The 72,089-nt window shown below is 41.0% G+C and overlaps 3 protein-coding genes across 3 annotated transcripts; 1 reads left to right on the forward strand and 2 right to left on the reverse strand.

The window, feature by feature from the left end:
* Positions 1–4,167: 4,167 nt before the first annotated feature.
* Positions 4,168–43,702, reverse strand: tgfb2 (transforming growth factor, beta 2). Its single transcript, XM_086113852.1, has 7 exons — positions 42,631–43,702; positions 13,883–14,046; positions 10,928–11,060; positions 10,735–10,845; positions 10,432–10,606; positions 9,554–9,707; positions 4,168–9,427 (listed from the first exon to the last, which is right to left on the reverse strand). Exons 1-7 carry the CDS (start codon positions 42,974–42,976, stop codon positions 9,269–9,271), a joined length of 1,242 nt encoding a protein of 413 aa, XP_085969978.1. The 5' UTR covers positions 42,977–43,702; the 3' UTR covers positions 4,168–9,268.
* Positions 43,703–46,420: 2,718 nt separating this feature from the next.
* Positions 46,421–50,555, reverse strand: rrp15 (ribosomal RNA processing 15 homolog). The gene is made up of 5 exons (XM_086114628.1): positions 50,498–50,555; positions 49,819–50,117; positions 48,928–49,025; positions 48,659–48,851; positions 46,421–46,994 (listed from the first exon to the last, which is right to left on the reverse strand). The coding sequence occupies exons 1-5, from the start codon at positions 50,541–50,543 to the stop codon at positions 46,854–46,856; spliced, it is 777 nt and encodes a 258-aa protein (XP_085970754.1). The 5' UTR covers positions 50,544–50,555; the 3' UTR covers positions 46,421–46,853.
* Positions 50,556–51,832: 1,277 nt separating this feature from the next.
* On the forward strand, positions 51,833–54,723 carry LOC147203503 (uncharacterized). The gene is made up of 2 exons (XM_086114591.1): positions 51,833–51,944; positions 52,490–54,723. The coding sequence occupies exons 1-2, from the start codon at positions 51,923–51,925 to the stop codon at positions 53,953–53,955; spliced, it is 1,488 nt and encodes a 495-aa protein (XP_085970717.1). The 5' UTR covers positions 51,833–51,922; the 3' UTR covers positions 53,956–54,723.
* Positions 54,724–72,089: the final 17,366 nt, after the last annotated feature.

Below are 72,089 nucleotides of genomic sequence, written 5' to 3' on the forward strand. Positions count from 1 at the left end.
GGATAAGTGGATTGGAAAATGGATAGATGGATCTTCAATGGCTGTGCAAAGTTGCTGGAAATTGGCAGGAACTAGAACACAGCGTCATATATGTCGATCCAAAGCCTTCGGAAAATGTTCAATGAATGTCATGTATGGTGACTATGGAAGCCATGCACCACCCTTCAAGGGATTCTGAACACATCCTTGCAACATAAGTCCATACATCGTGAGGTGATGGTCGAGGATGAATGACATTACAATGGGCCCGCAGGGTCTTGTTACAGTATCCATTTAAATTCAAAAGTACATCAATAAAATACGTCTGTGCTACCCTGACTCCACATCCATCACACGTTTATTAATCCACAATGCTGACATCAGCAAACTGCTCACCCACGTGAAGCCATCTGCCATCACCCATGTCTGCCATTTGCCCTTGATAGTGAAAATCGGGATCTGATGAAAACAACTCTCTAAAGGTCCCCCTCCTACAAACACACGAAGAATTGCAGGCACTGTGTTTTGAGCTGTCAAATGTATTTATTAAAGATTTCAAATTAAAGATAGAATGCTCTTTAACTGCTGTCATAGATTTTGAAATTAATTTTTACGGTCGTGATGCTGTCTGGACTTGTCTTGGGCTTGGTCTTGACTCAGTCTCAACTTTCAGGTTTCTTGGTCTTGTCTTGTTCTCGGTGAGTTCTGGTCTCAGGCAAGACTTGGTCTCAGCGTGGTCTTGAGCACTCCTTTTTTTTTTTAAGCCTTCAATTTCTATCAGGCAGTCTCATTGCCACAATAGCAGGCGACACTTTGTATCACCTTTGGACGGCATCTGCTTCTTCCAGAAGACGAAAACAACTTTCAAGAGGTGAGAAGCACCATGCCAGGGCCAAAGGTACTTCCAACCGCTGGGTCCAGACATTTACTCTTACATCAAGCCAGTCTATCTTCCAGTTTGACAGAACGAAGATGGCTGAAAAGGTTGTTGTATGTACAGACTGCAATCACAGAAGTTCTGTCATTGTCCACTTGAGAGGCAGAAATTCCAAATTCATTGAAACTGTCCTATATAAACACCTTAAGGGTGAACTGAAGGAGCTGTTAAAGTGTGAACAGGAAAAGCTCAATCAACTTAAGCTAACAATGGCTTCTTTGCAGATTTCTTCCTGGATGTCCCTTACCATGATGGCAGTAGGCCAGCCAAGAACATTATCAATGTAATACTGCTGCAGTAAAGAAATCATTAGGGGCATGCTGCTTCATCTGTCCCGAAAGGGGCTTCAGACAAGCTTTGGGCATGCAAACGTGTAGAAATACCCTGCCTTACCCTTAAACGTTTTACAACTATGATCTGTACGAAAAACCACCAAGCACCGGTTTAGAATGCTTCAGATGGTTATTTGCAAATCTACCACTTTCTGTAGAAACATTGTCTACCTTAAGCAAAGAGGCGAACTCTCTGCAACACAGGGTTGGTAAACTTGCTCTTACTGCAGTCCGTCTCCGCCAGCCCAATCACTTCCAGAAACCATCCATCCATCCATTTTCAACACCGCCCGCATATGCTGAAGAGGGTCGCCGGAATTGCTGGAGCTTATCCCAGCTGACTTTGGGCGAAAGGCGGAATATCCCCTGAACTGGTCGCCGGTCAGCCACAGAGCACATAGAGAGACGAACAACCATATACACACCCACATTCACACAATCACTGATTGGGAACCGATCCCAAGCTGTGTGCACACAAGTCAGGCGAGTGTACACCTTCAGCGACTACTTCCATAAAACCCTAACCTCTATTTCCAACTCCCATGTAATTGTTTTAACTTATTTCCAACAGTTTATATCATCATGATCATTTTAATAGCATGTGTCTTGGCTGTTCAGCATCCAGTCGGGAGTATGTTTTGAGTTTTTTTTTTTTTTTTTTTTGGGGCTGATCAAAGTTCAGATTGTATGTGTTGTCATGTCAATGCAATCTGCCCAAGGCTTTCAATGACCTTCGTGCTGACCCATAACACATTTGTTTAACCAAACAGATTTTAGATTCACAACTCGCAGCCTTTTTCTGTGCTCCGAATAATTGATCAGCGCGAGCTAGTCTGACGTCATGCAGCCAATTATATTGTTCTGCCAAAAATGTGAGATTCTTAGTTACATGCGGGTGACTGAGGAGGACGACTGTCGGACATGATCAAAAATTCCGTTTCAAAGCAGACTTTTCAAGAAAGATTGGACATTGTGAGGATAAGTCACCCAACACCATTGCTACATGGTTTCTTTTAACCTGTAAAAGGATTTATTCGGCACTTCCTGAGCAGACAGGTGCCTATCTCACAAGCAGGAGCAATGAAAAGAGGTGTGTTTTTTAATGTATAAATAATCAGCATCTCTGGTATGTTGTATTTTATTTTTCACATTTTTGTCCTGGTATTAAGTCAACTGTGAACTGCTCCAAAGTATTGTGTTTTGGTATTCACCCAAAATATGTGAAAGCAGACCAACAAGGCCCCACCAGACATGCTCGACAAACATTTTGTTTTTCCAAGTCTCGCTTTAATAGTTGTCAGGGGTCAAAACAAGACCACAGTATATTTTGTGTTATAGACTGAAAACACTCATAAAGACACTTATATGAACAAGAATTTCCTGTTTCAAGTAGAAAAGAGCCCCTCACTGAATGAACCACAATGGTTTCCTGACCTGTAAGCTTTCCGCTGTTTTGCCTGTTTATCAGTGAAAGCGGGATAAAGAAAGAGCGGAAGTGCTGGAGGAAAGCAGGCTATAGGAGCGATAGAGACGGGGAGATTAAAAAGAACAATAGTGAATTAACGGTGGAACATTGTATATGTTTGGTGGTTAAAGCACAACACGGTTAGTCGAAATTTTGTCAATAACTAGAAATATACCTGTGGAAATGTTGATTGATGATTTCCCTGCTTTTGTGAAAGCTGTATCTGGAGTTGATCCGTTATGATCTCTTCAAAGCTCGGCAAGAATTATAACAGCCTCATTGCGTATGCACTATAGAGTTTAATCCCGAAATATTAAATTACATTAACAATGGCAGAAGGTGAATTTTGGACCGGGGCCGTCAGTGGATATTTAGTGATTTAATCCACAATTTAATAACACCATAGCGCTGCTAAAAAAAACCCAACCCAAAACATTATGTAATTATGGCTGCGTTCACACTGCAGAACTTGTTACTCAAGTGTTCCTAAAACACCTTCGCAGATTCACAGACAATCGACTGTTTAGGCTCCCTTCCAAGCACTGTCACCCCAACGCATCAATATGAAAGAGGTGCGACATTAAAGAAGAGCATTTCACGTATTTCAGGATATTACCAAAAGAAAAAAAACACATACCTTTATCTTCCAATACGTAACCTCAACAACTCCAAACATCTACAGTACAATGGAGTACTTCAAAAAAAAAATTCAAAATAAAAACTTTATATAAATAAACATCGTACTCACCTGAGATGCTAATACAGGGGCTCCTATCTGTCAGTTCATGTTAAGTTGTTCACTCATGCATAACTACTCTGAAATTGGTGATTGGTGATTTAAGGTTAGCACAGAAGAGAAACATGGGAAATATGCATGCGACATAAATTGTCTGAGCCTTTAACTGCTGATTTATGTACTATCATTGACTCTTCTTTAAACCATGCCACGATAATCGTCATACTTGTATGGTGAAGCAACTGATTCCAACTTCCAGCATTGACATGCAACTTTGATTTGTGAGGTAAAGAGTCATCAAATTGGTCTAAATTTAACGGCAGTTTCAATCAGGGATTGGCAGGAAGAAAATACATGACTGTTCAAATTGAGGTTGGAAAGATGGAGGCCAACAAAAAGAATGAACTGAACCACAAACTTTCTTTTCACATTTTCTGCTTATTTCGACGCAAAATGTGAAGAGAGAAAAATACAGCAGTTAGTATGTGCAGTGGTATTGGTTCTGTATGTGCTAAAATAATCGTCATAGAAGACTGCTGTTGCTTCATCCATATACTTTATAGATACCTGTATATACTTTTGTTCTTCTACTTCTCCCTTTCATAATTTTGCTGCTGTAAATTAGGAATTTCTCCATTGTGAGACAAATAAAGGTTTTTCTTGTCTTATCTCCGAATGCATTTCGCACACACAATGCACTGTAAATAATTACACACAGTGAACGCCTTGAATCATAAATAATTTATTTTCCACTAGAGCACCACAATATACCCTATTACAGTACAACATAGTGGGTCACAATCACATCATTAAAAACCAAAAACACAATAAAAAACAACAAAAAAGGCGTGTAGAAATCTTTTTTTCCCTGCTAGTCAGGATGTCCACTGGCATTGCCCATTTGGGCTGGTTATCCACACTCCTTGTTTGATGAAGGTGGAGGGAGGGGGGGGGGGGTTTGACTAACTAAAATATAAAGGGAATACCTTCTCTTTTTAATACACTAAAAACAAAACGAAAACAACATCAGTGCAATTTGTTTTGAAAGCTAATGACAGAGAGACGAGGGTGAAACAAAAGTGTCATATTGGCAGAAATACAGTATGGCTCAGTGATGACATTTTCCTAACCTCGAACAAAGTGGATCAATTGGCCATTGACTGACTGATACGTTTTGTAATGTTCTTCCATCTTGAAAACATTTGAAATGCCCCTTCTTCTAGTCAGCAACCTTCCTAAATGGGTCAAATGACACTAATCGTACGCAGCGTTTCTGCATGTGCACTGTCATCACTTGTCAAAAGACCTCACCAGAAGACAAAGAGCTTTCCTAACCACTGTGAGCTATGCACACGACTATGGTGAGAGCATGACATGACACCAATATTCACCCAATGTGTATAAAGTGTCATCGCTTTTAGTTTCTCCATGGATGGAAAGTTTTTGATTCAACCGCAAATGACGGCTCAAGGTTAAACTCTTCGAGATTCCACAAGGCCGCAAGCAAAACGATCAAAATCCAAATGAAGTACAGTGAAAGGGACACGGATGGCAGAAGCCATTTTTGTCATGTTAGGGATAGACTGGACACGGATTCGGATTTGCTTCCTTCCAAAAAAATTAATAATAATCCAAGGAATTTGGGAGTTTTATTTCCTAAGGAAGGAAGGAAAAAAAGAGACTTTTCGATAGTGTCCCATTTCAGTTGTTGGTTGCAAAATAATATATTGTGTTGCACACTTTTTCATGTGGCAGTCACAGACAGATCATATATGATGATTAGTTGGCTTGCAAAGGGATGGACAACCTCAGCTAAACTGTATTAACATATTCACGAGAGGTTTGTTTCCTCGAGAATAAATATTCAGTCCGTGCTATTGAACCGGGCAATATTCTTGACTCCAACAAATATATATCCTGTACAATACAGACTGGATGCAGTGCTTAACAAATGTATTTGATGACAAGATTTTTGTGCTTAATGCAGACACTTCCAAATTCTGTGAGATCTCGACGCTTAACCAACTCGCACAGAAATGAGGACTTACAAATTGAATTTTTTAAAAAATAGAATGAAAACATTTCCAGCAATAGCTCCGAAATCAAAGTAGAAAAACCCCCCAAATCAGCCTGTGAAGAAATATACTACAGTACTGCAAAACATTGTTCCCCTACATTAATATGATAACATTTCCCATTCATAACTAAACTGCAAATTTCAAATGTATTTCAATGAATTACTTTCTGTTAATGTTTATATATTCCCATTAATTCCCAAGGAAAGTTTTGATGCTGGAATTTGCAAGCCTATTTCTTCATTGCGGCTGTTTTGAATAGCTGTATTTGCTCCAAGTTGGCCTACTTCAAATTGAGATGTAAGATTACACGATTAAGCAATGTTGTTTTTTCCAGAGCATGTGAGAATAGCCCAAAATTTTTTTAAAAAGTACATTTCTTGGAACCAACTAGAATCTTAAGAAAAAGTCATTGCTGCTTGCATTATCTCAAACTGAATGGTTGCCATTTCAGTAGCTTCTTCCATCATTCGCATTCAACAAATGCTGCAGCACTGCCAATGTCAAATGTTTGACATGCATCATAATAATTGCTTTAATGCCCATGTTATCAACATGCTCACTACAGTATGTGGTCTGAAATATATAACGAGGAAGCTTCAGCAACTCGATGTCATTAGTCTTTTAGTAAGATGCGCTCCACCTACAATGGTCTCAGGCCTGTCAGAAAATGAACAATCTTCCAGCTGCTTATTGCTTTGTTCTACAGAATAGCCATCTATTTGCTGCAACATGTGCAAGCTGAGATTCACTCCCAAACAATGTTTTTTTTTTTTTAATGATAGACACAAATATTTTATCGAGTGAACTGTTTTGAAAACCGTTTGGAAATCAAGCTGCACATCTGGAACACTTGCACAAGTTGCTCACCCTTTCACTATATAAGCGGACAGCAGTTATTTCCAAAATTATTAATATTTTACAACAAAAAAATCTTTAACGGAGCACCTGACAGATACAAAGGGTCGGCGAGGTTGCATTTCCACTTCTCGAATATATTCGAAGTTTCTTGAGTGTAGCGCATCGAAGCACGAACATCTTAAATAGCAAGACAAAGAACACATAAAAATGACAAAGGATACAAAACAAAGACAGATGCAAATGAGGAGGTGGTATGATTGAATAAGCGCGAGCGCAAAGGTGGATGGGGATTGAGGGTGGATGTGTGTAATTTTCAGAACTCATTTCACATGTAGACACTTATCACATAAACTTCCAGTGTTTGCCTTAATCTGTCTCGTGCGACAAGCGCGTGAGGTGATTCATGTTGACTGGGCCTTCTATAGAAGCCCATTGAAAAAAAGGGCACATCCACTTGCGCATCGTTGCGATGGCAATCAACATTTTGTCATTACATTACTAACGCTATTATTTCATCCTTCATGTTAAAAACAAAGGGTTTTTTTTTTTTGCCGACCAGGGTTTTACTGATTCATTTATTCAATAACCTCTTGGCAGTGTCACTGTTGTATGGAGGCTGCTATCAACATGTGACAAGGTTTTGTGGAGGGCAATGGTTCCCAGCCAGTTAGAGTGTCATGTCACACAAGTGTGCCTTGAGAGCGCTTCAGGGGTGCCGCTGGAAATTATCCAATCGCACTTAGTCTGCCCCAATTTAAAAAAATAAAATAAATTATGAATACCTGTATATATACCTGTATGTATATACAGTATCTTCATCTATCAATGCCAGTGATGTATAGTGACGGGCAGAACAAATAAATGCTCTTCCAATTGATGTCAGATGGTAAAATGAACCTGTGTATCTTCCGTTTGCCATTCATCCAACAAAATAACTTCATGGTAAGGTTTACGAGGTAAACGCCTATGTGTTCAATTAAAAAGATCGACATTTCACATGGGGTAAATCAGTTTGTGGGTAAATTGAGACCAGATCACTATTATTTTAGTGTTCATGAAATTGTTCGAATGTGAAATGGGTTCCTCTGCCCACTGAAGGTTGGGAAACACTGCTCTAAGGTGTCGTCTATTGATATGTGATAGATCATGTCGAGACAAGTCAACAGCAATTGTAATTTTCAGTTTTCTTCTGTCAATCAGGAAAACGTAACCATTTCAATGAACAAAGCTGTAGAATACAGCAATTCTCCTCAACTGAATTAACTAATAAGGGACAGAACTGTTTGGTACTTTTTATTTTGAGTTAAAATGAGGGAAGTCAAGACTCAGGGCCCTATTTTCATGCCCAGCGCAAGTCTAGGTCAAAATTCAGCCTCACTGTGCGTATGGGTGAAGTTTTCTTTCTTTTGGGATTTTTGCAGAGGCGTGTAGTTTGAAAGTGGCAGTTTGCACTGTTTTGGGTATGAAGTCAACATGCTTCCGGGCTACTCTCACGCCCTCTAAATTCGGCGCACAGTCTACATGCCTGAATGGCATACAGTAGATTGACGCATGTAAATACGTTCATACGCAACTGCAAGCTCTCCACTTGCAGCTCATGCAGAGTCGGCCAAGACAATCGCAGATCACCACTGTTGAGTGGGCACTTGGAGACCGGTTTCCAACCCAATCGTTGGTGCCCGTTGGTGACACTCACCCATAGCTGTTCTGCAGCTAGGGGGCCATTCTAAAAATGCAATAATGATCAAAACAATAATAATAATAAAAAAATCATAAGAAGAAGAATGCATTCAATGAATTGATTTTTACAATGATTGAGAAACTTTGATGTACACTTTTGTCATATCTATGAATGAGAAATGCTGTCACCAAATACACATGTGCCTGGCGCACAGAATCTGCCAACTTAAATTCACCCAAATTACATTACACCGCCTGCACCACAACTTTGACCTGCTTCAAGCAGGTGTACATTTTAGCCTACTTTCAGCCACCAAGTCATCAGGTGTGCCAGGGCCACGTAAAAGAAAAGGCTCTGGGTCTGCCGGAATGCACGGCATGGCACGGCATGATCTGTCAAATTCGAAACGAGGCTTGCGTCGCCATGAAAATCAAGATGTGCCAGTTTATACACCCATGCGCATGTGCGCTGCCAATAAAAATAGAGCCCTGAGTGTTAGTTGATCTCACTAAAACTGGATCACGATTAATTGCTCTGTGTTTCTCTGAAAGACAGTGGTAATTTATCATCTTAATGTATGGCAAACACCGCACAAAACATTTCAGGTAGTTGCCGATGTCTTGTATAAATATGACTTCATGGTGTTCATTTGTCATTATGAAATACTCAGAATTTCTTACTCTTCGAGCCTTTTGTTTTGCTTGTTTAGCTACATGGGAACAATACCCCAGTCTAATTCTGTTAGCACCAAAACAACTGCACTGTTACCCTTATAGGAGAAAGAGGCATGATTGGATATGACAGGTTGAATCTTGAAATTGGATAGCTGAGGGGGGCCGATGCTTGGAAAGCCAAGCAGGGCACCGCACACTGAAGGCACACTTCAACTTGGACTAATGTTCAGCATCAAAATATTTGCTCACCAGCCAGATTTGATGTCTGCTAAAGACCATGGAAAAAACAAAAAACAAATACAAGGCACATGGTGTCAAAGTCTTTGTGGAATCAAGGTCTGTGTAGTGTATTTGTAAGAGTGTAAGCAGTGCCATTTTGGAATGAAGTTTATTTGTTCAGTACCGCTAATCTTGAACACATGACACTGGACCGTGTGAGTGAAAATAGAAGCGATAGCATGGTTGCAATTGGTGTGTGTGCGTTCTTGTGGAAAGGAAGTTGGGTGTGGCTTGTGCTGGCTTAGTTTTCTAGCTGCACTTGCAAGACTTGACCTTCATATTGGAGAGGTGTTCTATTATCGGCGTCTTGCCGATATAGTAGAGGATGGTGAGGGGTTCCAGGTCCTGAGACACACAGCAGGGCGACGCTGATGCATCAGGGTTAATGCTGTTATAAAGGCCTAACACCTGGAAACACAAAAATAACAATCAATTGATCGTGATTATAGTTTTTGATGTAACTTTATTGCTAACATTCCTCACTCACAATTCATAGATTATTTCAACTATAAGCCTCTGTAAACCTGATAGTACCTTGGCATGTTGCGTGTCAGCACTCCAGAGATAAGGACAGGCTCCGGCGCAAAAGTTGGCATCGTAGCCCTTTGGCTCATGAATCCAACTCCAGCCAAGGTCTTTCTTGAAGTCAATGTAGAGCGTTCTCAAGCAGCAGTTGTCTTGAACATTTCTATAATTCATAAGGGAGAAGTTTGAAGTTTTTTACACAGTTCTGTTCGTCCATCCATCCATCCTCTACCACTTATCCAGGGTCAGGTCACGGGGGCAAAAGCTTTCGCAGGAAACCCAGACTTCCCTCTCCCGAGCCACTTCTTTCAGCACTTCCCCGTGGGATTCCAACACGTTCCCAGGCCAGCGTGTCCTGGGACCTCACCAGGGAGGCATCCTAATCAGAAGCCCGAGCCACTTCATGTGGCTCCTCTCAATGTGGACGACAAGCGGCTCGACTCAGAGCCCCTCCCGGATGACCAAGCGTGGCACCTTGTCTCTAAGGGAGAGTACAGACTCCCTGCAGAGGAAATTCATTTCGGCCACTTGTATCCGGGATCTCGTTCTTTCAGTCACGAGCTACAGCTCGTGACAACAGGTGAGGGTAGGAACTAGATCGATCGGTAAATCGAGAGCTTCGCCTTTTGGCTCAGCTCCTTCTTCACCACGACAGTCCGCATCACAGCAGATCTCCCGTTCCGTCCTACCCACACTCATGTACAAGATCCCAAGATACTTAAACTCCTCCACTTGGGGTAAGATCTCATGGTAAATGGTAAATGGTAAATCTCAAATGGTAAATGAAACAATATTCAAACAATACATATTGCGCTTGGTTATAAATAATTTGTCGGAATAGCAAGTTCATTCATACTGGTGATGGATGAGCTACAGTAGCTCAGTACCTGGAGCAGTAAGCTGCATCCAGGGCTCTCTTTGTTCGATGTGCTTTGTGGTGGAACGGAGACTCCAATCGGTATGAAGGCAGCAGCATGATGAGAAGGTGTGGTGTCCGAGTATTGTGGCGCAGCCTCTTGAGTACTTTTAGATCACCACTGCTGACGAAGCTGTCATCAATACCTAGAGAAGACATACATAATAATAATCGATCTCAGCGGACTCAACAGATTAGAATGTAAAAGCATTTATCATGAATAGTCCACAAATTTGACCCGAACATTGCTTATGAAACTTTCAGATCAAATAACCTGCAAACCGTGCTTCCAGCTCCTCACTCTTGTTGGGAATAATGTAGTTATTTGATGGAACAAAAGTACAGCATGGACAATGTAGGCTGAGCTTGAATCCACTGTTCCTGTCTGAGGAAAGAAAAATATCACATCAGGCTATTGTCATCCATGTTCTACATCCAGTAGGGAAGGAGTGTTGGACTGCACTCACCTCTGTGATTCATCCATTCGCTCACTGCCTCTGTCACATCAAAGGTCAGCCACTCGCCCTCTGTTTGCGTTCGTACCACGCGGCTGTCAATGTATCGTTGAGTTGGCGACGTCAGGTCTTTGTGTGCTAAAATCTGAGCACGGTAGAGAGGCATGAGGCATGAGACATCAAATCGAAGACAGAAAATACAAACAAGTACAATCTTTGGAAAATTGTATATTCGATCTAATTTCCAAACTTTTTTGGGACTGTTGCTGTGGAGCTGTGAGCTACTACGGCAAAAGCCAGAAATTCAAATGTCTTCTGAAAAGTCTCAAAGATACAACAAAACCGGTTGTGAGTATTTTGGCTGCCAGTTCCTTTGCCGTCTCTTGACTAAATGCAAAATTATTTTGTTGAAAAGATGCAGTGAATTAAATTAAAATGCCAGGCCAGTTAAAATTGATTTTTCTTTTTACATACATAGCTATCAATGGCAGTGAATGAGTTGACTTATTAATGGCCAGCCCTCTGTTATTTGGCTTGAACACCACATCAGTTATGTCTGTGCCACATATTACATCGTAAAGAATGTAAGTAGGCCATTTTGTTCAGAACATGCTTTCGGACTAGAAGGTTGCGGATTTGAATCTCTCTGCGGCCTATCCCCAAAAAGGGGAAGTGCACCTCGTTGCAACTTGAGAGATGCTGTAATAGAATGCATGTGGTATGTGACTTGTTTCTTTGTGCGACATAATGTATCAATATACAATCAAATATCTCTCATTGGTCAACATCCGATACCCAGTCTTTAAACCCAGTCTAGGAACACACACAAGCTAAACCGCATTGCATAATTGCCAAAGAATTAATTCAGCTCTACCTAACTTGCTCTCTCTTCTTTGATTGATTGCCCAGGAGCGAGAACGGAACCAGATGGCAGATAAGCCTCGATTATTACTCTGCTGTCCTGTCCTTCAGAACTGAATGTTTATTTTGGCTCATCGCAAACTAATGGGTAAAACACAACTCCTGTAGCTTCAACTCAGATTTCTTATTTGCCGGGACTGCTAGGTTAGTTGTAATACATTTTTATCCCATTTCTTTTTCTTTTTATCAATCAAAAAAGTATTAGAGATTTATGTTACTAAGAAAAAGGAAGTTAGAATCGTTGTGTGAAGTTATGTGAATCTGTCTGTGCCAAATCGCCATTATGCAAGGGTCAACTCTTATGCATTCCATGAAGGTTCAATATGCACTGTTGTGATATTTAGTTGAACGAAATACGATGACAACCGTCACACTTATCGCTCAGAATCTGTCTGCCTGCACCTCGATCAAATCCACCAAAATCACGTTACACCACCTGCACCACAACTTAGACCAGGTTCCAGTAGGCGGAATGTCTACCTGATCGACCAAATATCAGGTGTGCCGGTTTTTGTGTCTGTTTATTTACAACCAGGGTGGATCTCAAGGTTGCAATCGAGTTTACATGTACACACAGGTGTCACACATGCACACGAACGATCAGGGTAGAAGGCTGTCTTCTGATCTGCAAAATCCCCTGCCAACTTCCTATCAACCATAAGTGGAGCTCTTCTTGCAGTCCCTTATAAACACAGTGTGTGTGTGTCAATTTCCTTCATGAAGTCCAGTAGTTCACTTTATGCTTCCGCCATGTAGACTGTACACCTCTCCTGTGGTGAGTTTACAGGGAATGAGAGGATCCGCTTACAAATTGGTTGTGTTCACACCCTTAATGGCGCAAATGCCCATTTCTAACCACGTGCGTCGATGAAAATAAAAGAAAACTCCACCCATGTGCACAGACTGCACCTTGTCCTACACTTGTGCTGGGCATGTGTCTTTCTGTCTGCTCTATCTCTCTATCTTAAAAACACCCTCGACACACAGGCAAAGTCTTTAAAAGCATTTCAGGGGCTCATATATTTTCAAACGCGTCTAAATGAAGTGTTGTGTATAGCTGTGTCTCCACGCATCTGAGTAAGTGATTGCGTGCGTGTGTGTGTGTGTGTGTGTGTGTGTGTGTGTGTGTGTATGATAAATGTGCATAAGGTGGATGTTATCAGGTTTCCCTCGTTGTACCGGCCTGTCCCTTCCTCCCTCACAGGCGCTGTGTTTTCGTGAGACTCTCCCAGTTTGGAGCTGTGTTTAGCCCAGCTGTCATTCCCTTGTCTGGATGTAAACATAGCATGGAAACCGGCTGGTGCCGACAGGCTGACCGACAGCCAGTTCTGGGTGACTGCAGAACCAAATCACTTATCTAAATTCTTTAATGAAGTAGGCCCACCCTTTAGCTTTGTATAAAAAGAACGTGGACGTTTAAACAATTTATATGTTGTATATAATAGCAATTTATTCTGTTTTATTCTGGTGCCGAGCCTTTTTCTTTGGGGATGCAGTCACTTCCTTTTTTTTCATGTGAACTGCCTTTTCACATCATATTAATTAATTAGAATAAATACAAAATTGAATGCACGTTAGATGGGTTGCATACAAAGAGCCCATCTACCCTCATGCTGGCATGTTTTGAGTGAACAGCAACATGAGCAACACAAGCCAGGAAAGAAAAAGCAATAAAGAACCTTCAGCCTTTTGCTTCTTTCAACTTCCGTGTGGCTGTTTATTCAAAGAATAAACGGCCAACTGAACCTAACTGAACCCAACTGAACTACTTGTTGAAAAGAAGGCTCAAGAGCGTATGCTCTCGATTTGTGCATGAGATCTCAATGCATTAATTTGATAGCACATTGATCAACAATTGCAAATAAGTAATTCGCTTCTGCTTCCCCCGATGGTTTAGATCTCAAGCAATCACATCAAACTAACAGATGAGCGCTCGTTGTAATAAGCAGTTTGGAACTTCTACTTTGAGAAGCTTTAAGCCATTTTCTTCATCATAACTCCTTCATCAATCAGAAGCAGAATAATGATTGATTGTGACCGTATTACCTGGTAGAGCTCAATGCGCTGCTCAGCTACTCTTGCCGTAGGATTTTGAAGACGAAAGATTCTCAGCTCGGCTCTCACCAGGTTGGAGGCGTTCTTCTCCTTGGAGGACACGTCAAACATTAGCCGTCTGAAGTAAGGGTTGAAGAGAGTGGGAGAAATCACATCTGAAACACAAACGGATTTTTGGTGATGAAAATAATTAAGAGAAGGAATTTGATCACACAACTTTTATTTACAACTTAAGTATTTTCAGTTCCCATGTGCTGTTATCGCTTGTTCTACACGCAATCCAATCAATCACGCATTTATATTTTTACGAATAAAATTTCTCAAATTTCTTTCACTGTCTCATTGGTTACCTGGTTTAAAATAAAAACTTGACATCCACGAGTACAGTAGGCTATATAGCCATGGTCACAGTGGTAGACTTTAAGCTATAGTATATCCACAGCAAATTTGTAGGTACAGTGCTTCACAAATGTAAGCTTCTATTTATTTTATCTGTCATAAAAGACCATCAAGGAAGCTGTGGCACAAATTTCATATTGGGTGGAGGTCTAATACTATAATAATAATTTGTTAAACGCTGTAACAATAGCTTGATAAGAAACAGAATTACTGTATTACAGGACATGTTCAACTCTTTTGCCACATGTCCAACATGCCCAAAATAAAGTTGACAACATTTGTTATCTTTAAAGTTCCCAAAGCAGATCCGTCTTGTTAAATGTGTCGGCTTAGAGAAGCAGAGCTCCAGCAGCGGAAGACATTCACGGAATGACTTGCAGCTATGCACAGAAACCATTCCCCCCAACACTACTTGCATATGTAAAGGTTTGACAGATGTTTCCATGTGAGCTGGGTGACACATGTAGCACTGACTGCCATGCAGCATGTAAAAACCGTTTGGTCATATGACATTCACAAGCTGGGCCATGATCGATCGTTAACTGAACCTATGAACAACTGTGATGTCATTTTCGATCCCCCCTGAGATGAATAAAAGCAGGCGGATTTTGCTGCTTAATTCATATTTCAAAAACACAACATTAATCAGGGCGGCCCGGTAGTCCAGTGGTTAGCACGTCGGCTTCACAGTGCAGAGGTACCGGGTTCGATTCCAGCTCCGGCCTCCCTGTGTGGAGTTTGCATGTTCTCCCCGGGCCTGCGTGGGTTTTCCCCGGGTGCTCCGGTTTCCTCCCACATTCCAAAAACATGCGTGGCAGGCTGTTTGAACACTCTAAATTGTCCCTAGGTGTGAGTGTGAGCGCGGATGGTTGTTCGTCTCTGCGATTGGCTGGCAACCGATTCAGGGTGTCCCCCGCCTACTGCCCGGAGACAGCTGGGATAGGCTCCAGCACCCCCCGCGACCCTCGTGAGGATCATGCGGTACGGAAGATGAATGAATGAAAAACAACATTAATCAGAATACCATTATTTTGACGAGTGGTTCTGCATCAAAGATCCAGTATTATTGTAACAAACATTTTGGAGTTGATTTCCCCTTGAAGCTAAGCAAAACAACGCTCTTTATTTAGACGTGTTCATGCTTGATTATGCGTGTGTCAGGCCAAGTTCTGGATATGCATTTTATGTCATGAAACCCTGACTGTGGATGTTTTGATAAATAATAACTTCTCAGTTACGGAGGTGGTGAACAGCCATGCGAGTGTACACAATCATCGCTACCCCTCAGTGAGGTGTTTTGTCACTCTGGCCGCCTGAAATGTCTCATTTGCATTTACATTCTGGAAAGATAATTTACCAATCATTAAGGGTAATATCTATATGCAACTTATAAACAAACATAACGATTACAACCCAGACACAATGTCAGGAAAATTGCAACACCAGTAAAGTTGTAACACTGTGTGACATGTCGTGTTTTTACATGTAAATGTGAAGCACAGATCAGGAAAGCGCAGTGTGGGAGCGGACCAATGAGTGACAGAGGTGATTCATGTACGATTGTACTGGCCCAGTGTGAGTGTACCCGAACTCTCCTTTTAGTCTTTGTACAATACACTAAACGGAACGGCCAAATTGCACAGTTGGGGCTTGCTGCAAAACCAATATAATATTTATATATTTCATCATCTGAATTTGTCATACATTTGTCTTGGATCCCAACGACCCAATGAGAATCATTACTCATCAACTGGAATTGAGGTTTCCATGTGGAAGACTGGAAGACAAAAACAGGGCAAAAGAAGGATTTACTGTGTCAGATTTACTGTTTCAGCTCTGCAGTGTTTGTCCAGCCAAGTCTTGGGTTTCTTACAGCCACCTGTGAAATATCTCTGCTGCCACAGCGTCCATCTCTCTATCCTTACAGTTTCTACCGCAATGCACAAATCCGGCAGTCACTCAATGATAACATTTTTTAACCGTTGTTCAATATTTCCACTAACCAGGACTACTTCGAAAGCCACACACACACACACACACGCACGCACACATACAGACTCATGCACAAAATTTTGGTCTACAGTTGTATGTTACAGTTGTAGTTTTAGGGCGGAGCTTTGCTGTTTTATCAGTGACAACAGCAATGGTTTGTTTGTCCATCAGACCTCTTCCTGCTGTGGGGTGGTGCCACTATGATTCTGGTAGGTAGTGACCCAAAAAGTGAAAATAACTTCATGTATTGTCACATCTATCCAGCGCACCACTTGGCAAAACGAGTTTTTCACTCTGCACTTAGATTCATTCCCGGTGAGAGCTGCTGGTGCAGTGATGACTGCACTCTATGTCGGAAGGTCGGGTGGGCACCTTTATCTGCACGATGAGATATAAATGTGACTTATCTTCATTTATGAGGTCTTGAAAGGCAACATGCCAACATACCTAAGCACTTCATTAAACGGTTCATGATAACCACTCACATGTTGAAGTGAATATTTACCACTAAATGTTTCTTGGAATACTCTTGTAATACTCTGCAACAGTCACTCAAACCCAACACAATTTCAATAATTGGATTAAGAGCTATTTTGCTTTTGAATATTGGTGATTTATAATAATGTACGTGATGAAATGTAACATAACTATTGTTTCTGTACAATTTCCTCTCGACATGATTTAAAACGTGAGCTTATAAATAAAACTTTAAAATCACGTGAAAATTAAATGATTTATAATTTAAACTGGAGAGAAAGCTAAGTTTTTCAGTCCAACTTAAAATAATGTCCATATCTGAGCAGTATAACTGCAATGAACAAGAACCGTTTGACAACATGACAACAGCGCAATGTATTACACAGAGCAGAACATTGAAAATCGGGATCTTGACCTTCACTCACCCTGTACACAACCCTAACTACCAACGTGAAAATGTGTAAAGCATTTCTTTTCACACCCTCAATACCATAAACCCTCTGTTGCTGATCAGTTGACATCCTTCACTATTATCGAGTGTGCAGCAGTAGCCAAGACTAATGATGCTCTTGTTCGTTTCCTTCCAATCTGTCAACAGAGAAAGTTAAACTTCCAGCTCCGAAGGGACGTGAATGAAAAGCGTTTACACAAACTGCTTCAGACTCTTGTGAATGAATGTGCTGTGCTTTGACACAACACTGGCTGCATTGAGCAGAGGTTCACAAGAAGGTTTCACTCACACTGATCCACAATGTGGTAGCAGAAAAATGTTTACATTCAGTACAAACTCACTCATTATAACGGAGTGAGTGCTCTGTAACACCAATATCAGCCCCCCCCCCCCCATTCCTCAAAAAATGTGTCTTAAATTGAACGCGCTCTTCTTTTTCGAAGTACAAAGACCTTGTCAATATCATGTACAATTCAAGGCTCTTGCATTTGTACTTCTGCTGCATGCACACCTTGCTGCCATCATGCAGGTCCATAAGTATCTTTGTTATTTTTTTTCTCTTATTTTATTGTTCTATTGTTTTTATTTTATTTTGACGAGCTGCTTATTGTGTGCAGGGTCATGAGGAAGCCGAAGCCTATGATAGTTAAGATGGATTCATACATGGTTAAAGTGACACAAGTAACCCAATTTCTTGATAGGTCAGAGCAAGTGTGAATAAATCTTGGTTGCAAAGTCAAATGTCCTCCGATTGTAATCATGCCTCTTCCAAATATGGAGAAAAATCTCGATATGAAACTGCCATAGCGAATGCAAAGTAAATGGACGGGTCAAATATACAGTATATAGTACAGTGCTATGTCACTACGAGCCTGGCGTCACTTGAATATGAGGATCATAGACACGCGGTACTTTATGTATGTGCAAATAATGTAGCGCACACTAAATGCAGAATAGTACATCAAAACGACATTGAATGGTGGCCAGTGAAGTAATGTCACGGTTACCTGCATTTTATAGGGGAGATTGTCCAATTCAACAAAGTGCCCTCAGGCTCGCATTGCCAACCTCACGTGAGCAAACCCAGAAACCCGGTGAGCCGTGACATTCAAAATGCAAGCCCGAGGGCGCTTTGATGTCAATTTCAGTTCACAGAAGGGGCGATGCAGGATAAAATGTCAACCCCTGAGATGGATGAAAAAGGGTAGATTAATCTGCTGAATTCTAGATTTCACAAATGTAATATGACTTAGAATACCATGTTTAGACGAGCCTGGGCACATATTGGATTTATCTAATATACATGAAGTTGGGTCAGCAGGTTTTTTTTTGTTTCTGCCCTCTCAAAAATAAATAAATAAATAAATAAAAATAATTCCATGCAGCAAATCATACATTTCTGTTTGCTGCTAATGCTGCCTTCAGAACCGGTGACCCGTCCCAGTACTGCGCTGTCAGAGCTGACCCGAAGCGTGGCATCAAAGAAAGGCAAACAGGCCTACAAATGGAAGATTGAGGAGCATTTCATGACTAATAACCCGCGGAGGATGTGGTAGTGTCGACAGCACTTCACCATCTACAATGACAACAATGGCGTGCCTGTGAATGCAGATGCGTCATTGACAGGGGAGCTAAGCCGCTTCTTTGCCCGCTTTGAGACTGACAGAGCAGGCTCAGTCTCAGCACACCTACCCCCCTCCTACTTTAGGAACACGAAGTGAGACGTGTGTGAAGGACCATAAACCCCAGCAAGCATGCATTAAGAAGAAAATTGTAGGTTTCTGCGGACTGCCGATCCGACTGGGGCATTTTCAGCCATCACCATAGTTGAAAAAACCCCCACTCTTGGTGCTTGATAGACAAGTAATATCCAATATCCTGTGTAGCTTGCGCATGTATCCCATGACGTCCTTTCCATCAAAATGCGATGGGAATTCACTCGGATGGAATGTTGACGTATAGGCGCTAGTTTTATCGCTACGCTCCATTGTTAGTTCTTGGCCTGCTGACGCTACTTTACTGCCAATGTGGCTGCGTAAACAAATGCATGCAGGAATAGTCATGTTATTGCAGTGTCCACAAAGCCATATTATTTTCCGCACCTAACCATGAACGCCTTCACCTTTGCTCATTGTCATGAAAGAATATTGTTTTACCTGTATTTAAAGGTAGGAAGAATATCAGTTGGGATAGATGAGAAATAAAAAGTACACAAATGATATTCACAGACAAACGGTGAGCATTTGTAGAAGTGGTGGGCTTTAAGCAGGTCATTGCATCACCGTCTTCAGTCAGTGCTCCAGTAGAATATTTTTTTTTACCAGTGACATAAAAACTTGCTGAATATAATCTAAAGCAAATGTTAACATTTGGTCTGACGGCATGTGTGAATTGCTACATCATGTTAACAGGTCAAAGCAAGAATTCAGGCAGGTGACATCACATGACAGACGGCATTGCTACGCCTCCGTTAGTTCCTCCCTTTGGACTGATGTCACTTCAGAGCTGTCACACTGCCAACACAGGGCCCCTTGACTCCTGTAATCCGTCACTTCATTACTCATCACTCCCATTACCTCACATACCAATGGTAAAGTACTAAAGCATCTGTTATGCGGCTAAACGCTAAAGGAGCATTGAAAGTTCATCTATTTGTGTAATGGCGTTGGCAATAAATAGCTTTTTGGTGTGACACAATACTATCGAGTAATTTAGCACAACATCAAGAGTTATTCATCTCTTCATGGGTGAGAAACAGAAATTCAAATTTTGTAAAAATGTGAAAGTGTTTAAATATGTGATGGACATTTATTTAAGTTTGAATAATTCTGAGATGTGATCGGTGGGCAAGATCCATTTTATTTAAAGAGATAGGCTAATCACCGAAATCCTCAAATTAAGCAAATCGGAGCCGATTTATTATAATTTGGGTTAGGGTAAGAGGATCACCACCACTTGCCTCCACAAACCATCACACAAACCCAATGCTTCAGACAGAATGAACCGACGGCACATGGCGTCGCTCTGCACGTTAACAGTCAACTTTGTGTTGCAATAACCCCTACTACCCCTGACAATAACCCCTACTCTACTATTCCTGCACTGCAGCAGCTCCAGGCTCTTGTTCCTGCTCTGCGGCCCTAATCAGACCCTGTGCTGTCACGACTCGGCGGTCGGTCCAGTCACCTGTTTCGAGGGTTGCACACGTATTTTAGCCGCCACCTGACCCAGCTTGAGAGGTGCACGTCCCGCAGCCACCAGTGACGAATCATGAGTGGCTCCTACTATGATGTCACCGCGTCTGCCTGAAAAGCGCTCAATGTCTGGTGTCTGGGATGTAAACCTGGCTGGCCCTATTTCACGCTTTGCCGTTTAATTGTTGCTGTCATGTCAGGTCTTTTGGTTGTCAGTTTATTCCCTGTGTTTCTTTGCTACTTTTAAACTTGGTTTTGGACTTTGTTAATTTTGTATTTTTATTGCCTTTTTCTTTTTGAAAAGAAATTCTTTCCACGGCACACTGGTGCTTGTGACAGGAGCAGCAGCTTTAGTTTGACGCTCTTGACGGGATCCTGCAATACAAATACACAACTCCGCGATCAAAAGGTATTTGGTGTATTCGAAGAAATAATATTATTCTTGGGTGAGCCCACATGGAGGAAACTGTGCTCATTAAGAATTTGTTTTAAGTTAAGTAATATTTACCAGCCAAATATAATTTCACTGTTACCTTTGGACAGAAATTGGTACGAATCGGTATGATTACAGCACTTGAACATGTCTTCAAAAATGAGGGAAAGAAACGGCCCTCACGAGAGCCAGGGAAACCTCACTGACCGAGAACCTCAAATAAAGCAGAGTTACAAATCACGGCAAGGAAACCAGCAGCAAATACAGTACAATCAAGAACAAATACACAACTGTAGAGAACGATGAGCAAATTCTCATTTCCACATTCTGGTTTTGTTTGACGATTTCTGTTGTCATTTAAAACCTGACATGTGTGAGCTCATAAAGCACCTTGACTGAAGGAATGTAAGCATGAACACACCCAGTGCAATATTTTGGCTACCTCAATTAGTTACTGTACTTCGGAGAGAGCATGATGCATGCCCCATGTTACCTCTCTGAGCTCTTCTGCCCCTACGCACCTGCCCGGTGCCTCAGGTTTGCAACTCAGACACTATTAGAGGTACTGAAGACTAGGCGGAACCTCAGAGGGGATCGTTGCTGGTCCCTCTCATTGGAATGACCCCGCTCACTGCCCATCTTTTAAACCTGTCTTAAAACTCATTTTTACTCTGTCTTTGTTTTAAATGTTTTGTTTTGTTGTTTTTGTATTGTTTTTGCTCCATTTACAGCACTTTGTAAACAGCGGTGCTCTATAAATACACTTGAGTTGAGGTTGACACGCACACATCCACAGACACATCTCCTTTGCTGCACGCAGCTCTCCTGCAGGTAGAGACAAAGCGGTGGGTTTGTCTTCATAGCTTGTTTGGAGGGAGAAGCAAGCTGAAATATACTCCTAAATAAGTCTGCCTTACCACGTCCAAAAGACATAACTTCAAATCGAAGTTTAATGAGTGTAAATTATTTCGTGACAAGAAAGCTTGTTCCCCACTGGTTACATTTAACGAGACGATGAATCAACGTGTCATTTTTAGATGAGGGAAATCAAATCACGCACATAACCAACGACTACGGAGCTGCTCTTCATTTTAGCCCGCACAAGCCTATAAATAACGATGTAAATGTATTGTTTAGCATTTGATAAATCAAATATATGAAACAGAGTAATCCCTCATCCTACGGCAGGGGCATCAAATTCATTTTCGCCGCAGGCCACATTTTAGTTACCATTTCCCGTGGAGGGCCATTATGACTGAAATCATAAAGAAATCAGGAATAACAGTTTATTCAACTATTGTTTAAGTTACTGTAATGAGTTGTTTGGCAACAAGAACATGCTTACAATGTCTCTCTTATTTATTACATTTGAGAATGTGAAATTTTGGTCCAAATTTTAGAAAGCATCATAGAAGTTGCCATGTTTGAATTGCTTTCGCGGGCCACATAAAAATGATGTGGCGGGCCAGATCTGGTTCCCAGGCCTTGAATTTGACACCTGTGTCCTATGGTCATGCTTATATGGGACATTCAACCAAATTGGTGCAATTTGCGTCCCCGGGCAGTTACATGAAAAGACATTTTTATAAAGCCTCCTGCACATTGCTATGTATTGTGTTTGAAGTTAACTTTCAAAAATAAATATCATGACGATAGTCCCCATATTTGCTTTAATTATGCTAAAAATTCACCAAGAGTTTTGGTACAGAAAATTGAGATGATAAAACACGATCAGAGATGAACCAAAACACATTGAAATGTTCAATATGGATCTCAGAGGAAAAAATATTGAACTTTGAGTTTATTTTGACACAATTACAAAAAAACATTTGGTGGAATGATCCATATAATATACATATATACGATATATGCACATTGATGTATGTATATTTCAATATTAATTTGAGAAAAATCAGTTGAAAGGTCTTTTTTTTTCTTAATGCGTTGCCGAGGTATTGAGTTGGTATCGGCAGATACCAAAAAACAAAGATTCAGACTCAGGTGCCAAAAAGCGTGATTGGGACATCCCACGTATTTGATGTCTATTACAAGTATAAATACTAACTCCAAATGATTTCTACAGAAATGACACTGTGGGCTTGTCGTTTAGACCACGGGGGCCACAGAAATGTGGAATTAATTACTATTTTAATCATTGTAATTCATATTTCAAACCACTTTTTGGCTCACATTAGATTAACCGTAGAGCAAAGTCGTTTTTGACTCAGCAGCAAAGTCAGAGTCGACCCAACAGCAAAGCCAAATTTGACCCAGCAGTGAAGTCACATTCAGCCCATTTTGGGATAAACAATCCCAACCCGACACGCCTGGTAACGCCCTTGAGGCAACTTACTTGATTCAAAATCACGACTGGCTGGATTGGTCCAACTTTAGAAATGTGTTTGGTTTCCCAAATCAACCATTTTTTAAAACCCCGCAGTTTTAAGACTGTATAACGTTATATTGATATTAAAAGACTGATCGATTGGTCAATACCACATCATATCTACAGTGACACAAGGTATGCAAGCTTGGTAACGCAGTAGCCCTCGAACCTACTACGTACTGGTCACACTTCCAGAGTTGTTGAAGTGTTACATTTTGCAGCTGACCAATCTCTGATCTTTTCAAACTTCTTTGGTGTCTGCGGAACAGTTGTTATGGACCATCTGGCCCCGACTTAACGCGACATTTTAAGTATTGTCAGGGAGCTGGAGTTTGTGACATGAAAGCGTCATTATAACCTTGGATATAGGACACCTGCAGTGGGCAAACATCTGATCTCGAAGACAGGAAGTACAATTTGCGGTAAAGCTGTTTCATTTGGAATCTTGATATGAGGATTTAGGCAGCCACTATGCTGCCCCCTTTGGCGTTTTTCTTGCTGACACCAGGCCACGGAAGCATTTTTGTCCCATTTCCAGTTTCATTTTCCAAACCTCAGCTCCCCTCAATGACCTGAACAGGTGACAGCCATACGATTCCGCCCAAACCCCGAGCTTAACAAAAACAGATTGAAAGTGTGGGAATACATAAATGAAAACATTTGCAGTGAAATAATTGCGCTGTCATCCCGAGCTGTTAGGAACTGAGCTGTGACTGCTTTTGCAGATGCTTCAGAAGGACTGGCTTGAAGAAATCCACATGTGCTCTTTGACTCCTCGGTGCTGTTAGTGGCTTCTGGCCTCGACGTCCCGATCGTTATCATCTTTCTTTTCTTACATATGGTCATTTTGTTGGGTGTATTTTCTTATCATTTGATCAATGCAGTTGTTGTGAAGAGCCCTGAAGCAGAACATACAGTATTGAAATACACATAACTTAACTTTTTGGGAAGATTATCTGTTGTTTTTTTTTCCTCAGGCTGGACGGTATGCATGGATTTTGTGATTTACTACCGGATGCAACTGTCTACAACCTCAGAATTTTAGAATGGAAACAGACTGCCTACTTGTCTGCAAGACCGAAGTTCTGGGAATGACTTGAGCAAAACTATTTGACCTACTTTTCAATATTTCTCACTGCAGTAAGACATGCGCAGAGCTGAGGAGGCTAATGGCGAATGAGTGAAGACGGTGGGTTTATTCAGAGTGAAATGTTAATCATTTTAACTGCGCTGTCAATCTGTACGTAAATAAGATAGGATGCAATAAATATAGTGTGCCTTCCCCTCCAAAAGTATTGGAACAGTGAGACCATTTACGGTACTTTGTTTTTGCTGAACGTTTAGGTTTCACAACAAAAGATAAAAAAATACAAGAGATCAACATTTCAGCTTTTTGAAATTCTAGTTATTTACAACTGGGAGGGATTCATATTTCAGATGATAGCACCTTCTGTTTAACCCATCAGATATGACAAACGTTGTGTTTTGTCGCGAAGATGTCTCATATAACATACAACAACCAACAATAAAGAGCATTAAATGACTTTGGGGAAATTGGATGAAGACTCCACTTGTACTGGTTAGATGCGCTCCCAACATGAAAAACAAGAAGCTGTGAGTGAAAAGCAGCTCTCTCTTGTGAAAATGTGAGACTGAGACGGAAACTCAATCAGAATAAGAATAAGAAAACCCTTATTCGTCTCACAATGGAGAAATTCCCAATTGACAGCAGCAAAGTTATGAGAGGAAGAAAGTAGAAGAACAAAAAGTATAGGAGCTGCTGTAAAGGGAAACACTCTCGTGGCGCCATCTTGAAGTCAACTGTTGTACAAACACATCCATAGTTAATACAACCATTTGAAACAAACAAAAGGCAGCTGTGTAAGTACTAATGCAAACTTAAACCTACAGAACATGCATTTTACCTTCTGAATAGAAGGCCGATGAGTCACACTCCAAAACAAACAACAATTAATGGAAGCTGCGGTCAAAGCCTAGAAAAGCCTCACAAAACAGGAATGCAAAGGTTTGAGATGTCACTTAAGTGAGGTCAGTAATTGCAAGCAAAGGATTCAAACCTATTTTAATTCCGATTCAATTTATTTTAAAGCTGTTTGTTCCAATTAGCTCCAATAATCGTCATGCTCCAATGTGAATTGGCAACATGCCTAATGTTTCAGTTTAGTGTTGGACAATTTTTTTGGGTCCTTTTTTTTTTTTAAGATATTTTTAAAACGGAAAACTTCCATTCACCATAAGGGGACATATGATCCGTGCTTTGTCTGGTTCCTCACCTAGAACAGCCATGGGTGACCTTACGAGGGGCTAAAGCCCCAGGCAATTTAGCTCCTAAGGTGACGGCTTCAAGAGGGGATAGTACAATATACTCACACAATGATATGTGTGAATGAGGTATAAATAAGTTGCTAAGAACAAGCAGAGTAAGAAAAATATGGGAAATCCGAATTGTATTGCTGATCAGATAACAAACTGAATCCCATTCCAGCGAGAAAAAACCCCCCTAAAACCAGAAAGGAGTTATCAAAGTTCTCAAAGAACTCAGCAGACCAAAAAATAAAAGTGATTCTGACAAGCAACGGGGCAAGGAATGAAAGAATGAGAGTGGAAATGACAGGAGCAGTCAGCTTGAAATGCATAGAAGCCAAGAGGAAATGAAGGCGGATCGACCGACGATGGGATAGCAGGGCTTGAGCGATGTAGGGAACGGGGGGAGTCGAGGTCCTCAGCACAGGTGAAGTCTGAGAATACGAATACAAGGAGTCAGGGGGTGGGGGCGGGGTCACACTGGGCTGGAGTTTTTCAGATAGCTCCATTCACCTGTGAATAACAAATTGAAAACAACCCCGCACTTCATCCCAGGTTCTTTGTGTACGTGTTGGTTAACTGTCACTCAGCAATACGCAACAAGTACATGCTAGACAGACATGAGCAAATCTCTATTGAAACCCGAACTCAGTCTGTCTCGAAATGATGCCGTTTTGTGGCCACATTATGTGAAGCTGTTTTGATTTCAATAGAATTGTAGACATACCACAAACCATCCACGGTAGCTACTAGCTACATGATGTCAATTATTAGCGCAGCAGCAGACTGAGGTCACTTGACAGCCATTTTCTGCGTGTGGCCTTTTTTTCTTTCAGCCTGTCATTTGCCTGCTATATTTTAGTCGACTCATTTCACTTCACTTCTTGATATGCTCGTGTGTGAACCAGATGCTACCATGATCACCATAACATCTACACACACATAAGTAAATAAAAATCCAGCATGCCGCATGCATTATAACAGCAATTACTTGTCTGGAAAGATGCTAAGTAAATTATGGTCGAACAAGGTAGTGTTTAAGGCACTTACAATTACTACATGTACACCACAAAACATGATTCAGTAACAAGGGCCAGGGGTGTCACTAGAGGTTTTTTATTTTATTGTTTTGCTTTTAAATATTACACTTTTAATTAGGTATATAAAATACATTGCCTTATCTTGTGTACGAAACATGGAATAAAGCTGCCTTGAAGTAGTCTTAAATATCTCCACTTCCTGTTCATTACTCTCCGTTTTTTAGTTAAATAAGTGTTAAACGATGGCACCCTTGACAGACATGTTTCATATTCATAATATTGAATCCATATATGAGTTCTAGTCTGCATCACAAATAGATTTTTTTTCCCCATCTGCTTGCAAGACATGCATCAAATGTACTTGTGTTATTTTTGTTATTTTGACTTCAAAATGGCACCGCGAGAGTGGCTGCCTTTCCAGCAGCTCCTATATTTTGTTGTTCTACTTCTTCCTTTCATAACTTTGCTGCTGTGAATTGGGAATTTCTCCGTTGCGAGACTAATAAAGGTTTTCTTATCTTATAAATGCTAATCGCCGCAGGTTCAGGAGCAAGCGTGGTCGTATGGAATATATGAAATGGAATTTGAGTCAGAAGGACGTTGAAGTGGAATGGATTGGAACCGGATAACAAGCCATGACAACGGCTCTCCCTTACTTTCGAGCGGTGTTTCCCAACCTTTATTCAGCCAAGGCACATATTTCACATTGGAGAAAAAATCACGAAACACGACTTAGCAAAACAATTGACAGAAAGTGGATACATAAGTTAAAAATATACCGCCCAAACAATTGACAGTGGGCAATTTCCCACGCCACACTGGGTGGGGATCACTGCTTTAGAGTACAAAGTGAAGGAAATCTATTGACTTGTGATCATTACATAAGTAATTAATTACAATCCGTCTTGCAAATTATTTTCCTCATTCTCCTTTTGGTCTGCAGACTCAGCACTCTTTGCTACCCAGACAGAGGCAAGTATCAGTGCAAGCGTGGTCAGAGTGAAATCATGTATTGGTTTTCTATATGATTAAGTGGAAAGGATTGGATAATGTGAATCAAATAGTAATTGCTACCAAATCATTTTGGGCGAGGGGGGGGGGGCAACTGGCAGTGTAAGATTTTTCTTCTGTTTGGTGCAAGTGGAAGGACTGGGCAACATCCTTTGTGACTGAATATCATTTTTACTCTGCTATCCTTGCTACAGTTTTAACAGCTGAATGTTTCATTTGGGTCAGGGGAGCCATTTCAAGTCAGGCTTCACCACAAAAGCTTCCGTGACTGGAAGCAAGCCATGGAATCCTATTAGGCCATCTCCACCACATGAGAGGAACACCTGGCATGCTGAACGAGGAGCAATGAAAACAAATGGTTGGTTCTAAAATAGAAAAAAAAAATCATATCATATTTAGGTTAGCTCTGTTCTCTGTGATGTCAAGATCCACCCACTGGTAATGTACAGTATTTCCATGGAAATCATTAGCTTGCATATATATTCCAACCAGATTCCTTGATTTTTCTTGGTATTTTCTCCTTGCAAGCATAAAACCGTAATACAAGACTGTCATATGTCAACGTGTAGCATCAAAAAGTATGAAAGCCAAACATATTTTAATGGTCCACAACATGAATAATAGAAGTGAATCAAAAGTAACCCAACAATATATCCTTTTACTGAAATATAACATATGGACATGTACTCCAAAATAAATCTCCTTCTCAAAAAATTTGATGGATGCTGTTTAAGTACAGTGGATGCATTTCAGCTGACGCGCTGTTTGAATAAAAGTATTGGGGAACCTTGCAAATATAAGCATTTTGATCACCTCCGATTTGAAGTATGGCGATTAAGTTGATTCACAAATTCAATCCCGTTGTCTTCTTTGAATGCTTTCTGCAAGATTTTGGGGTGTTGCTGTGAGAAATTCAAGTCAGGAGAACATTTTAGATATGAGCAACTCATGATCCCAAAAGGTGTTTGGCAGATGTGATGTGAGGACTGTGGGCCAGTTGAGTTCTTCTTCACCTAACTCCTCCAGCCATGTATTTATAGACATAGCTTTGTGCGCTTGGAGACACAAAAATTGTTCCCTTGGATTTAAAAGTGTAGAATTCACTAAAGCGTAATGTTGAAATGAAACATTAAAAGTGGAGTTTGCGGTCTTAAAACTGCTCATGAGAGCTCAATATAGCCTCTCATGACTAATCCTCCTCCAACTCCCGCCCCACGAGTATGACCAAAGCTGCACGATTCCCAAACATGGCCATTCGTAATAGCAAGAAATCACAGAAAGTGCATGGTAATGATAAAAAGTAACAGAGATCACTGTCTAGCTTCCATACCTGTCAACTTTTCGGAGCGCCAACCTGTATAAACTACCAAAAAAATCCATATAAAGAGCAAAAAATCCTTATAACATACCAAAGCATTTTATGTCAAAATAACGGCACAGAAAAAACCCCACGAAATTTTCAATGATATTTATTGTAGATCTCCATAATACAATGTCTGGTTAATGTCTAATCATCATTCTACTTAGTGGCATTACTGTGTTCAGAGTTGTATTCCGGAAATGAAAGCATTCGAGTAGACGAGCACCGTTCTGGGCAAAAGTAAACGGAACTACCTGTCGGAGGGGGGGGGGACAAAAAACGGAAATTTTCAGAATCCGTATGATTTGTGCGATACGGCCATATACGTAAGATTCGCCACAAAATCCGTATGAACTATGGCTAAACCGTATGAGTTGACAGGTATGAGCTTCAGTAAAATATTAGCGTAGCAAGACTGTACAAAGCTAGCATTAGCACTGTAAACAAGCCAATGTTACCCATGGCTACTACATCGATAGCATGCTAAATGTACCTGCCCACCAGTAATTTTGCTAATCCCACATCACCTCCAAAACCTCTCAGTTGTTTGAGGTCTTTTTTCTCTGTTTCTGTTTGCTAGTTTTGCTCAGTTGTTTGTTATTCGCCTTGACAGTTCCCAGAAAAGCAAGCTTAACTCATTGTTCCTTCTTCTCCAAACTGGACAATCAGAACAATTCAGTGAAGCAGGAAGCGAATTAAACTGAAACCTTTGCAATTGCCTGAAAATACTGCTGTGTACTGTGTATGTATTTATTTATTTTTAATCAGGAAATAAATTCTTTTGATACACTCAAAACCACATTTTTCACTGGAAAATATGTTTGAATGTCAAAACATCATCCGAAACCATTGTTTATTCGTACTTTTTATTGTCATTATCATTATGTCTGCAATGCCACGGGGTATTGACTTCAATATAATACTACATCAGTTTTATATAGCCCCTTTTCACTCAAAGACGTTTCACAATGGACACTCGCACATCTGCACTCTGGTGGTGGTAAACTACGTTTTGTTTGCCAGAGCTGCCTTGGGGCGGGCTGACAGAAACGTGTCTGTCAGTATGTGCCTACTGCCTCTTTGACCATCACCAAACATTCACACCCATTTGTAAACCAGTGTGAGCAACACTGAAGGCAAGGTAGCTGAAGCGTCTTACCACATGGCCACATGACTTGGACCAAGCGGGATTCGAACAGCCAAACCTTCAGTTACTGGACAACCCGCAAGAACCACCTCTAACTTGAAAAAAATATGAATTTTTTGGGGCATTTGGTCTTCATAATACAAATATTTTCAAAAGTTAACTTTATTTGTTTGTCATTTGTATGGTTTTATTTGTCTCTGCAATGCATGATTTTCACCTGGCATTTTTCCCATAATGCCACAAGGCATTGACTTGCACATGTTCAAGTCAAATTGTAAATTTTTGTTTTAGCATTTGGCCTACACTATACCAAGACGTTTGAAAGTTAAGAAAAGTTTACTTTAACTTGAAGGTATTGGTTACATTCGAAGGTAGTCGCAAATATGTTTGAATGTATTTGCTTGTCAAATGACGTTTATTCCACATTGGAAGGTCAAAACTTCCATACCAAACAGCCAGTTGACAGTCAAATAGGCATGACTGGCTGAATGGGAACATTACACTTAAACAATGATATGGCACAGGTCCACTTTCACTTCATTGTGCACTCACTCACTGTTAAATCATTAAATTGTGAGTGACACACACCATTGTGATCGCAGATACAGCCGGCTCTTCTCAAACAGACTGTTGCATAATCCGAGGCTGAGTGGAGTGCTGGCACAGTCAGAAACGCACAAGAGTTTCTGTCCGTGCATGTGAGCCACCGCACAGCTGAGCATGTGCAACATTGCACCCTGCTCCGCTTGCACCTTCACTCCTGTTAAGATTCTCATCTTACACCAGACTTTGTCACTGCTGTAAATAATGAACGAAAGTTAGGAGGGAAAACGTGGTTTTCATTTCACTTATTCAATTGCTCACTTTCTAATGCTCTATTATGCAATGATCCTTGGACACAGTAGTGAAGTAGTTCAAATGGCAGCAGTGTCCAGGTCTTGCATAAGGGGAAAGAAAGAAAGCTCTCCACTACAAACCTTGAGTGAAATCCCTCACTCAGGCAAGGTCTTAAAAATGTAGAACTTTTCTTACAGCTGGCTTCTCGGTTGGAACACTCTAAATAAAGAGTGAATGTGCAGTACAGAATCTTAGACAAAAAAAAAAAAACACGTTCTACTCATCAAATTATTCATTTTATACTTGCAGACGTGTAAATTAATTTAACGAGAAAGGAGTGAGTGCTATGACTATGACTTATGTCGCGACCACTTCCAGTTTAAAACATCATCGTCATTATTTCCAGGACAACAAAAGCTAAAAGCTCAATCCAAAATTGTGGCTGATTCATGTTTGTGGTTTCATGAAACAGATTTATGAGAGCTCAAACATGTTGGCTAACAAAACAAACAAAAAAATGCATGGCAGTACCATATAGAAATTTGACTGCTCTATTAGAGAACAAACAGAATCTTCAGTCGGCATCATTTGCTACCTCAACAAATAATGGTACACAATAATAGATTGAAGCGATACCTTTTTAATTTTGCTATTTTCAGCAGTAAAAAGTTAATATTTTGTCTATACAGTATTAAATTTGACTGCTTTTTTTTTTCATGTACAATTAATACCTTTAAAAATGCATTTTGGCCCTTTTGTTGACTGGAAATGACATCACGTGCTTGGAGCTCGGGTAACAACCAATCATGGTTCAAGTTCGCAAGCCGAGCCATGAAGTGTGTGAATTTGGTAGATGCGCGGCGCCTCACTCGGCGATTTGGGTGTTTTTGATTGAGGCGCAGGCCGACAGGTTCGGCGCTCCACCCGCGTGTATGGTGGATGTCATTGGATTTCACTCATGAACTCCTGCTGAATCACTGTAGAAATCAATTCATTGAGTGAATTATAAGCATTCTCATCTTCAAACTATTTTCAAAGCACTGCCATGACCGCACATCAAAACTGGGGTGCATGGGCTGCCACAAATATGTGCACAATTGGTGGTGCAAGGCCCGCATAGTATATGTACACGTGGCCAACTGCATCATCCGCAAGGGAAACCTTGCACCTTATACTGTGTAAATCACTTTGCACACACCAATTTCATCTTTTGGACCACAGCAATTTCTGCTTCCGCAATGTTCAGCACCGGTGCACTTTCACAGCCCCGTTTTTAATGGGAATGAGGGGAGCACACTTCGATTGGCCAAGAGTCGGCTCATCCATCCCACAATGGTACACAAAGATGCAAATGCGCCGTTACGCCCAACTCTACCTATTTAATGTCAAGGAAAATAGCAAAAGAAAAGAAAATCCACCCATGCGCACAGTTAGAATAGGGCCCTTGGTTTACAGATTTGTGGTCTTGTTTTCAAGGAAGAATTCATTTAGCATTCCTGCAAATGCTGAACAATGGATTAATTTATTATTTATCATCACAATAACAACATGGGAGACATAAAAAAAAAATTCTCCAGAAATTGCAAAATGCAGCTGTTTAGGCTCATTGAATTTCTGCACTATACCGAGTACTCTAATAGATTGAGTGAAAATAAAGAATTGCAGAATGATCGATCAGTCAGATGACGCAAGCGACGTTTTCACTCTTCAAATATCTTGTGAACTTTTTGTCTTATACGCTGCTCCATTTGCACCATTCAGTGTAGGAAAACACATTTCGGCGATGGCTATCCCTCCAGCCCTGAAACCTACCTGAGACTGTTTGTGTTCTTTCATGTGTGTGGTTGTTTTTACAAGCCTCCCTTTACAAATCAACAGCTGCCACACGATCGGGTTTATTTAGAGTGCAGGTGAGACAAACCAGAGTTTTAACTCCAACTAACTAAACACGATCCATCATGCGCACACTCAGCATACTTTACACAACATCATTTTGCCATTCAATGTTGTCATTGTGTCAAGACTGCGCGGATCATACAAGTAACTGGAAAAGCCTAATGTTAGCCTAACGTCATTGGTCTACAACATATCAACATTTCAGGGGTGCTGTAAAATTTGAAGGAGGCCTCATGGCCAAAGCGTGAATGGTGTAGACCATAAAACAAAGCTCCATTTATGTGTCCAAAAAAAAAAAAGCATATGAATTTAGTGAGCCACCAACAAGCCATAATTGATTGGTTCAATAAACGTTCTGGCATTCCCTCTGCAATTTATTCTACTTTGGTTGAAATTTTGCATGTCAGGAAAATATCTATCTGAAATCCAGCGATCTATTTTCCAACCATTTTTGGAGTCAATCACAGCCGACTTGAGTTCAGCAGTCAGTCAAAGGGCTGACACACACATTACATTCTGACGGGCAATTTAGAGTCTTCGGTTAATCAAACATGTCGTAAAAATATGCTTGGACACATCTTGAAGATTGGTTATAAAGCATGACAAATGGTGGGTGAGTTGTTAACAAACGAAAGAATTTAAGACATTTCAAAGCACAGTAAAGAAATAACAAGTCGCTTCGAACAAGATTTGGGGAACAAAAATCTTTTAAGGTGTGCGCATTTGAGCAACCACATGATATCAATTGTTTATTTTTATTTTCACTCTCAATTTTTTTTTCCGGTTGGGATGTATATGTTGTACACTGGTTCAATCCCAGCTCCGGCCTCCCTGTGTGGAGTTTGCATGTTTTTTCCGGGTACTCCGGTTTCCTCCCACATTCCAAAAAACATGCATGGCATGCTGATTGAACACTTGAAATTGTCCCTAGGTGTGAGTGTGAACGCGGATGGTTGTTCGTCTCTGTTGCCCTGCGATTGGCTGGAGACCTGTTCAGGGTGTCCCCCGCCTACTGCCCGAAGACGGCTGGGATAGGGTCCAGCACCCTCTGCGACCCTCGCGAGGATAAAGCGGATCGAAAGATGAATTAATGAATGAATATATGTTATAGGTAACAGTCATTGTGGAAAATTTTTTGAAACGATTTATCTTGGTCACATTTTTTTCAGACCACAAAGACCTGGCATTTGAACCCCAGTGTGTTTGACAGCCACTGTACATGTTTTTGGACTGTGATGATAACCCACATACAAACGAAGCAAGAAAAGCAAACCAGATAAAAAAGGCTCAGGTTGACAGCTTTGCAGCATTGCAACTCCGAGGCACCATTATGGTGTGTATTACACTATGCACTACATTAATGGTTTTTGCAGAGCCACGCTACGCTTTAAAAGAGTGATTGCGGAGCTCCCTAGTAAATTGTACAGTGATATATTTAACGAGCATCCCAGGTCGGCCTTTCCTTTCATTTATAAAATGACATTGTTTTAAAGAACATGTGACAGAAATGCGATTTCTTGAGGTGAAACGGGACGTTGTGTTTGTACTTGCTACCTCTCTGTACCATACCGAATTCCCACAGAGTAATAGGAAGGGACAGGAAGTGTTTGTGCTACGTGCTCTAGTCACACAGCTACTCTGTAAACAAATAGTGCAGCTCAGGCTCTGGCTCTGGATGCCTTGGCTTGCGACATGCTTTTGGCGCTACGTCAAACTGATTTCAATATCAGGCACATGCAACTTCCAGCTGCGTTTAAACAGTCTCACACGTATTAACTGGCAGTCATCTTTTCATAGCAGAAATCAGACTATTTTGATTGTGCATGTCTGCAACGTTCATTTCCCAAAAAGAAGACAAATGATTGATGCTGCATTCTAAAAGCAAAAAGAGGAGATCCGGGCCTGTGAAATTGGGTGGCCGTATTTTGAGCAATTGTGATATAAAATTTGACTACATTTACCGGTACTTGTTTACATGCAGTTGTGGTGTTCATTCTCAGATTCTTAACAGGGAGCTCTGATAGGTGCTTTGACCATGCAAGTACATGCAGTTATGCTTTCAAATAAAATATGGATTTTTTGAACGATCCTTTTTTTTTTTTTTTTTTATACTGATCTCAACTTTGACAAAAATTGGTCATGGCTCAATAACAATATGAAAATGTGGGTTCCGACAAGACAACCCCTGAGCACCATTGCTTTAATTCATTTATTTATTTAAGATTTATATCTCTTCTAAATAGTCAATAATATTTCTGATTTATAGTTGTGCAAGTGAAGAATTAGGCGAGTCTGCCACATCAAATACAACACTACAAAAAAATCAAAGTGCTTCCCTTCTTTTCAGAGTGTACTGCACACCTGGTTTTAGAGGTTTCTGGCAGAGCGTATCTTTTTGGCGAGGTAGACCCCGATTGGTGTCTGGGCTCAACTTCTGAGCGTCTATGGATGTCTCCAAGACACCTTCCTGGTGAGTTTAGAGAGTCTGCATGATTGAGTCGAAAGGGAATCCAACCCAAGATGAAGATTAGGATGTACTGCACATTTTCCATTGCACACTAAAAAAGGTTTTTGTTGAATTTCTTTTCTATTTCGTCAAGTAGTTGGACAAAGTAAAATCATCTGGATACAGATACATTTGTTAAGTAGATGTATATTCTATTTTTTTTCCAACACAGAGCTCCGCTGGCTCCAAATATCAAGTTCGACCTTTGCAAAAATGTTGACGCCGGTAAAAGCAACCTTATGGAAAACAATAAACCCCAAAGCACTATTATGATGACTGAATGATGCTCGATGATTAGAAAAGCTCTGCGGTGTTGAAAGGTTAGCAGATGTATTTCATCACCACACAATTGCTCAAGTTTTATGCAATGGTTCATGCTGCAGACAGAACCGCAATTATGTTTATGAATTATTTAGCCATCGCAAATAATGCCTATTAAAGCTATATAAACGTTTTCCAATGTCGTGAATGAAGAGCTAATGGGGAGCTAATTACTGCTTTTCAATCCAGCTCACTAAATAATAGCAGACAGCAACATGTGGTCCGCATTTGCTTTGTAAATAAGCATACAGCTTTGGCTCACTACGGTCACTGTGTCTTACAAACAGGACTTCTTTTGACTGTTTGACATGTTGGCCCAGATTTCTTTTTTTTTTTTTTTTCAGAGTTTTGAAAGAAGATTTGTAGTTGTGGGCAAACTGTTTCAGTGACTGAAGCACTGATGAAGGGTGTAGTGTTATTTCCACGCCACTTCCAAAGCACACAAAAGAATAAATCAGACGACTCGTAGCGTTACTAACTGCGGAAAATTTGGTTTTGAAAGGAGACAGTTAGTTCAGCCATGAAGAGAAGTCTGTTGGCCTATAAGGACCGATCAAGTTTTATCGCAGTGTCCCACAGAGATATACTCCTCATTTCTGTGGTGCTGTCCAACAATAAATGAATAAAAAGCTTTCTGGTGTGATTCCGAGTTTCCCTCTTTAGAACTGTCTATTTTGGGGCAAAATACTGAAGCCCCTGTTGCTCCTGATTCGTCATAAGTCAGTGACTTTCCAAGGCTGCATAAAAGAATAGAGGTGTGAAAGCTTTCTTTTTTACCTCCAAGGTAAAAAGGTGCGATAGTATGCTGCAACTTTTTATCTCTACACTTGATGAATAACAAGCACATTTATGCTTTACTTTTACGTCCACTTGCAGTTATCAAGAACAGTATGTTTTCCACTTCGTTCAGATCTGTGGGATCAAGAGTCAGGCTCACTGATGGATTGTCTGACACAATAGTATGCAATATTATACCTTCTCGGGACAATACATTTGCATTTAATCCAAGATAAAATGTATTTAGGTACATTATTTATTTCAACTTTTATGTGCAATATATTTGAATTGAATACTTGTTTTCAGTAATTATTTATTTTTCAAATTTTCCATCTTGTTTTTTGACCGTTTTAATGGTGGTGATTATATTAGTACTCGGAGAGCCAATTATTTTTTTTAGGGGGTACTTGGTGGTTTGCGAACCAATGCTCTAGAAATAAATCTCAGTTAAACTGAGATGAGCATCACCCCTCCCTCCCCACCCCGCTTCAGTCCCACAACAACCAGAACACTTCAAACCATCCACCGATGAATAGTCCCAACTCCTCACTTGACAGAGATAGTTGACAAGGTGAGAAGACAACTGGAGGAAAATTCATCAAATCAAGTGTTCAGAACCTGATCGCCTGAAGGCTTGCGCCTACCAGCTGTCTGTTTTTTTGTTTTTCCCAGACTTTAGTGTTCATGCAACTAGATAACACCCAAGGGACATTTAGCACACTTGGGAACACACAGGCCATAACAAACGGCCTTTCTACTTACGTTCACACTTATAGAAAGACACTGTGTCAACCAGCCAAGATTGTTACAACAGAGTGAACATATTTACTGCTGGACAAGGACTTGGTTTAAGCTGTAATAAATAATTATATGTTGTGTTTTATATGAACAAAAAGTGTGGCAACAACCACTTAAGTACGCCAAATACCAGGAAAATTTATTACAGAAAACCTTTTTGCTGCCTGATGTGTTATTTTACTTGTTTATTTGCACACTGGTAAAAAAAAAAAAAAATCCTGATCATGAGACACACTTGCTCGGCCACTGACTGTTATGGAGCATTTGAGGGACAAAAGTGTTTGTGTATTTCACAAGGGAACAATATCATTCAACCCTTATATTGCGTTTCAAGTAGGGGTGTACAATATTGTAAAAACATGAGATATGGCTGTTGAATATTGCAATATCTGAGTTGGGTTCGCATTACCGGCAGTAAGTCGGATTCATTTCCAGTGAGGGTTGGACTCCGCCAACGCTCCTCTTTGACACCAATTCTGTTCAGAACCTTTCTGGACAGAATTTCTCGGCGCAGCCAAAGTGTTGAGGCTGTCCAATTTAATAATCTCAGTATTACATCTCTGCTTTTTGCAGATGATGTGGAACTGTTGGCTTCTTCAAGCACATCTTCAACTTTCACTGCAGCGGTTCGCAGCCAAGTGTGAAGCGGCTGGGATGAAAATCAGCACCTCCAAATCTGAGACCATGGTCTTCAGTCGGAAAAGGGTGGTGTGCCCTTTCCAGGTTGGGGTTGAGCCCTGCCTCAAGTGGTGGACTTCAAGTATCTCGGGTTCTTGTTCACGAGTGATGGCAGGTTGGAGCGGAAGATCGACAGGTGGATTGGTGCAGCATCTGCATTGATGCAGACTCTGTAGCAGTCCATCGTGGTGAAGAATAAGCTGAGCCGAAAGGCAAAGCTCTCGATTCACCAGTTAATCTTCGTTCCTACCCTCATGTATGGTCATGAACTGTGGGTTGTGAACGAAAAAATAAAATCTCTGTGACAAACGGCCAAAATTTAGTTTCCTCCGCAGGGGGTCCAGACTCTCCCTGAGAGATAAGGTAAGAATATCGGCTATCTGGGAGGTGCTCAGAGTCGAGCCAATGCTCCTCGTATTGAGAGGAGCCAGATGAGGTGGCTCAGCCATCTTGTCAGGATGCCACCTGGATGCCGCCGTGGTGAGGCGCTCAGGTCATGTCACACTGGGAGGAAGTCCAGGCCAACCCAGGACAAGCAGGAGATACTATTGGTCTGGGGTGGAGTAGGAACATCTCTCGATTCCCCAAGAGGACAAAGTAGCTAGGGAGAGGGATGTTTGAGCTTCGCTACTTAAGCTGTTGTCTTTGTGACCCGACCTCGGAAATGTGGAAGAGAATGAATGAATGAATAAACCTCATGAAATTTATTTTAGAAATGAGCAAGTTGTGACTTATTTTCAGTGTTGATCCATTGCCGTTGATGGGAACAATTCCCCGGCATTGAAAGAGTGAAGTATTTTTCATCCATAAATTTGGAGGGTCTAATGGTTTTCTACATTGTTATAAATGTTGCAAATAGGCCAGAATCAACATTTTCTATAAAGAAGCCAAGAGTTAAGACTTGAAAAACAATGGGAAACTGTCTCCCCCACCCCTCACAAATATGATTCCTGTTTTTTTAAAGAAAAACAAAGTAGTGACATCACTGTGACATCATAGTGTTTATTTTGTCACGGTTAACAAAGCAGCTGCAGAGCCACTAAGACCTTGTGTAACTGGAACAATTCCCACTGACAAGTTAACATTTGCATGTAAAATTCCCCTTTTGGTTGTGATTTCAGCATCACAGACCTTGAGCAATATTGGTTGCCAGCAAGACACTGGGCCCTTTGAATGGACAAAGAGAGAGAGAGAGTCAGAAATTGAGTACATATACAGTACACTGTAGGCTATAAATCTATATGAATGTGTGGGGTTGATTTTCCATTAAGTGAGTTGCAGCACAGTGGGGGACAGGACTTATACACACAGCCTGCTGGGTTTGAATACTAGAGACACTGTAGCCAGCACTTCAAACTGCCCCGAGCACAGCCGGCACAGCCTCTTTGTTCAACAGTTCTGAAAAGCTGTTGCTGAGCCAAACGTTATGGCCTCCAAAGACTTATCTGGCAACCAACCAACTTACCAACCGAATAAGGCTGATGTCCCTTATAAGCATGTGATTCTCACTTTCGCAACACTAAAAACACACATCAAATAAAGGAGACCAAATAAACAGAATTGAAAGAGCAGTTACATGATCTTTCTCCAGAAAAAATCTGTCTCTGGATGTGAAGACCTGGCCAGTGTCACCAGTTCACATGAATGGCAATCAATTTGGGCTCTTTCCCTCCCTTTGGTATTATTTATACCTGTTAATGCTTTCCTGACCGCACTTGGATGCAGGCCCAATTGCCTCATATTCAAGGTATTTACACAGCAGAAAGAGCTAAGCGGAACATTAAAAGCAAAAAGGCATTCCGAATGTCATGCTAGTTTATTTTTGCTTCAGGTTTTGTGCTCCCATTTCCACTGTGGTTAGTGAACTATTGCATCTTTATTTATTTACTCTCTGTAGTTACAAGAAAAAGTATATAAAACCTTTGGAAAGACCTGGATTGCTACATAACTTTGTAATAAAATGTAATCCGTTCATCTAAGTCAAGTCACTGAGATGTTACACTCTTTTCTTCAAGGTGCTATTGTTTTGGGGACAACAGAAACTCTCTTCAAATCAACGTCGGGCTTTCTTATGTTTGTACACATACGTGGCGTCATCCATGCCAGCACTGCCACTGCACCCACAAAGCTTTCTGTGGGATGCAGAACACTGAGCGCGCGATGCACCTTCAGGTTTGGTATGCCTTTGGTGTCATGTTCAAAGTGTTCACAGTTCAAAATAATTGCATAACGATGAATATCTAATGTTACTTTCATGAACATGTCAAGTGCTAGTTTTTGCCAGGGTGCAGCAGTGGAGTTGAGGCAGTGTATATGTGAGGGTAAGCGGGTCGAGGGGGAAGGACAGTGATCGCCAACCTTCTTCCCGCCACGGTCTGGTTCAAAATGAGACTAATATTTTGTTGAATGGCAACTGTGCGTTACATTCCTGCCATGGTGATAACGTCCATTTGAGGCTTTTATGTTCCACTATATAATATTGTATTTATGGTGTTAAAATATATTTGTATGGCCCATAAACCATTACTGGTCTGTAGGCCAGTGGTTGGGAGACCACTGTAGTAGGGGGGCAGTGCCCCAGCCGAGCTTCATTCCTTGCAACACCCCTCGTATACGTCACAACCGCCTTTTACATGAGTGCAGAACAGTAAAGAACATGTACAGGCAGTGTTCAAATATAGCCTTTGAATAGGTTCTGTACTGTATGTGCAGTGGAACCCCACATATTCCTCCCAATATTTTCTAAATATTTTTCAATGGATATTTTTTGGGTTCGGGCAACCGGAAAATGGTTATTGGTGGTTATCTTACTCTAATTGCCCCACGGGGATAAAGTCAAGTCAAGTCAAGTCAACTGTATTATAACTGTATTACTTATAGAGCACTTTCTGCTCTAAATAAATAAAGTTTTCTGAATATGAATATGAATTCAAGATTTGAGGAAGGGGCAAAATACTTTTTTGTGTTTGTTTAAAGATACAGTGTTTTACATATTATCTCTTGTTCGATGTGTCAGTTTTACAGTAAACGTCAACTGGAAGTGACAAACAGCGAAAAGCAAGCACATTTACTTTCTGAAGACGTGTCAGAGACAATGAATTCGATTTTCTTCTTCGATAACAGTTTGCCTTTTCAGACTGAGAACAGGTGCTAATCTGTTTTAAATCTGTTTAAATGTGTTTAAAGTGTGTGAGGGTGAAACCGTTTTTTAAATTTTTAAATATGGACTTCATCATGGGTTTTCACTATTGCGATGAAGGGGTTCTTGCTAGCTATGGTTAATGATCTAACTGATTTTCCATTATTTCTGCGTGTCACAGTTGCTTGTTATTCACCCATAGACAGCTCACTGGTTTTCATGTTGGTTACATGTCTAACTAGTATAAATATATTCTTCATGGGAAAAACCCGCAGCTGAGCATAGTCATGCAATTCTATTTCTTATTTATACAGCATGTATACAATATATAATATCACACAAAGATTTTTGAATACTAATCAGGTGAGCCATTAAGTAACACATCAGTAAACCACCTGTGAAGTCAGCGTACCTCGTACACTTGTGAGCTCAACGTACCTCAGACACTCAAGACAACTTCAGTTCAGCAGGTAAGATGCTTAAATATACTGTATATTGCCAGCATAGTTAATTATTGCATCATGATCATCACAGGTTGACAGATTATTTCTACTTTCTGAAGGAAAAGATGTTTTGAAGATCCAATGAAATCATAGATCAGTATGTATACCACCATTGACTACATTTGCCCACGGATGTCAAAGTACAAAGAAAAAGCGCTGAAGCAAACAAAAACAATCTGAAATGGCTCTAAATGTACTGTATGGATAAAAAAAAAAAAAATATATATATATATATATATATATATATATATATACAGTATATGTTGGAAAGACTTTGTGTTAGCACTAAAAAAAAGGGGTGGGGGCAAAATACTTTTATTTGCATCTTTTAACAGGCAGACAACTAAAGTTTGAAGTAGTCACCACAAGGACCCATGCTGAAGTGTTAGTGTGTGTGTGTGTGTGGGGGGGGGGGGGATTGCTGAAGCACAGCCACATGCTTTTTTTCTTTCAAGGCTTCCTGACAATTTACAGACATGGTCCTGACATTAATACCAACATTATAGCATGGCTCCATATTGAGAGGAGAGATTGAATTCTTGACGTAATTGTGGACAGCTCCATAACCATTAAAAAAAAGGTTTCTGACATTGTTGATGACTGCACAACATAGTGCAGTCATGTTGTCAGCTGTTCAATTTATACTCTCATTTGTGGCTGGCCCAGCGGATGAAATTAAAACAAATTATAATAATAAATGTGAGCACACATTTTGGTGTTTTAAACTTCATGCCCAGTGTTCATTATACAGACAAAAGTGAAATGAAACATTCGGGCTTTCATTGAGGACCGTGGGAGTGTGGGTGGGGGGGGGGGGGGGGAGTGCTTTAAAAATCCCTACTCTTGTACTTTCCACCATCAAAGCTGCTTGATGGGATTGAGGTCAGGACTGTGTGAGCAAACCAAGTTCGTGCACACCAGACGTCCACCCACACGCCTGTTTCCTCAAATTGTTTCTCCATTTAGAAGGCATTTTGGGGTGTAACTCAAACCTGAGTGATTCATTTCTCCAAACTGCATTGTGTCTTTCAATGCCTGTGTTTAAAAAGTTCATATAAAAGACACTTACTCTCAGAAGGATAGATGGGCTGCATTTCTATCTTGTGCACCTCCTTGGCGTAATACTCCTCCTCACTCCGCTGCCGCTCGCATGTCGCCGCCCGTTCATTGGCCTTCTCTTGCAGTAGGTCCCGTGTACTGTTATAAATGGCCACGATGTCCCTGGACACGTCCTCGGGCTCGGGGAAGTCCTCTGGAGGATTGGCGAGTTTAAGTTTGCTTAAGATCTGCCCTCGGACAGCCTCGATGCGCTTCTTCTTGAACTGCTCCATGTCCAATATGCTGCATGTCGACAAACTGAACGCCACGGAAACTAAATCCAAAATGAGGAGAAGGCTGACAAAGCACAGGTTCATCTTCTCTAGGGCTGAAAGTTACACTAATAAAAAAAGAACATTCACTATGGTGACTTAAAAGACATCAAGAATACACATTTTAAGGACAAAAATCTAAAGCTTCTGACCGCATTTGCGCGCAGGAGTCATCAGCCTCTCAAATATTTTAAATAGGTTTCATGAATAAAAGTGGGCTGGTTGTCTGCTTCAGCCGAGAATTCATTCAAAGGTTCGAAAGCAACAGGTCCACGCTCATTTAACGGTGCTGTCGCATCTATTGTGCGTAAAAGTGGAGCCAAGTGTCGCCTGTATCAGTGTTAGGAGCCATGAAACTGGGCAAAAGTCTGGAACCGGAAAAAAAAAGCAACAGTTATAGTTGGTGGACTGAGTTGTTTACCCGCAGGACTCAAGCACACTCTCACCGCATCAGAGGGCTCGGTTCATCGCAGCTTCCAAAACGGCACCGGGCGCAATTCTGCAGCCACGAGCCAGAGACGTCTATCGACTTCAATGTCAAAATAAATGACCGATTCCTTAATGTGTAATCCCAAATTGTTTTGCTGAAAATGAAGTCGCCGTGTACCACAGTTCAGTCGTGCGTTCTGGTGATCTCCTCAATAAAATCCACACAGACGCTAGTTGACGACGAAACCGTTCCACCTTCCAGAAAGCAGCTGATAATCTTCCTTCTGTGTGATGCAGTCTTTGCGCGTCCTATTCACCCCGACGACAGATCGTCTCTAACGCGTGCCAGGCAGCGGACCTCTGTGGCCACTTCAATGATATTTATAAGGGACCCATAATACCACGTGCCCCCCCCCCCCCCCCCATCACCACCACCACCACCACCACCTCCCCGCGCGCACGCGCTTCTGTCCAACGTTGTGGTCATGAGAGGGGAAGCAGAGGCGATTTATTTTGAATAAGAGTGTTCGGTGCACCAACGGTGACGTTTCTGCAAGGTTCGAATGCTCCGTTGACTCGAAAAGCTTTAAATCAGCGATTTCAGCTACTGGAATCAAAAAAGGGGCCATGTTCTTCTTGCAGTAAAAGTTTTTTTTTAAATTCTTTTTTACGGTTTGGCCTTGTATGTGAAGATGCTTTGTAACTCATTTATGCTTTACTTAAGCAATAAAGTAGTGCCATCTTGAAGTTAATTTTGCGCCCCACTGCGTGGTGCAATCACGTCTCAATTACATCCGCCAGAGGGCGCCGCCCTGAATCTCAATTCATCGAAATCTGAAGATTTACGTTTTTGGACGAACCTTAAGTTTACGCATTGTTAAATCGATAGCAGGCGTAATTTGTAAGGGTGTCCTGCACTGTGCGGTGCCAGGGGTAGTACTTGTGGGTAGTACCATCAGTATGCACTGCTAAAATACAGCTAAATTCCCAGAGGAAAGAGCAGCTGGGTTCTGTGTGCGTGTTTGATTACGGCACTGGAGGGAAAAGGGTCATTCGCCCTAAAATCAAAGCAATAGCCCAAGACAACACCTCGGGGCATATTGATTTTGATTTATTTCCATTGGCATCGTTAATTTCTGGAAAGGATTCATTTTGAACCTCAATTTTGCTGCCACCGTTTCTGGTGTTGTTGCTACAGCTGATGGGTAGTCGTAAACTTTCACACGGGACAAAATGTGCACAAAAACAATGCACAATACACATGATTGGCTCCATCAACATTTGTATGCAAATCCTGCATAGAACAAAAGAGAAACATATTCTGGAAAATGTACTTTTTAACTTGCTTGTAAACTACCAGTTGGGCTTCAGTAGTGCCTGTCTCACCAAGTGTGAAATTAAGCAAATGCGTAACTCTTTTGTGATCTGCTGATTTCTTAATTTAGGTAAACAATAAAATAAAACAAAAACAAGTTGTTCTGACTTTCACGTTCCAGATTGTGATGCAACAGTGTAATGACTAATTGAGGTTAAATGAAAGCTCCACACAAAGTTGCTTGATGTCAAAGTCAATAGGTAAGCAAAGCTGCAGCTATAAGCACAGACTATCATGCTAGCTAACAGCGTTATCAGCATTAGCTTCTGAAAACCAGTACAGACTCATAACGGTTCGCAAGAAAGAGGAATTTGTATTTGGCCATGTGTCTGCTGCATGCACCACATGCATGGATTCGCACATTAATTTAAAGAATGGGCAGGGTGGACAGTGGTTCATATTCATGAGGCGTACTCCTGGAAAAAGTCCAGGAGTGCTGAACGAACTTCATTTAGACTGTTCCTGAGAATCTCTAGCTCTGCCATTAAGTCACTGTTTCAGTACGCAGATTGGGACATATGGGCATGGTAACTGACGCGTCATAAGGTCCTGCATCCCAGATTGTGTCAACGTGTCAGGATATAAGGTGGCATACCAGAGCGGCAGGCCACGGTGTTGCCATGACAGATGCCAATCCAGCACAGTGTAGACAGCCTGACTCGCCGCTTTCCTCCTCTGTTGATAACCCCAAGTGCAAATATTTCCCCAGGATGTGACGACAGCATAGGCCAGACACACAGGAACCTGGAGAGTAAAACAGGAGACAGCAAAGGTGCTGGTGCCACATCACCACATCAGGTCACTAATGGCAGCCTGCTGGAGTTCATCGTGGGATGGGCGTATCCGTTTGTCATCTATTTCCACATTGCATGTTAACGAAATACAATTCACAATAAATGCTACCCAAGGCACTTAAGAAATGATAATTCAACTCATGACTACAACAAAAAGATGTATTTTACCATGGCTTGTTCCATTAGTTAACTAATTACCCGCATGATGATACATTGCATCCTTTTGTTGTTGAATTGATTGCTGCCACACATAGAAAAGACTGAGTTGTTCTGTCATTGTACTTCACCTAGTCTACTAATATTGCTCCTCAGAAACAAATTCACAAATGACCAGTTGCTATTACAAATGTTCCAAGCTTATGAATTTAATAAAGTACTGCATTCAAAAATACGTCTGCGGCCTGAATTTTACATTTCTCAACTTCCATCAGCACTGTTTTCTTTTCCATTAGAAATGAGAAAACCACCAGAAATTTACTGTATGTAGGCTCCTAATCCCCTAAAACCTGCAGGTGTTCAACGAAAATCCAAAGCCATAAAAAACAAAATCATAATTTAGGGATGGACTAAAACACTTAGTTCAGACCTTTTTCATGTATTTTTTTTGTGGGGGAATAAATCGAATTTCAAAATGAAGTACATTTTACACAGTTTACATGAAAAGATATTCAAAGTTCAGTAACGTTCTTACCGTTTTTGTTATTCTGTTCATAGATTTGTCACTTTCTTTCAACACGAGTGGATTTGACATTCAATGAACAAAAGTTCTTCCTGAAACAAAGGACAGTAAACACAAAGGACGCAGTGAGCCAGAAGAAATGCTGACTTGTTGCTTCTCAGGGAATAAATCATGAGCCAAGTACGGTAAATAAGCCACACCGCTACATTGCACTCTGTGTCTGCAAAACAGCTCTTTATTTCGGTGGCCCTGTACGAAAGCGTGGTTTTGACACAGGTTACACAACATAAAAATCTTCAGCACACAACATGGCAAAAACAATCTGGATGGTGGAGCTGAGCAAAGCAGTTCGGTGGTTAACTGGTCCATCATTAAAAAAAAGGGTATTTTTCCTCTGTTGCATGTGAATTTTTTTCCACGTACTGTATATGCGCTGCCTCATATCAACAACTGACATTTCTCAACCCTTTCTGAGCAGGCGCCAATACGATGAAGAATTTCCCATTATTTTTCATTCATAGAACCAAGCACGGTCCTGTAACTCGGTGAATACAACGCTGCCCCCTGTTGATTTCACTCGCTTGGCTGAGTGAACAGGCTCAAACCATTCACAATGAACTCCAAAGTCTCTTGCTTAGTATGGGGTCAATTGGAATCACATCCATCTGCACCGCTTCCTGTATGTTCCTTGGCCTCCTCTTCTTTATCCCAGTCTTTCATAGACGCTCCCATCATAAAGTCGTCAGTGAGGACACTCCACACTGGTTTCTCCACCTCATCCGTTGTCTACGGAGATGCACAGACACAATAAAACTGTTAAATTGGGACTATGAGCCGCATATCTGGCACTAAAACAATACTACAACTTATCCATCCATTTTCCGAACCGCTTGATCCTCACTAGGGTCGCGGGGGGTGCTGGAGCCTATCCCAGCCGTCTTCGGGCAGTAGGCGGGGGACACCCTGAATCAGTTGCCAGCCAATCGCAGGGCACACAGAGACGAACAACCATCCACGCCCACACTCACACCTAGGGACAATTCAGAGCGTCCAATCAACCTGCCATGCATGTTTTTGGAATGTGGGAGGAAACCGGAGCACCCGGAGAAAACCCACGCAGGCCCGGGGAGAACATGCAAACTCCACACAGGGAGGCCGGAGCTGGAATCGAACCCGGTACCTCTGCACTGTGAAGCCGACGTGCTAACCACTGGACTACCGGGCCGCCCTACTACAACTTATTCCCAATTTTTAATGATCTCTGGAGTCTCTCATCCACCTTTACTGTTAATAAATGTTTTTTTTTTGTTGTTTTATAAACGCCAAAATCACTACAGCCTTTAAAATGGGTTTTCAGATCTGCTCTGCTCTGTGCAAACATCATACCCTGGAAATGTAATCTATTTTGGCCATTGTGCATTTCAGTGAGAGACTAGACATGCTTAGTTTTTTTTTTTTTTAGCCCCGGGCACAAATGAAATTTTAAATACAATGAAGAGTTATTGTAAACCCCAATATTTACACACGTACAACTGTTGTTTGCTGTGAAGGTTGATGTGACACAAGATTGAATTTTTGATTAGCTGTTACATCTGCACCCGCGATTCAAATTTTAAAATCGCAGAAAGACTCGTGGCAGAACCCTGCAGGCTGCCCAACAATTCTCTGGCGTTTCGTGACGCCGCAAGGTGTACGATGGGCCGAAGGTGTGTACATTAGAGGGGGCGGGGCTGAAGCACACTCATTTGTTTGTGTAATATGTGCAGTGTGGTCGACAACCACATTTTGCAGTAATGAGGTTCAGCAAGCACAATCAGTGATGTATTCCTAAATCGAATAGAGGTACACGTTGAGCACATACACACACACACACCAACTGAAAAATTATTTCACCATGAATACTAGGACAAAGTGTATCCCCACCGAGTTGCAGTTTGCCATTTATCAATTACCCACATCACATAAATAGGATGAATGGATAGATAAATCACTCGCTCATGTCTGGGTATAGACACAGTGATGCGTGCAGCTTCTCCTCTGCTCACGAGCACAATGAATAAATAATGAATCCCAAAGCACCTCAACTAGAAAATATGCCATATCTCCAAATGGATGTTTCTGCAGCAATGCGGAAGACAGTCACTGAGTGCATAGATGAATGAGACCGGCGGATCCTAAAATTGATGGGAGGTTGTTTTTTGCTAGTAATTTGAATGTACAGAAACCGTCTGGCTCTCTCACCTTTTGACTTTCGTAAAAGATAACATATCCGTAATTAATTTAAATCATGGCTGTACAAATCTTCACAAAAACTGTCTTTAGAGGGGTAAGTAGTCACACAGACATCATAAAGCGATTCAAGATGATCTTTTTCTTTTGTTTGAAAACAATATAAGAAACTTAAGTTTTGTTTTTGGAGGAGTTACAGAAGAAAAAAAAGAATCACTTACACCTGTGTCCTTTTCTGTCTTGACTGTGACTCTGGCGCCACCTTCAGTTTTCCTTAGTACATCAATAAAGTCTCTTTTGGAAACAGAGGAGAGTATTTTTGCCTTTTTCCTCTCTGAGCCACCAGCCTCCATCATCTTGTTATCAATGTTCTTCTGGTGCTTCCTCACCGCATTGAACAGCTGCACAACTCCTCTTGGTGGAAAAAATAAACACAATCAGCCTTTATGCTCACTTCCTTGTCACGATACAAAAATACACGATAACACACCTAGTTGCAGTTCTTTGCAGAGCTTTTTCAACCTCTCGGTCCTTCACCAAGTCAGGTTTCACTCTGCACATCATCTCCCATACTTGTTTCTTATCAGTCTGATGGACAAAAAAAGCAAGCACAAAAATAAGATTTGCAATGTCTGTCCAAAACCTGTGCCATTACACCAGTTCCAGGGATCAGGAAAGGCAATAAGTACGGTTTTAAAGTTAAATTTTATATTTACAGATCAACATGTTCAACTGTTTATCAAACATTGACTTGCATATACTTAAAAAAATATATATATATAAGTTTCCATCAGTATGGAGTGGTCAGTTGATCTTATTTTCTTTTTCTTGTAGCAATTAGGACACAATTTCACTGTAATGTGGCTCTTGCCAGCTACACTATGATGGATAGATAGCATTAATTATACAAAATATGCAAAGAAAGCAAAACAAGTTACACATTTTCTCTTATGCCAGCTCAGTTTTTAGTTTTGGATCTGTGAACTCCCATATGCCTTAACTTAATGTGCTATGTAAATATGTAACAATATCACATTGTACAGTAATAGTAATAAATAAATGACAACAAGAGGGTTGTTCCAGTTCCACCTCTGTTTTGGTGTTTATGTAATGATTAATTGTCCAAAACAAGCTGAGCAAAAAAAAAAAAATGGATACATTGGATAAATTAAGAGTATTTACAGTTTTTGGGGAGTGATTTTCTTTTGATGATGATTGACCGTGATCGGAGTGAGTGTCGTTCAGAAAACAATTCAGCGAAGTGCTGAGAGTTGACATTTAACAATAGGCAGTTGGTTTTAGGTAATAGGTAACTCAATATTGCGAGGGGATGATCAGGCTTCCTGCTTTAAAAAACAAACAAAAAACATTCGATAATTACCTGTTCCTTCCTCTCCAACTGCTCCTGTTTTTCTTTTGCCTTCACCTTGTCCAGTTCTTTGTTTTTCACTAAGATGGTTTTGTTCTTGACGGTTTGCTTCCCCAAAACCTTGGCCATTGCCTGTGCCCAGCCAGCATTGGGATTGCCATCCTCCTCCTCCTGACCTCCATCTTCATTGTCTCCATCATTCTCACCGTCCACATTTTGGTCAGATTCTCCATCAGATGACATATGATCATGACTCTCCTCACCTGGGATATTCAGATCATTTGTGTCCTCCACGGGAGACTCGGCGTCATCTGGTGAATAAGAAATTAATTTTAACTCATTTGTCCAAAAATAGCCAGTTTAACGCTTATATAGTGTATCAATAGTTAACGTTTGACACGTGACTACAGTAAAATTCAAATGAAAGGCAATACCAAAAAAAAAAAACAATACCTAGATTGCCAATATCATCAATGCATCAAATTTGCCCAAACGTAAGGGTGATGTCATAATACTCGGAAAAGTAGGTTAATTGGTAAATTACAGCAACACGTGAAAATAGTATTATGTCTAACGTTCTAACATTACGCCGTTAAAAAGTTGATGAGGGCAACATTTCATGTGTACTCGCAACGCGGTATGACGCTAAAACTCATAAAATAAAAAGTACACGGTAGATTCAAATCGTTACCGCTTTCTTCCAAGATCCGCACACGAGTACCCACTAAAGCGGCCATTGGAGAGTAACAACGAAAGGATTCCGAGTACAAGTAGCAACAGCGGATGGTTCCTACACTTCTTCATCTTCTTTCATTCACTGGCGGATTGCAAGCAATTTACATGTGCATATCGCCACCTACTGTACAAGAGTGTGTATCACTCATGTCCCGAATTTCAAAATCTGTACACGAGTCAATTGACAACGGTTCCTCTTCGTTTTCATCTCGTTTGAGTTGAATGGTTGGCAACGAGCAATCAGATAGATTACTGGCCGTGAATGGACTGTCGATCAGCCAGTCTATAAAATGGACATCATTATATAGACAAAAACATTTCAAATACTGTTCAAACTCATTTCACAAACAATTTTCATAAAACTTACTTTTAGTGTGTGCTATCAATACAGAAAATGCATCCTGGATTTGTTGTTGTTGTTTTTGTTTGTTACATTGTTTAATTTATTATTTGTTTTTGTGACATTCAGGATCATAGCAAGCAGCAACACTTGCCCAGTACTGGAACAACTTCCAATCGGTGCTGGGTGTGCCTTTGGGCTACGAACAGTTCCCAATCAACAACCGACAATTGGGTCAGCAGGTACCCGGGACGCAGCGGCTTTCAAAGCAACTATCGGACCCTGTTGGAGGTTGCTCAACAGCAACAGCAGCAGCAACATTGAATTGAATACAACTTTATTGTCAAATGTGCTGTATGTCTGACATACAGCACAGATGAAATTTCTTCCCTCTCAACACAAAACAACACAACATAAACAAAACAACATTTTGCCATTCCGAGCTTTTAATGTCCCCGTGGGCACAGCCATATCATTTCTACGAGTTATCTACTCTCAAGTCTACTCTATACATAAGACAATTATATCACATGCACACAAACATTCCTGAAATAAATTCAAATACCTCAGGACCATGACAAGGGAGAAATTACTCATCAATGGCCGAAACGCAAAACCTCCTATCTGCAGGATTTTCAGATCGGCAGATATCACCTTGACAGACTGCATTCTGCAAGGAAACAGCCAATTTGTTTGAGTTTTCTCACCAAAAAAAATAAAAAAATAACACTACATTTTTCAGATTGGAGGGTTTGCGCTTTGTCATGGTCAGGTGTGTTATATTTGTCAGAAATTATTTTTTAAGAAAGTGACAGTCAAAATGTGACAAACATCCACATAGCAAGATACTACTACATGTGCACAAAAGAAACAAAACCGGTATTGCATAGCGATTCTGGTGATTAGCACATGTGGGTCTGTGCGTGGGTGTGTCCTATAGTTGCTTTATTAACAGGAGACAAGCTGTCTCTAGTGACTAGTCCGGGACCGGTCCAGAAATAAAGGTGGAGGATTCTCTCTTTCGACTTCTGCACAACAAACATGATGATAAAGAAAAAAATGAGTAAGTACATCATCATTGATGAAATGTATAGGCTATCAAACTTTGATAAATATATGGGTGTTTTTCTTCTCTGTGTTATCAAATAAGCTGTGTAAAATTGGCTGTTGGCTGATTCTGCTTTGAAGCTTGTTAATGTCTTAAAAGCCCAAATGAAGTTATCACAGAATACTTTTGAAAATCCGACATCATGTCCACCATTATTAACTTAGTGTGGCGGAGGATGTGACTTAAAACAACACGGGTTGTTTGCTGGTTAAACCTGATCAACCAGTCCTGTTGGACTGCAGGGTATGACTGTTGGCAAAATCAAAATAAGTTTCAGCTTTTTTCTCTGGTGTTAGCATGATTTAAGAAAATAAGGATTAATCTGGATTTGCACTGGAAAATTGCAAAAAAAATGTTGTTTGTTATTTTTACCGGGACTCCATAGTAAAAGTGTAGAGCATATCTCTGCTCACTCACCTTAAGTATAATGTGTACTTTTCATATATATATATTTTTAGTACTTTGTCAGTGAAAAGAAATCTGTGTTCTTTTCCTTTTAGAGGAAGCAGCTATAGGTTTTGCACTAGGAGCAGTGGGAGGCTCCATTATGGGAGCCACAGAAGACCCCGTTGACAGGACACTGGCTGCAATGACCTCAGCGAGTCAACTGAAACCACTGATCGAAGACATCAGGACAGTGGGTGCTCTCGGTCTGGGGACTCTCATGGGAGCTTCTGCACTGACCATCGCCATGACCTCGGTTGTAGCTGGCGTTGTCATGGCAGCAGTGGTAGCTTCAGTGTTCGTCACCACAAGGAATTGTGGGGCAACTTCGACCAACTATGCAAACTTGTGGGCAAATGCAGGACTCGCCGGTGCCTTTGGGACCACACTCAGCGGTGCCACGCTCGGTTTTCTCATTGAAATGATTGTGAATAATTTTGGCATGATTGGTCTTCTGTGTGCACTGACCATTTTCAGCATCCTCAAACCACCCCTGCACTTTGTATTTAACATCCTCTGGGAACAAGGAGAGGCCTGTTGCACTCAAGGGTCCATGATTTGGGACACAGAAAGGACACAGATCGAGATTTCAGATTTAGAGCAGAGAGAAAGGGTGGCTGTGCAAATAGAAGAGAGGATCCTGACAATAAATAATGGGATGAACACTCCTGACGCAAATGACATGTCAACATGGGCCACTGAGCGGAAGCTGCGAGAAGGACTAGAGAGGAAGAAGACAGAGGCTGAAGAGGCACAAGTCAAACAAAGGACCCTCCAAGACTGGATCAAAACTGTGATGATTAAATATGTGGACTTTTTGGCTTTTTCGGGAATTCCAATGACGGTGGTTGCTGTCGTAACTTCACTTTTTGGTTTATTTGGATATGGAGGCCACCATTCTGTGTTCATTGTACTTGTAGCTTTAGTAGCAATCATTGGCTATTTGATTCTGAAGTCATCTGATTTTAAGTTCTGGATGTTGGTCGGATGCATGGGAATGCTTGCAACATTTGTGATTGCCATGCTCACCGTACAAGCTGGGGACGAGATCAGGAATCAGAAAGGGCAACCGCAAGATGTAAATGGTGACAGCATCAGCGATCGCATGAGTGACCGTTCCTCTCGAGAAGCTTTGAAAACAGCAATTATTGCAGCAAAACTTTGCCAACTGAGTCTGGGAGCCACAGTTGGGGGGCCCCTTGTAAGGCATGCAGCTGGAGGGAGCAAAGTCATCGTCGGGGCTGCCGTCATTTCCGTCGTTTTACTGGCTGGTGTGGAGATTTTATCCCCAGCTCTGGGGAAGGGAGGCAAAGCTGGGGCACTGCTGGGGGTGGTGGGTACATCTGGGGTGTCTGTGGGTGCAGTGGCAGCCATGGCAGGGCAGAGTTCTTCATGGCCACGTACTTCGGGAGCTGTAGCGGGCGTGATTATTGGCGCATTGGTCATGGGTAACTTTCATTTTGTCATGCTTGGAGTACAACTATTTGTTGCTTATACCTTTGCTATGACTAATGCTTTCTGAAACATAGGATGTACAGTAAATTGCAGTGGAGTCAAATACAATATGGACATGTAAATTTGCATTCTTCAATGGTATAATCCATTTAAATTCACTGTGCCACAAAGAATACAAATACGCTTGTTGTATAAAGTATTTTTCTTTTCTTTTTAATAGAAATGATGAAAAGCTTCATTCCACTTCCCAGGACTTGTTCTGATGATTTGGACATTTGCGTTAGACTAATAAATTATAACAATTATAATTTAATGCAGTCCAAGCACAGATTTTACTACAATTAGTAGAACTAGAGCAGTGGTAGGGAACTCCAGTTCCTCGAGAGCCATATCCTGCCTGTTTTAGGTCCCTCCCTAAAACAAACACACATGATTCAATTGTTCAGGCCTCGACAGAGCTCTCTGATGAGCTGATCATTTGAATCAGGTGTGTTGGAGTAGGGAGGGACCGAAAACAGGCAGGATATGGCTCTCGAGGAACTGGAGTTCCCTACCCCTGAACTAGAGTATCCGTTCAATGAAGCAAGTAGCCACCTCCTTAAAGTCCCTGTGAAGTGAATATAAATGTCTTGCAAATTTCCACATCATTCAGTACGCGACAGGACAGCACACTCGTCCCCACAGGCAGGCCACAGGGGGCCGTGCCCATCCACCAAGAAGCACGGATCTCTAAAATAAAAAACAAACCTTTTTACATTTTTTATCGTAGAAGCCTATTTTTGTGTTGTGAAATAGTCATGTTGAATTTTTCATCACTGGAATAAAATATCAAGGAAAAAAAGAGAGTGATTTTTCTTATTTTTAATTGATCCGCAACCGCCAATCACAACTTTACTGAAAATAATGTGTGCAGGCCACAGTGAAGACATCAGTGTTGGTGTGCAACAGTTGTTTCAAAGCTTTTTCAAAGTGCATCTCTGAGGTTTTTTTTTTTTTGTGTGTGTTTGGCATCTGTGAATTATGTAAATAGCCGAGGACACAGCAGTAAACTGGTACCCTCGACAGTGAAGTGCTGAAACATAAGTGTAAAAAGGTTTCAGGTGCTTTATGGCACAAAAATGTAATCAATCGTCTGCAAAATGTATGTGGCCATCTCTAGTTATACCCACATCAACCGATTAAAATATCAGAGCGATAGCCCCAATATTTTAGATTTGATGGACGAAGTGGTTTCCCCATTAAGTGACATAAGCTTCTGTGGTATGTCTCTTTGGAGAGGAAAAAAGATTACTGTCCATAAAATCAGACCTATTAGAACGGTTGTTGTAATATTTTGAGAGGTTGAAGTTAGCTTCAGAGTGCCCTTAAATGATAGCATGTTGAACCTAAAAGTTTGGACAGTGTAAGTAATTTTTTTTCAATCTACTCATGCCTGAACAACCAGTCAATTTACATTTGTTTTTTAAATTACTACCCTTAGATAATTTTTGTTGCTGACAAACTTCTGTTCCACACTACCACATATTTATCAGTGATGTAGTGAAAAATAAAAAGAGTAAATGTTGACTTTGCCCGTCATCTTGCAAGGGCACGCCCCTAAATATTCTACTTGCACTCCTAAAATTTCAGGTTACGGGCCACTGTGCTCCGAATAAAAAAAATAGATAAATAGATTAAATTGTCTGGAGCCCTGAGGGAGCAAGTGAACGAGGAATCTGCACAAATCTATTCACTTAGCCACATCCAATTTGGTTGTGGGTTTGATGTACTCAAGGTGGGATCTATGTATATACCCGTCCGTATACACTCCCTATACTGCAAATGCTGTCTATGGGAATCCCAGCAGTTGTCGCAATTTGGACACCATTGAAGACTATTGACTGGGAGCGGCAATGCAAATTACTTACACTGTCCAAACTCCAACATTCAAATTATGGATCAAAGTAACCGGTAAGTACTATCTGTAGGGTAATACTACATGGAATTTACTTTACAGGTAATGTTATGAAGTAGATATACTTCAAGTGTTCTGCTATCAATCGCTAAAATTGTTTACTGCAGTCTCTTGGCCTTCCAAATGTCAGACATAGTAGAGACAGACAGAAAGTCCAGACGTTTTGTTTCTGTTTCAAGTTTCTTTGTGGTTGTGAATCGAGGCTAAATAATAAAAAACATCCGTCATAGTCTCAATATTTATGGATCTAACAGCATATTCTGGTTACTAAAGACTGTACAACACACGGTGTTCACTGTTTTACTATGGATACGTGTTTTTTTTTCGCCTTCCAAACTCATAAAAGATAAAGCCCGGAAAAATCTCAGAATGTGTCTTTGTACCATGGTTCACCACCGAAGGGCAGTGTACACTGAAAAAGTGCGAGAGCATAATGCTCATCTATCTCGAAGACACTCATTTACTTGTTGTGACTGTTAGCCTCCATGTTCAGTTTTGAAGGGAGGCAAGGTCACAGAGATAAATTCATTTGGATCGTGACAGGTAAGATTCTTCAAGCTTGGATTGCCTTCTAAATCAATTTGATTTAAAAATCCTGTGACATGTTTCTTCATATGGCATGAAACCTGGGGAACTCTGTGCCTTGCTCAATGGCACCTCGGCTGCAGTTCCCTCTATTTGTTGAGATAAAAATCAGCTTATACCGACGTGAAAGGTTGGTTTTTGATTTACTCACAGATGAAAAAAGATGTTTGGTCAGAAGACAACGAGATCAATTTTTTTGGGATCGCACTTAAGCGAGATAACGTTCGGTTAGCAGAGGAATCTTAATGTTACAACAGTGCTTAGATCATTTGGAGCGGCGTGTGCTCCAAGTTGAAAGGGGATGGTTGGAATCAAAGTTTGAAACTGTCACGTCTGTCTCTCTGTTTTGTTTTCAGCCCCCGTTGGACTGAAGGGCGTGTCCCCCCCAGCAGGCGCACCTGTTTCACGTTTACCAATCAAGCCGTTCCACTTCACTGTGGGTAGCAGAACATATGGTCGCTCTGCTACCTTCTCATGGAACTCATTACAATCTGATATGCGCAACACAGACTCCCATTTCTCTGCAAATCTATACAAAGATATGAGGTCATGGACCAATGGACCTAAGGTCCTGAGGTGAGGAAACACAGAGCCATCTGCACCCAGACCACATCGCAGGTCATGGTCACCAGCATTGAGGGGCATATGATCTCGTTTGTGCGTAAGTCTTTTTTTTTTTTAACGCACCTGACACAAGCCACCTGGAAATGTGTGCGCAACAACCAAAGAGGCGTGATTCGGTGAAGTTAAAGAGTGGCCCTCATTTCCAGATCACGGATTTAGGTACCAAAGAAATCCATTTGGAAAATATGTCACACTTTAAATGTGAAATGAACGTGATTGAACCTGACATTTGAATGATCGTCACCAGTGCCACGTGTGTGGCGCGTGCTTATCTACATTCTACTTTGTATTTTTTGCAATATACTTTTTAATAAATCCAATATAGGTAATTTTATTGGAATACGGTACTCATAACTGAATGCATGTAAGAAGCTAGTGCAAAGCATGTGAGATCGATCAGTTTGCCAAGCAACACATTGCGGGTCATCGACATTGACTGTCGCCGCCGCAATGTCGGTGAAGATAGACAGAAGACAAAGAAGAAAAAGAAGATGTGACGGTCCTAAAGTAGTGGTGATAAACTGTGATTTAGCGATGACGGAAACATGGTTGAAATAACGATAACAGGGTGACAGACTGGCTAAGTGGTCTCAAATAGCCGTGACGAACTCTATTATTCATCGAAGACGGAAGTGCGGTTAAAATAACAACAATGCAGTGACAGACTGACGATGACAGATTTGGGTGGGTTAAAATAATGACCGACCGATGATGACAGACAGGTGTACCTGCCGCTGGCGAATGACGGACCGGCTAACTTTACTGATGCGCTCATCTCTGGAATTTGGACTATAATAGTTGTCGATTTGGCTTTTGTTATGCCCATTGTTCTCAGTTGCTCAGCCCCTCTATCCTGATTTCTCTCTCAGAAAATACCTTTTGAGGTGCTTGGTTATCCCCAACTATTAAATTTACACGGTAATTTGTACTTTTTCACATGGATCTTTCTTGCTCAAGCAGTCTTACTATGGATGATGTACAGCTTCATCTCTCATACTTACTCTCTGGCTTTCCTATTTCCTAATCTTTTACGTTAGAGGGGAAGTGGTCAATATCCGCCCCCGTCTTTCTCTCGTAGCCCCCTTTTGGTCCGCTTGAGGTCAGTGTGGGTCAATACCCTTCTGTCAACTGCCATCATTCACCGATGAATCCATAAAGGTAAACAGCATAAATGCTGAACCATCCACGTGTCTTTTAGATATATATGATCACACATGCCAAAACATTTACAACAGAGACAAAAAGCAACCATGGCCCTTTGAAGTGTGCAACACAGTGGGACACATCAATCGTGCAAAGCAGCAGGTACCACATTGTGTTTTTATTATCTCCAAAACCTATCCTGTGTTGGAAGGTACAGCATCTGTCAAAAGGTATGACCTTTAAAAAACTTTCCAAACATTTTGGGAAACTATAATCAGTGACCCATTAACCATCAATTGAAATGTAGTACAAGAATACGATATAATATTGACATATATTTATTAAATGGCAAATTAAGGGGCTTAAAATGTTCATCACATACCATGGTCTTCAAGCCATCCCCCGCACAAACCGTAAACCAAAAGGTTATGGAGCGTTTCCATTTTCAGCCCCAACTCTATGGAACCATTTCCCACAATCTGTTAGAATGAATCGTGGAGTGTTTCAAACAACACCTGAAAAACCATTTATTTGGTCCAACCATTCAATAGATTGACATACCTCCCTTTTGTTCCCAGGCCAGGTCAGTTTTCTTCTTTTAATTTATTTCTAATCTAGATGATTTATTTTGGTGTCATGTTCGCCTACTTGTGGTTATTAAATCCAAAAATGATGATCAAAGGCCATTTTCATTGTATTACATCTTTCTTATGCCTCGATATCCCTAGCTGTAGTGAAATGATATCCGCTTACAGCCTGCGGTGGTTGAAATATATCCCACTCATTGCTCATTGCTCCCAACAGTATGGTAAAAAATGAAGAAAAAAAACCCTTTCACGTTCAAAGCATAAAAAAAGAGATGTTTCCATGTTTGGAAAACAGACCCAGCCCAGCCTATTTCAATGCAGTATCTCTCTCTCTCTCTCTCTCTCTCTCTCTCTCTCTGTCCCCATGGATTTTGAACACTGCTTATCCTGAGCAGGGTTGCGGAGGGCAGACTACACCCTGAGCTGGTCACCATTTAGTTTCAGGGCATATAGAGAGACAAACAACCATTCACACCCACATCCACTCCGTCACTGAGTGGGAATCAACCCCACGCTGCCCACTCACAAGTCAGGCGAGTGTACCCCTACACCATCAGCGACACCCAAGATAAATTGTTGGAAATCAATTGTTCCCACTTCATTTAAATTGTAACTATAGGTCTGTGTTTCTGAAGTGTTTGCGCCTGGAGAGAAGGCCTTGAAGGCCCTGTAGACGATGGACCCCCACATATTCACGGATCAGCTATTCACAGAAAACATTTGTAAACATATTTTCTTTTGATGTTTTTTGTGTTTGTTCTTTTTTTTCCCCACTGCATTTATAATGGACATCAAAATATACACATTTCACAAGCCGTGGCCAACTTTTTTTCGCTTTAGAACTGTCCAATAAATATTATGCCCTTACTTAGACTTGTTTTCGCTTTTGGACTGTCCAATAAATATTATGCCCTTACTTAGACACATTTCGATGACCAGACCTCGATACCTGATCCAAAACTTCCCTGCAGGAGATTAGCTAAGGTTTTAGTTGTTAAAATGTAAGTCATTTGATTTAGTGCCACGAATATGGCAACCCTCCCCTCCCTATCTTTCCCCCCTGACCTTTGCAACCCTTCTCTCTCATGCGACAGGCAGTAACAGTAAGTCTTTGGTTCCCATTCAGCACCATCAAGGATGGAAAGGCAGTTTTCCAAGAACCTCCCGCTGTGGACATGACATGATGTAATGCCTAGTGTTATCCGACATCCGACTTTAAACTTGCCATTGCAAGAGCAGTGAAAGTAGAGCAGCCACTGAAGCTGTAGGGATGATTAGTCTATGCTGACAAATTATATGGGTTTATTGGTTTATACTATCGGGAAAAAAAATCTTTGCGATGGACATTTGATCAAATATCATGTTTTCATGTGTTGCCTCAAATATTGTCAGTTTAGTTATATCAGACCATATTCAACTCTGATCCAAGGCAGGATGTGGGACCTCAACCTAGAAACCCACTGACATCAGCTAACACTCAGGACTTGACAGTCAGCACGTACAACCAAACCAATTAACGGTTTCAAATAGCCTATTATATAAGCAATTAGGTTGCACAACCAACAGTTACATACGTAACTGAACATGCAGCAATCCCAGATTAGGGCCTGTAATGTCCCCTCTTCCAAGTGCAAAATCTGAGTCTGGCCAGGGTTGAGCCACTTCTTTTCTCTTTAAAGAATACTATCCACACAGCACCGTACTGACTATTGGCTTCCCTCCTGATACTTATAATGCGTAGCACAGGTTCGTGACTCCCTGGAGAGTTGAGCACGGAGAAAGCAAAGAGAAGGCTGGACTGGACTACCTTTGTCGGTCCGATGTTGCAGTCGTTAAATTGTCTCGCTGAATGTATACATTTGCTGTTTGTGGTACTGGCACACATGTTCAATTCAAAAGCTGAACATAATGTACACCAGGGCTGGCCGGAGCAGCTATTCCTTCATATTTAAAAGGTCACGTTCAGAGGATATTTCCAATTTGGTGATCTATTGTGTACACCAATTAAGAATAACCCACATGAACAGAATTTTAAAGGAACACGGTTCGTGTTCAGAGTAACCAAGAGTATTCTTTTATTTATTTACTTACCGCATATGAAAAACTTTTGAGAGGTGTCACATGATTCTTACCGCGATCTGTGGTGCAGCACTTTAAACATGGTTAATAATTCAACACTTGTCTTGTTTTGGAAAAACACAACTCTTACGTAACTTATGTTAGAACGCAGCAAGAGGGAGAAGGTGTTCCCTTGGTCCTTTTGAGAAACACTCTTCTGTTTCTCTTGCCAGCTGGATTTCATCTCCTGGCGATTCATGTTTCAAATAATCCCCAGCAGCTGAATGGTCAGTTCAGTCTCGAGGATAATTAAAATATAAACCTCTTCAATACAGGCTGCTCTTATGCCAGGTTTTCCTCAGATGCTTTGGTTTTGTAGTTGCAGTGGGGGGAGTCATTTGATGGTCAGCTTGGTTGATCCGCGGCCAGGAAACATGTTGCAAAGATTGTATGTACAGATCTGCAAAATAAACCCGCTCAACTGAGGTTTGTGACAAAATCCCTGATGTGATGATGCTGAACATGTTCACTTTGGCCAATCACGGCTTACAAATATGAGCATTACCTTCCCCACAATAGATTGTCAACATCTAATTGTGAGCCACGGTGAATGTTTAAGAGGCATGTACTAATCTGACCTTGGCGGATGGTAAAATCACTTGATTTAGATAAGGGTTTGGCTTCACTTATCTAAAAGTGGATAAACCTTGTGTGAGAACCATCATTTAATTTATGGTTTATGATGTTAGATTTAGTTTGTAGAACTGGACTCCATCATACGGAAACTGTTCTTATATTTTACTGTTTTGTGTGAGTCAATAAGGTCGCAAACATATTAGGCATAGTTCATTGATTCATCAGGTGAAAAATGGGTTGGAAATTATTTCATACGACTTTGAGTTGAATGTAGAATATAAATTGAATGCTTTGAGTGACTACAAAATAGTGATACGGTACCATACCATAGCGATGACTGTGAAAAGGCCGATTGATGTATCTCGTCAGATATCAACTGTATGTAATTATTGTCATGTGTATTGTCTTCATAAAATCTACGGGGTCCTCAATTTATGATGGTCCTGACATAATATATTAGACGTCAAGGTACAAGAGGCCATGTAACGACTTACAGGAGGAGCTTTTAGCCTAATCACATGACATATTAGTTTTAAATGAAACTAATCAATCATTAATTTCCACTGTCTTACATTTTTCAGTTACACAGATGGGATGTTTTGTGACTCTGACCTTTCTCCACTATATCAATTATATGCATAGCTGGAAAAATATTGTGCTAACATTACAGTACAGTATATTCATTTATTCATTCATTCATTGATTTTCCGAATTATGAACCGCTTATCCTCACAAGGGTCACTGGAGCCTATCCCAGCTGTCTCCGGGCAGTAGGCGGGGAGGACACCCTGAACCGGTTGCCAGCCAATCGCACAGAGACGAACAACGATCCGCGCTCACACTCACACCTAGGGACAATTTAGAGTGTTCAATCAGCCTGCCATGCATGTTTTTGGAATGTGGGAGGAAACCGGAGTACCCGGAGAAAAACCACGCACGGAGAACATGCAAACTCCACACAGGGAGGCCGGAGCTTGGATTGAACCGGGTACCTCTGCACTGTGAGGTCGACGCGCTAACCACTGGGCGACCGGGCCGCATTACAGTATATTGTGAGTCAATAAACAATCAACTACTCACGGGAGTGACACCCTTTCCCAAACGTCTCAGTCTGACATCTCTCATTCTAATGGTAATGTATGGCAGTCTCTGAAAATTTTATTCCATAAAAATTGAAGCTAGACTTTTTCTACAGGGTTATCCCCCCCCCCCCCCCCCTTGACAATGCGCATGAATTAGCAAACTAGGGAGCATTCAAAATGATATCAAGCACTTAAGTGCTATGTTATGAGAAAGAAAAGAGAGCCCGAAGAGGGCCTCAAAGAGGTCACATAAGGACATGAAAAAGGAGTTGTGACCCAAAATAACTAGAGCATTTCAGTCCAGTCCAGACTGCAGCACAAACATGTTACAAGGGGTGTAGCCAAACCTCTGTGAATGAAAATCTTCAGCATGACTTTACATGAAAAGAACAAATGTTTAAGCACACACCTTGGGCTTGTTGGTCATCGATTTCAGGTCAGGTTTGGTAATGGTTGACTTTTTCGTTCGGGGTGGGGTTGTGGTATGCGTATGCCGGATACAAATAAAAACTGCAGCACTATGAGTTTCTAATAATGACAGAGACTGCCACAGACACCAAAGTCTTTTTACCCCAGAGAGTGCCAACAGGTTCTAAAAAGTGAGTCATTTCAGGATCATAGATCAGATAACATAAAATGGAGTCTGAAGATGATACGGTTAAAGAATAAATGTGGTCAGGTTAAAACATGACCATTTGATTACTGACTAAGATTTCACATCAGCTTGCTTAGTCACAGTGTACAGTTGCAAACTTTTAGGCCGTAATGGAAATGGTCCGATGACTTTCGATTTCATTCTGCAAAATTAACAGATTTCTTTTTGGGTACTTTCTGAAATTAATGATTACAATTCAAATATTACAGCTGCACAAAGGTGCTGCAGGATGACCGAAAGCTGTATTTCCTAAGAGTGAAATTCTTTTGTTCACACTAACTTGGGAATACATTCAAGAACAAACAGCTTCACGTGCATCTTGCTATTTATCTTGCAAATAGAATTAAAGTAAAATCCCCCAAGACAAACGCCAGACAAGAAGCGTATGTGAATGGTAGCTCACAGTTAACAATTAGTTTGTTGATTCACACAGATACTCATTCATTTCTTACAATTTTAGGTGGCCATAATGATCGGATACAGACAACACTGTCCATATTTTAAGAAAGAACTGTCACTTATTTTGAGCCCATTGACTGAGCAGCTAAAGTAAATGATAGACCATTTTCGTCCCATTTCTTCTACAAGCGTATCCCACTCTCACTAAGGCGCTTTGTCGGATTTTATGTGGAAATTAAAGGCATCGAGGCAGTGTCTGTCCTGAACATTGTCAAGCCTAAAACTTGTTCAGCAAAGTGAAGTGACATGGATGGCACTTGTCCATACCAAACATTTTTGGGCGGGATTGTGGTATCCCTGAGAATGCCTCGTCATACGGAAGGCTGTTCATGTCCTCTTGACAAGCCTATTATTACTGTGCCACTGGGCACACACAATTTCCTGCAACCAATGCTTTCCTTGTTAAAGTGCCACCCACGCAAAATGGAGCTCCACCGATTTAGATTCAAATACATGGTTACCTTTTTAGTCAAATCGGTTTGAGTTCTGAGCTGCCCTGCATGGAAATATTCTTATTGTTAAAAAAAAAAAAAAAAAAGCGTTGGAGTTTGTGAGCTTAGGATTCATGTTTCCCAGCAGATCCAGCGCACCCAAGAAATCAGGAAGGCTTGGTGACTGCTCGGACTACCGCACACTGACAGAAGCGGCCGAACCCGATTGAACTCTCACACCTTCCATGGGGTTCGATATCTGTTTTCATGAGTGGCTGATCACTCTCTGGTTCTGTGGTGATTCAAACTACAATCAAAATGCACGGAAGCTTTCACACACGGATTTTAGGAGAGCAAATCACAGCCGTTCCACACTTAGCCATTATATACAGTGTATGCAGTCCACATGTACTGTATTGTGTTTTAAAGAAATATCTTAACAATTTCATATGGACTGACAGAAGTCCGGGGCCAGCCATCACAGGCTCTCGTCTCCAGAGACGTGTGTTTGTCAGCATGTCACCGTAACTGTAACTGCAAAGGTTGTTCAATACACTCTTATTTGACCAATTCCTAATCACGTTTGACTTCATACTAGTTGAATACATGCTGGCAAAGAAATATTTTCTTTCTTGATGTGTATCAGATGTTAACGACGGAAAATACAAAGTATAAGCAGACGATTTCTCCCATTTTCAATTCATTACCATGTACCAGCACAAAGACGTGACTCGACACTAGTCTTAGGCTTGTTTAATATGATGATCTTGCTGTCAAGTACTGTTTCAATTGTGCTCCTATGGCAACAAAAAAAAAAAGATGTGTGTGCTACAATTTCCAAATTCAGGAATGCATTTAAAAAAAATCCCTCTTCTAGTATATGCTTCTGTTTCCAGTGTGACATTAACTTGATTAAAAAAAAAAAAAAAAGGTTTTTGAAATGGTAAGTCTAAATAAACAAATTAAATAATGTGGTTGCACAAGTGGCAGTCAGCTCACTGCTCCTACTCGATAAAGTGTCTTTTATTTCCACATAAAGCTCAGATGTTCCATACATTTCTTCTGTACAGCCAGTGTTTTTCAGAAGTCTGCCTAAATACTCAGCAATGGTAATGTTGATAGGTCACCTCAACTGCTTATACCCATATCACAATCACTTTTTTTTTTTTAAATTAATGTGCTCGATTGCCTGATTCTCGTTCATGTAATATCCTGATAACCTGTCACTCAACTATTTAAAATCTTTCCTCTCTCTTTCCCTTTAGAATGTGCGTGTGCTTTCAGAGCTGCAGCCAACAACAGCAATGCCATCTGATTAGTTTTGATCCCATTCATAGTTATGTCAAATCATGTTGCCAACGCACACTGAATCTCGGTTCTGTTCGAGTTTTCTTCAAGTTATTTTCTCCATCGTCATCGTGCCTGCTCATGTGGGGTTTAGTTGGTTTTCTTGTGTGAGAAGCATATGGTTCTAGACCTGCTCCACACGAGGAGTTCTTTGGGCTAATGTCTGTTGTGCTGCGCTATACTGTGCAAATAAAACTGACTTAACATATTGGACACATATTGTTCTGTGGATGAACATTGCACTCCAGGTGTACTTACAGTTTCAGTGGTGTCTTGCTCGGATGGCAGACTCCTTTCCTTTTCTATGGAGGCGGAAACCTCAACATTTAACTAAAACATTCATTTTTAATTCTACTTAGAGTTAATGCTGCTCAGGCTTCAAATGACAAAATATATATCTAAAAACAAATTGAATCACGAAGAGAAATGCAAAGTGTTTGTGAACGTCATCAGAGCCGAGACTCGTGTGCTTCTTTGTGGGAAAGGTTACGTGATACGTACCAGAATGTTCTCGAAAGGTCACTCTCACAAAAACACAAAACAAAACAAAAAAAAAAAACGTCTTGCAAGATCATTTTTATGAAATTTTTTTAAAATGATTGTTATGAAAGTCCTTTTTGTTTTTCCAAACATGCACTTGTTCATTTATGTCACCAACGTGGTCCTTTCTGTTTCGCTGAATTTCATTTTTGCGCAGCTTCCCGCTCCATCTGTTAGAATATCTCGCTGTACTTTGGCAGTGCTCTGCTGTGGAACAAACAACATTAGTCCCTTCACATCAGCATGGGTTGACATTAATCAAGCTGCTGTCACCGGCAGCAAGTACAGCCTCTCTTTTTCTGGACTACTCATCGGAAGTTAATGACGCATGCTTGATTTGGGAGACAGTGAATCCCTGAACTTACCTCTGGTCATGGTCAATAGACTAGATAGGTACTGCATGAATTAATTTACGAACAATGTTACTAAGGAATTGAACAAATGTCACTCTCTGTACTATATTCATGCCCGTACTTAATCTTTTTGTACCTTGAATGTAGAACAACTGGTGACATTTTTCCCTCCCAGTGTTTTTCTTTTGCTTGGTTTGTCAAAACTGACCTGAACTGAGGCCAGTGACGCGTGCGCTTATTTGGATGTTGTTCTTGTGACCTCCCGGATGAGCCATCATTTAAACTCCTGAAGTATTTTTGGCTGTCCGACCACTTCCAGGAAGGTACACCACTGTTCCCACTTTTCTCCATTTGTGGATAAGATGGATGGGTGTGATTCACTGGAGTACCTTTGCCTTCACCGGACTAATTTCTATGACTCACCCCCTGAATTTTTTCTGGAATATCTTTGGATCATGGCAGGATACCCAACATTTCTTTCTTAGATCTTGTAGCCTACTCCACTTTTGTCTGACAGGGTAGCATTTAGGTGACTTCAATATTTGCAATCATTCCTGGCTGTGGCAGATAAAAAAATACTTTTAATTTTTGCCTCCTTAACATGTAAATAATTTAATCATTATTTTGAATTGCATATTGTGATTAATGCAAAATAAAGTTGAAGTAGTGGACTTTTCCTGACGTTGTTTTACTTCTGGCTGAAGTGTTCTGAAAGTTTTGTGCTAACACTGACTGGTATTTGGAACTATTCATAATTCCTTCCTCCTTGGCTTAGGCCCCAACTGAAAAAAAACAACAACCCCCCCCCCCCCAAAAAAAAAACAAAGCATTATGCCGCCAATAATATGCCTCGTGGCTGCTCACACCATCCGACAGCTCTTGGCCGAGAAGAACATTGATGACCTATCTATTGGCTGAAGCTTGAAACGAATCAAGCTCAAAGACCTCAACAACAACAATTGTAAGCTCTCAAAGACTACTCAAGTATTACACAGACAAATCTCTTTGCCACCAGCCTATACACAGGATTTTATTCTTTATTTACAACGTCATGCGCCAATGGGACCCATTTTGAAGTTCCGGATGACATCAAGATGGCCATTGAGCTGCAGAAGACCCCAAAAGAATCCTTCCAGGGGTGCTGCTGAGAAGGCTGGGTCAGTACATTAGACTCCAGGGAGTCTTGTTGTTTGTTGGAATTAGGATACAGTGGTCCCCTTCATACTTGCGGTTCAGCACCCTTGAATTCACCCAATCCCCGATTTTTTCTCTATTTATTTTTAATTATATGTTTAAGCTTTTTGGGGGGGGGTGGTAACACCCATTTTCTTGTGGAAAATGCTTAATGACGGCCCTATCCTCAGATATCCATGACCTTTGTGGGTTTTGGGGTCATCTCTGCATTTATAGTGGGTGTTTATTTTACACTGATTTCACTGTTACCTATAACCCAAGAAGAGCGGGGGTCCACTGTTTATCTTGTGTGACACCAGTCCTGCAACTTTTCTGACCCACCTTTTATTGGTGCTGTTTTCCATGTGTGCGTGCTTCTGTCACATAACGTCAGCTCTGTTTCCAGCCAACTCGCCATGAAAAACATCTTGGATGGGTCAGCTATGAGCCTGTGAGATCTCAGTACTGAGAAAATGACCCTGGCCCTCCGTCCATAAATATCCTTAGCAGGTCACCTACGCTTGGCACTCAGAATTTGCGTTTGGAGTGGAGAATAAACGAACTCAACACAAGCTTTTTTTCTGGATTGTCCAGAGTAGTCTAACATGCACTTTTTCAAAACCAACACTGGGTTATGAAAGAGGGCCAGAATTAAGAATGCAGTTAATGCAGACTTTGTGGTGGTCCACGAAAGAACGGGTGGGCGGAGTGAGATCATCTTGATTAATAGCAGGATCACAGCAGTTGGACTTAATAGCATGACTCAGACGGCCAGAGATGGTTAAAAAGAAACACGGACAATCGCCTTGTTACTTCTGTTAAAAGATACATCATAAAAAAATCCAGTGAGGCCATTGCATCCGGAGCTAAAGCATGACCAAATCATACTGCTGCTTACATTACACTTGTCGTCAGCAGGTTTTAATCAGACATGGCTTTATGAGTCCCAAAATGTATTTTTTATGCTCATTTCAAAAACAGATTTGTAGCATCTTTTTTGTTGTTGTTTGTTTGACCTACAAAAGCTTTGCGCAACAACGATTTTACCATCCATCCATCCATTTTCTGATCCGCTTTATCCTCACAAGGGTCGCGGAGCCGATCCCAGCTGTCTTCGGTCAGTAGGCGGGGTACACCCTGAACTGGTTGCCAGCCAAGGGCACACAGAGATGAACAACCATCCGCGCTCACACTCACACCTAGGGACAATTCAGAGTTTTCAATCCGCCTCGCCTGTCATGCATGTTTTTGAAATGTAGGAGGAAACCAGAGTACCCGGAGAAAACCCACACAGGCACAGGGCGAACATGCAAACTCCACACAGGAAGGCTGGAGCTGTAATCGAACGTGGGACCCCTGCACTGCGAGGTCGATGCGCGAACCACTCGATCACCGGGCCGCCCACAGATTTTACCATGCATTGTCATTGATAGCTGTGATGTTTCAGAAAGAAATTCCACCTGTTGCTGAACCTTAAAAAATATCTGACTATTATTACATATTAGATTATTATTATTATTGTTAATATTATTATATATGCAAAGAAAACAAATATAAGATAAGATAGCCTTTATTTGTCCCACATTGGGGAAATTTGCAGTCAACAGCAGCAAAATTGGGGAGGGGGAGGGGTAGAGAAGAAAAAAACAATAGAAAGATTCACTTGCATATCTGATTTAAAATGTTTAAAAAATGACGAGTGTAACCAGCGGCCATTCTCTCTACATAATTGTCATTTCCATCATTCTGACACAAGTTGGGTTTTCATTGGTCTTTGACATTGTACTTGCTAGCATCATTGTCTAATTCTGGTTGCCTCTCTTTGGCACAACCTGCCATTATTCTAATCTGTTAAACAGCATTCTCATGCGAAAGTAGCTCCCCTTAAAAGTGCTTCAGGAAGTTCACGCCTTCCACAAAGTAACCAGCAACACATGTCATGCATTCGCTCTGTACCAGTTAGGGTGGTACAAAAATATTCCATGACAAACTCCCTGGGCAGTCGGGCTCAGTGGCTAACTTCAAAGTACTTTTTAATGCCAAATAATCACTCAATCAATACTTTGTTTATATAGCACATTTCATAGTTGAAAAAAAAGGAACACAAAGTGCTTCAAGAACAAGTAATGAAAGGCAGAAAATCCCTCCCACCCGCCAGTCAGTCTCTGGAGCCCCATTCCCTGCGCCACCTTACACCCCCGTCACATGTGTTGAGTCAGTATAATTTTGACATGACTGATGAGACATGGCTGGGAACTGAGTGGATTGAGGGTTGAGAGGGCCACCAGCACCAGTAGCTGGTTGTAGCTCATATCCAGAGAGAGAGAGAGAGAGAGAAATGCGGCCACCTCACCCAATACAGTTGGGGGAGAAAGGACCATCGGTCAAAGACAAGGACCAAAACTCCCCCATCCCACAGAGACTGGACTGCACCTCCAGCAACCTTGATCAGTGCCAATCACAGCTCCCTGAGCTGGCGATCCCCCCAGTGAGGAGCAATGACACAAACAGGGTAAATTAATGAAAAGCAAAGTAAGAGTAAGTGAATCAAAGATACACAAGAACCACCTCCGGTACAGATACAAAATACAAAAATCAAATAAGAAGATATACCAGATTAAAAGTGTAATCAAACCACAGATGTTAAAATACAGGTTATTACTGTTCCGTCACTGGCAAACACTCCACATGACTACTTTGGATTTTCTTCAACGTTAGCCAAAGCAGCACTGTTGCATCTTGGTACTGCACAGCGGTCATGTCTAGCTCGAGCAAACACATTTATCGGTGCTAACATTCCTCTTTTTGCACCATATGCTAAAATATTCCTGATTCAAATTCTGATTCTGAGCTCAGAAATTCCATCACTTGTACAAGTTGAATGCAGCGATGTAGCATACCAACGGCAGGCTCTCAATGTGTTCTCCAAAATAAATAAGTAAATAAATATGTTATGCATTGTTAGAGCTGCTCCTTGACTTCAGATGAAGTCAAGAGGAAGATATGCAATTAGTCATTCAGTTAAATATACTTACCTCTACCCCATGATTGCATCTCAGTGCACTGGCTGTAACTCACATTATAAATCCACAGAGGGGTGGGAGATACTCAGATAGAACTATCTGATATCATATAGGAAGTGACTGTCAAAATCCACACTTGTACTTGAAGAGACCTTTGATTTGGCAGTTTTCTTCAATCACCCATATTACATTCTTGAAAAATGGCCAGCCAGTTTTTGAACACTGATGGCATTTCACCCGCATTAACCCGTACACATTTTGCTCAATGTTGCTGCTGACGGACGGGCTACTTCTGTTTATTTTGATGCATTTTGTCTGTATTCTTGCACAGCTGAGTTGCTGACCATAAAACGTAACAGAAGCAACATTTTAAGGTTAAAAAATGTGCTGTCCCGATAGAGGCGTAAATACGCTGCTTCCTTCCAGGTTAATTGAGATATCACGATAGCCCAAATTAGTGTTGTCTCCATTAGCCCTGACACGTCTGCTCCACATTGAACCCGCTCATATTCCTGGTTCTCCATCAACCACCAGTATTCTCACCTGCACATTAATACACTGTATCATGGACCTGCAGAATTTAGGAACACAATATTACATGACTGAACATTACCTAACCCATATCTACTACTGAAAATATCAGTTGAGTTTCATTCTTAAATATTTTGAATATTTTACTTTTAATTAAGCATTCTGCCTGCATGTACTTTAATGCAGACGCAAACTAATATATTGGAAGAAAAGTACGTAAGATAATGAATCATGTCCACATAACTGAAGAAGGGAAAAATAGAGCAGAAAATGCATTTGGCATGTAGAACAAATAAAGAGTTTAAATAAAATAGACTTTCCCTGTTTAGTTAACAGATTATTTGTCATGTTGATTTTTTTTTCAGCAGTAAGAATAAAAGGAGGTGAATCAGAAGTTGCTCGAGTTGCCAAGGTCTGCACTCAAGGTTGTTATGGGATTGGGGGCAGGGATTTTGTCGGAAAATCTCTCAGGGGTGCTATTCCAGGAGGAGCTATCGTAACCGTTAGTTTTCCCTTGGCACCACCTCTGCTGTTGCAGTTTTATTGGTCTGCGTCAATCAATCAGTCATTAAAAAGTTCCTGCTGACATTCTCTCTTTCGCAACAATGGACCCTTAAATCCTATCCGTCTCTTGTGAGAGTAGAAGGGAAACGTCTCATGTAAACATCATATATGCTTGGGAAAGTGGTATTAAAAAGAGTGATGGACTTGAGTAGCCTATTGAACTCAAGTTACAGCTTGATGAGTATTTATTGGAAGGAAGTGGATAGCAAGCTCAGGGTTCCATGTACTCACCAAACTCTCATGACTTAAATGGCAACAAATGTTATCATCAGTGACGCACGGGGAGTGCTCGTGTTAGAGTGTAGCCGCAAAGGTCAAATATTAAACTTTCACTCATTTTGAAGAATCCTTGCTTTCAACATCCGTGTGGACATTGTGAATTTATGGTTGGGTTGTGTTATTCGAAAATTCTGTTATCCTGACTGTGTCAACAGTCAACACTTAGCAGATATTACT

The sequence above is a fragment of the Hippocampus guttulatus genome, chromosome 6 (assembly GCF_054856545.1).
Source record: "Hippocampus guttulatus isolate MCC_2025c chromosome 6, RoL_Hgut_1.0, whole genome shotgun sequence".
NCBI lineage: Eukaryota > Metazoa > Chordata > Actinopteri > Syngnathiformes > Syngnathidae > Hippocampus > Hippocampus guttulatus.

Excerpts from the sequence above, each read along its gene's own strand:
- tgfb2 (XM_086113852.1), bottom strand. The coding sequence starts at position 42,976 with ATGAACCTGTGCTTTGTCAGCCTTCTCCTCATTTTGGATTTAGTTTCC. Across the intron at positions 10,846-10,927 it reads CGAATGGATGAATCACAGAG|ACAGGAACAGTGGATTCAAG; the intron begins GTGAGTGCAGTC and ends TTCTTTCCTCAG. Across the intron at positions 9,708-10,431 it reads GATGCAGCTTACTGCTCCAG|AAATGTTCAAGACAACTGCT; the intron begins GTACTGAGCTAC and ends TATGAATTATAG.
- rrp15 (XM_086114628.1), bottom strand. The coding sequence starts at position 50,543 with ATGGCCGCTTTAGTGGGTACTCGTGTGCGGATCTTGGAAGAAAGCG. Across the intron at positions 50,118-50,497 it reads GCGGATCTTGGAAGAAAGCG|ATGACGCCGAGTCTCCCGTG; the intron begins GTAACGATTTGA and ends CTTATTCACCAG. Across the intron at positions 48,852-48,927 it reads CTGCAAAGAACTGCAACTAG|AGGAGTTGTGCAGCTGTTCA; the intron begins GTGTGTTATCGT and ends TTTTCCACCAAG.
- LOC147203503 (XM_086114591.1), top strand. The coding sequence starts at position 51,923 with ATGATGATAAAGAAAAAAATGA. Across the intron at positions 51,945-52,489 it reads GATGATAAAGAAAAAAATGA|AGGAAGCAGCTATAGGTTTT; the intron begins GTAAGTACATCA and ends TTTTCCTTTTAG.